The sequence below is a fragment of the Copadichromis virginalis genome, linkage group LG3, assembly GCF_057382275.1.
Source record: "Copadichromis virginalis isolate Kocher_CV1m ecotype Utaka linkage group LG3, C_Virginalis_male_GT1.1, whole genome shotgun sequence".
NCBI classification, from domain to species: Eukaryota; Metazoa; Chordata; class Actinopteri; order Cichliformes; family Cichlidae; genus Copadichromis; species Copadichromis virginalis.
Window position 1 is genome coordinate 13800828 of NC_140620.1, and position 55534 is coordinate 13856361.

The following is a 55534-nucleotide window of genomic DNA, read 5'->3' on the forward strand; positions in this document are numbered from 1 at the left end:
ACACATAAACTACTAACTGTTCAGACATTAGAAAGGAATTGTTCCTCTGAGTATTTTAAGCTCCCGTTGTGTTGCTTTTGTGTGCTGGGCCCTGTGCTTCGTACGTCGCTTACTACATCCAAGATCAAATGAAACATCCAAGACCAAATCATCGCGCTAACTCTGAGCTCGCTATTCCGGTTCCCCGAACACACCTGTTGTTGACGATTAGTATAGCTGGATGAAGTAATGTGAGATCACTGGGTGGCCCAACAGGGGCTACGCATCGATAGTAGAAACATTGATCGGCAACCCTTTGATTGGTCGGCGAAAATGTCGAAGGAGCGCGCTCGGTATTTTTCGGCAGCAGAGCAAGAACTCTTGAGTGAGGGATTTCAGGAGTTCCAGAGTGTAATTAAAACGCAAGGGAACACTGCAAAGGCTGCAAAAGCAAGGAGAGAGGGCTGGCAGAAAGTTGCTGACAAATCAAACTCGTAAGTAATTCAATAATAACAATAATAATGGAGTGGATTTATATAGCGCTTTTCAAGGCACCCAAAGCGCTTTACAATGCCACTATTCATTCACTCTCACATTCACACACTGGTGGAGGCAGCTACGGTTGTAGCCACAGCTGCCCTGGGGCAGACTGACAGAAGCCAGGCTGCCATATCGCGCCATCGGCCCCTCTGGCCAACACCAGTAGGCGGTAGGGTAGATTTATCATATCACACTATATTATCCAATATTATATTACATTATATTATAATATGTTATATTTTATCCCCTTTGTTGAGCTAGTTAATAGGTATGCCCTCGTTGTCATCTGTTGTGATTTTTATTTTGAAAGGATGCTTCCTGTTATGCTGCAGAGTGCACGCGAGAGTTCAATAATAAAAACTAAGTGTTGTTCCGGTGAAAAGCCGATGCCCCACGTGTGATTATTCCTCCGTCTAGACAATATAAGTATCTTCAATATTCATGCAGATTCCGCTGGAAGACCCGTCTCTGCTAACAGGTTATGGGCCCAGGAAAACATTGAAGCTACGCCAGGGGAAAGTTTACCACCAGAAAAGTCGCAAAGTACAGCGTGTTCGGTGAGGGCTAGCGTGCTAAGTTAGCACCATGAATAAGCGTGCTGGTGAACCCAGTGGCCGATGGGCAAGGTTGGTTTTTGACGGAGATGAGAAGAATTATGAACTGTGGGAGACAAAATTTTTGGGACATCTTAGATTACAAGGTCTAAAAGACACAATATTGAAAAGTGATGACGACGATGAGGACGACGAAGATAAGAATGCCCAGGCCTATGCAGAGTTAATACAGTTCCTGGATGATAAGAGTTTATCGCTCGTGATGAGAGAAGCTGCCGATGATGGACGCGAGGCACTGAAAATTTTAAGAGACTATTATGCAGGAAAAGGTAAACCAAGAATTATCAGCCTTTATACCGAACTGACTTCTCTGAAGAAAGCAAGCAGTGAGAGCGTCACGGAGTACATCATACGCGCAGAGACATTTATTACAGCCCTGAGAAATGCTGGAGAGACACTTAGTGATGGTCTGCTTGTAGCGATGGTGTTAAAAGGTTTACCAGAAACATTTAAACCTTTTTCCGTTCACATTACGCAAAGTGAATCAGAAATCAAGTTTGCGGAATTTAAAACGAAACTCCGCAGCTATGAGGACACTGAGAAAATGCGCTTAATGGAACAAGAGGATAACATCATGAAGGCGAGAGTGCAACCCAGCGTGAGACCCGCAGCAGCTGCTAATGACCACAGGAGAGACATGTCAGACATAGTCTGTTTTAAGTGTGGCCAACGGGGACACAAGGCCAGAGCATGCCGCTACAGACAGTGGTGCGGTCACTGTAGGAGCAACACCCATCGAGAGTCGACTTGCAGGAGATGACAACGGAATGATGAAGCACGCATAGCCTCGGAGGAGGGCAACAACGCAGAGAGCGACGACACCTATGTCTTCCGGATGAGCAATGACTACGCGGCACCTCAACAGCCACAAGACATCAGGACCAAAGGCCTAATGGTGGATACTGGCGCAACATCACACATCCTGAATGATAAAACAGCGTTCAAGAAATTTAATGACGACTTCCAGCCGGGAACGCACTGTGTGGAATTAGCTGATGGCACCAGGTGTAAAGGAGTGGCTGAAGGCAGAGGAGATGCAGAGGTGTGCTTGATTGACAGCAGAGGGAGACAGTGTAAAACAACACTGAAAGACGCCCTATGCATTCCCTCATTTCCACAGAATATCTTCTCTGTGAGAGTGGCCACCACGAACGGAGCCACTATCATCTTTAAGAAAGGAAGGAACGTCCTTCAACACAGAGACGGTACAAAGTTTCACATACATGAGCACAACAGACTTTATTACCTTGAGACTGTAAGTGAGTACGATGATAAGTGTAATAATTGTTTTGATGTGCAGACATGGCATGAAATTTTGGGACATTGCAATCATAGTGACATTCTGAAGCTACAAAATGTGGTTGAAGGTATGAAAATCAAAGGGAAAACTGACAAAGAACGTTTGAACTGTGAGGTGTGTATTCAGGGAAAATTTGTCCAGACTAGGAATCGAAACCCTGACAGGAGAGCTGAGAAACCTCTCGAGCTGGTACATACGGATCTAGCAGGGCCGATAGATCCAGAATCACGAGATGGACACAGATATGCATTATTGTTTACCGATGACTTTTCCGGTGCAGTATTTGTATATTTTCTCAAAAACAAAAGTGAAACAATGCAAGCAACTGAAATCTTTTTGGCCGATACAGCCCCACTCGGGAAGGTAAAGTGTATCAGGTCAGACAACGGCACAGAGTTCATGGCAAAGAGTTACCAGGTAGGGCTGGGTATCGTCACTGATTTCTAGAATCGATTCAATTCCGATTCACAAGGTCCCGAATCGATTCGATCCACGATTCGATTTAATTCGATTCGATTTAAATCTGGGAAATTTTGACAGTCAGAAATATTATAATTCAGATCAGTACATTTACATATTTTTGTATCAATAAAAAGGAAGCTGACACACGCAAGACTTTATCACAGGTGTGAGCATCACAGCAGATGCCTTTGTGTCAAAGTAGCTGAGGATAAAACACAGAAAAACATGAAGGTGATTTTCCTGGCCTGGGATTTTATAAAAATATTCTGCAGTACATCAAAAACAAAAGAAAACCATTAATCAACATATGAACATCACCTCTGAAGTTACAGCGGTTTTATTACAGACACAGCGTTTAGCATTTTGAATAATTTTAAAAAGTTTAAATTTGTTCAGTATTGAACAGCAGAAATGAGGTTTTCTTTTCGGAAGAATGTAAAAGGGAAAAAACAGCGGCCGACAGCGCTGTAAACAACAGTAGACTTGTGCGTAACAAGCAAGCGAATAATGAAGAAAGGGAAACTGTTCTTGAAGTACAGAGAGAGAGCTGTGCATCGCAGTGGAAGCAAAACAGTAAAAGAGTGAATTCATGACGATGTTTATGTGAAGCGTTTGGATCTTCTTTTGCTGCTGGTTCGGTCAATATTGTTTGGAGAGAGATCAAACTAACAGCTTTAGAATCAGCGCATAAAGGGCGTGAAAACAAAGCTTGGACCCGCCGACAGATCAGAGTCAGCGAGCTGTCGGCTTTCAGCCCCGACTGTGAGAAAAGCGACATCTAACTGATTCTGATCCGCGGGTCGCGCTGTGTGTTTAAGTCTTTGTGCAGAATCCGTGTTCCTGCTCTCATTTACTGTCTTAACTGTTTGGTGGTTCTTGAAATTTTGTGAGATTTCACCTGAGATTCTGGCATTTCGGGCAAAATAAATTTATATTAAAAAAATCTATTCAGGATTTTAATGAATCGATTTTACGTTATCCAAGCCAGAATCGATTTTAATCGATGAATCGATTATAAGAACCCACCCCTATTACCAGGTATTGTTAAACAAACATGGAATAAGACATGAAACTTCAGCCCCATATTCCCCTCACCAGAATGGTACAGCGGAACGTGGCTGGAGAACACTTTTTGATATGGGGAGGTGCATGCTTATTGAGAGTGCCATACCAAAGGAATTATGGACGTATGCAGTTCAAACAGCGGCTATCGTGAGAAACAGATGCTTTAACAACCGGACAGGGCAGACACCTTACTTTTTGCTGACTGGGCGGAAGCCCAATCTATCCAGAATGCGAAAGTTTGGGTGTGAGTGTTATGCTTACAAGCAAGACAAGGGTAAGCTGGATTCTAAGTGTACAAAAGGGATTTTTGTAGGCTACGACAAAAACAGTCCAGCATACAAGGTTTATTTCCCAGACAGCGCCAAAGTGCAAAAGTTTAGGCTGGTTAAGTTTGTAACCAAACACAATGAGGAAAAGCAAACACAAACTGATACGACATCTGAGGATGAAGACATACAGGTGAGGGAGAGACCAAACGTGAACAGGGAAAGCCCCAGTACCAGTTCACAGGAACCAGATACTGACAACCAACCAGAAGTGAACAGTCAGATGCCACTTAGTGATGAGACTGAAAACTCCAGAAGGTATCCTTCTAGAACAAGAAAGAAACCAGATTATCTAAATGAATATGAGTCAGGAGAAGACATTGATGATCAAGTGCTGACTAACATAGACTACTGTTACAGACTGATAAGTAACTCACCCGTGACATTCAGTGACGCTGCAAGGTCACCCAACTCTAGAGAGTGGAAAGCAGCCATGGATGAAGAAATGCAATCCTTAAAAGAGAACAACACCTTTACCCTAACAATCTTACCTGAGGGAAAGAAAGCAGTGGGGGGTAGATGGGTATATGTGAAGAAAAACAGTGGTGATGGATCAGAAAAATATAAAGCACGGTACGTAGCTAAAGGTTACACCCAGTGTTTTGGGATAGACTATGATGAAACTTTTTCTCCGACTGCTAACCTGACAAGCATAAGAGTATTGATGCAGTGTGCAATACAAGAAAACCTGATTTTGCATCAGATGGATGTAAAAACCGCATACTTGCATGCACCAATAGATTTTGAAGTGTATGTTGAGCAGCCAGAAGGCTATGAAGTAAAAGGAAAAACAGATGAGAAACTGGTCTACAAGCTGGAAAAGTCACTTTATGGGCTTAAACAGTCAAGCCGAAACTGGAACAGGACATTACATGACTATTTGATAGAGAACGGTTTCATGCAGAGTCCTGTAGATCATTGTGTTTACACAAGGAAAACAGGAAAAGAAAAAGTGATCATGATCATATGGGTTGATGATATTATTATTGCAGCCAGTGATGAAAGGGTTTTGAAAACTGTGAAGGAAATGCTAACTGCAAGATTCAAAATGAAAGATATGGGGAAACTCAAACATTTTCTTGGTATTGATTTTGAGCAAACCCAAGATTGTGTAAAAATGTTACAAGAGAGATATGTAGAAAACATACTGGAAAGATTTCAAATGCAAGACTGTAAACCAAGATCAACTCCTTGTGAACAAAGGTTGAACTACAATGATGATGCTGAGAAAATGAACAATGTCAGAATGTACAGAGAGGCAGTAGGTAGCCTTATTTACTTGACCTCTTGCACACGACCAGATTTGAGTTTTGTTGTAAGTAAGCTGTCACAGCACTTCAAAGAACCAGCTGTGGAACATTGGACTACTGTGAAACATGTTCTAAGGTACCTGAAACAATCAAAAGACAAGACATTGTGCTACAGGAAAAGTGACAAAGATTTGAGAGTACAAGGTCACAGTGACTCAGACTGGGCTGCAGATGTGACTGACAGGAGGAGTACTACAGGTTACTGCGTAAGCCTGAATGAAGGAGGTACTTTGGTGTCATGGCGAACAAAGAAGCAGCCAACTGTTGCCTTGTCAACTTGTGAAGCAGAGTACATAGCTTTGGCAGCAACAACACAAGAATTTTTGTACTTGACACAACTGTTGCAAAGCATGTATGAGCATCAAAAGAGACCGCCAAAGATTTGAGGACAATCAAAGGACTATTGCATTGGCAAAGAATCCTGTTAACAGACAGAGGTGTAAGCATATCGATATCAAATATCATTTTGTGAGATCAACAGTTAATGCTGGAAATTTGATATTGGAGTATTGTCCGACAGGTCTGATGGTGGCCGATGTTATGACAAAGCCAGCAACAAAGGGGAAGTTATTGAAGTTTGAGAAATATATGTTTGGAGTCTAAACAAATAGTAAAGAAAAACTGTTTCTTTTGGAATGCATGTAAAGCTGACAACGTGAGTGCAAGTGGGGGTGTTGAGCTAGTTAATAGGTATGCCCTCGTTGTCATCTGTTGTGATTTTTATTTTGAAAGGATGCTTCCTGTTATGCTGCAGAGTGCACGCGAGAGTTCAATAATAAAAACTAAGTGTTGTTCCGGTGAAAAGCCGATGCCCCACGTGTGATTATTCCTCCGTCTAGACAATATAAGTATCTTCAATATTCATGCAGATTCCGCTGGAAGACCCGTCTCTGCTAACACCCTTTCACATTAGAGCCACAACAGGACCCACTAGAACATGGGAACAAGTAAAAGTGAAATATAAGAATATTCTACAGAATGGTAATATTTATCACTTATATTGCTTGTCGTCTCTTGGAAAGAGACCCTGGAATAATCTGTTTGTTTATAACAGCAACCAAGAAAAGGGCAGAGCAAAAAAAAAGACAGGTGGTGGTCCTGCACCCCCTCGTCAACAAGTTGGTTAAGTAAATAATACCCTCACGGGAAAATCGATATCTCTCTATGAGCACACTGTCGCGCTGAGCTAAAGGATCCTGTCTATCCCGCAATATACGCTGAATTCTGAGGACTCTCCTTATCAATCTTGCACCTTCCGCAATGGGTGGCTCGCGTATACGGACAGGACATGGCTGCGACAGACTTCCCAAATCCACCTTCGCTTTTATAGCCGTGGTCTCTCATCTTGATTACACAAAGTAATTTACTATTACTACTCTGAAATATGAATTACATCTGTAATAATCACATACATGTAATAGAATGTTAATAGTACATTTCCCTTTTTTAGGAAATGACCTGTATGTATCTGTGTGAAATCAATAAAAGGATCAAGTGCTGCATTATCTTTAGTTACATTGATGTTATTTATTTATGGTGAAACAGTGGTGGAATATCGCTGTTGCTTTCGTATAAATGAAGCGGACATACCTGCGTGGCCGCGATCTAATCCTGTTTACATAAAGTAAACCTGCTCCCCAGCAGGTTTACGCTTACGGCTCTGTTGCTATGACAGCAAGTCCCGGATGGGCTTCGGGGAACCGAACAATCCAGGATCACGCAAAATCGTCAACAATCAAATCCAGCTAACCTACTTAGCGAGGTACGAAGAACAGGCCCCTGGTGTCACTGATGGCTGCTGCTGTGACAAAAAAGACACAAACAATTTGATTTAATCAGAAATCACTCTGGAAATGCTCAGAAAAAAGACAGTTCATGGTTTAAAGTAGATTTACTTTAATACTCCAACACTGTTATTAAGTTGTCCAGTCTGTGTATAACAGCACTGCCTGCATGAGGTCAAACTGGATCATTGAACATAATGTTTCTTGATGCATGCCACTAAAAGAACAGTGCGCTGGTTTCAGTTATTGTGCAAATGTAAAGTCCAGATGAACAGAATCTACTTTTTTGGTATTGCACATAACAATTTTCATCCAGAAGACTTCATTAGACCTTCACACATGTCTGACCCTGATTTATTCCAGATTTTAGAAACTTCAGAGCGTTTCCAAAGTCTGCTTCCTGTTTAATGATTATTATTATTGTTATCACTATCATTTATTTATTTTATTTTGATGTGTCATTAACTTTTAGTTGTTCAAAGTGTTTTTTCTTTGTCTCTGTTCTTTATGACGTTATCAGGGATGAAAAATGCTGTAGAAATGAATGAAAAGCCCAAACATGGACTCACCTCAGTACTAAAAACACTATGTACAGGAGTTTGTTTGGATTTTGCATAGATGAAAAAGATAAAAACTGCTGACCTGTTGAACTGGCGATCCAGCCTTTTGTCTGAGCTCGAGTCAGTCACACAAACAGACTGAACAGGGTGTGTTCTGTGCAGCACCTGCATGTAAAACAGAAGCAAAGCTGTTCCTGTGAAATGAAACTGAAAGCCTCTCTGAGCGTCTCCCTGTAGAAAATGGAGGCTGAGCTCAGTCAGAGCTCACAGACAGCCATGAATGAAGGTGTTCTCATGGTTCAGCTGTGTTCACAGTAACAGTCCACGAACCCTAAGATGATCACGCTCCACCTGTTAGCTGGTTAAAAATCATCAGAAAAAGGTGAAAGTTCCTCAGAGACTCTTCATAGGCCGCCTCCTCCATTAAGAGGTTGTCTTTCCTTTTCACGTAAATGGCTTGCTTGACTAGGGGACCTAAGGGTACATCTTTCGCCATCTTTAAACCAATCTCTAAAGTACCGTTCCTGTCCAAAGTCCTGGAGAAAATTGTTTTCCTTCAGCTCCAGGCTTTGCTGGACATTAAGGGGCATCTCAGAAACATTTCAGTCTGGTTTCAAAGCGCTGTATAGCACTGAAAATGTGCTTTCAAGTGGTCTCTTTTTAAAATCTTTCATTAACTGCTGACCCTGATATCTCATTTGAATGCTTTTAGATCTGAGTGCTGCATTTGATACAGTGGATCATGGGATTCTACTGTCAAGATTTGAGAGCAGTGAGGGTATTAAGGGAACCGCACTTGAATGGTTTAGATCTTATTTAACTGACAGAGGTTCTTCTGGTCGCTCTTCATTCACATCCATCCCCGTTACACGTGGGGTCCCTTAAGGATCTATCCTTGGCCTTGTACGTTTTTCCCTTGACATGCTGCCATCAGGCTCTATTTTCAGAAAATACAGAATCTCATTTCACCGTTATGATTCTCAAATCTACTTTCCTCTCAAAAAGAATTCTACAGGCTGTTTAAATGTTTTGCTAGACTGCCTCGATGACATTAAATCATGGTTGGCAGTGGTGGTCCTAGCCTGTTTGGCACCCTGGGCGAACACTCCCTCTGGTGTCCCCCCCCACACACACACACATAAATCATATTAAGGACTGTACATTAACATAAAACTGTTGTACACACACACACACACACACATGCATAGTATGCAAATGGCTACCAAACAGCCATCATAATTCGTCATACAATGAGAACAGGACAAATCAACAATTGACTAATTAATATTAAAATCTGTAACATAATGTATTGTTTGGAGTTTAGTCTGTTACTGTTGCTATTTTTACCATTTCTTCTTGGAGCAACTGTAACCCACATTATTTCCTTAGGGATTAATAAAGTATTCTGATTGTTTCAGGATGACCTGCCATTATCCAATGACAAATCTTCTTACCTGCATCTTTTGCTCGTTTCTCCTCCTCTTCTTTTCTCTTTTTTCTAAACTTAGCACCTGATGGCTTTGGACTTTTCTTGTCCATCTTACATTGGTGTCACGGTCCGCTGTGACGGACCGAGTGGAGAATGCGTGTAATGGACCCAGGTGCGTACACAAGTGAGCAGACGGGAGTGAGCTTTAACAGAATGCGAGCCTTTTATTGTGGCTGGTAACACAAGAGAAACAAACAAGAATAAGGGCAGCACAAAAGCAATAACTAAACAGAAACCTAAACTGGGAATGAACTAAGGTAAGGCTATGACTTAGAATACAACAGACCGGGCATGGAAACACGGAGGGTGGGAACACAGACGACGCGACACAGACTGTAAGAAACACAGAGACTAAATACACATGAGGGATGATCAGGGGAAGTGGCCACACATGGGATCACAGCTGACACACATGAACCTAACGACAGGACAGGAGGGTGCAACTGAATACACTGACAATGAATACAGACTTACAAAGTAAAACAGGAAACATGGAAATTAGACATAACAAGAACTAAACATAACCACGCAGACAGGACTCATGACCCAGGGAAACTTAGTACAGGGGAGATGACATAACTGACAGCATGAACTTGACAGTACAAGACACACAGACATAAACACACGAAGGGCAAGGGAGACTTAATGCAAGGGTAATAAATACAAATGGCTGGACTACCTTAGAGAACCTAAACAAACAATAAACATCAAAATAGGCTAAACATAACACACTGGGTCACACGACCCAGGACCATGACAATTGGTTTTAATTTTGCACTCCAGTATGAACACAAATCCCTCAACCCGAGGATCACCACAACATGATCTAATAGACCTACACCTTAGTTCAAAGATTTGCTTTGTCTAAGGTTTATTTCTGGGATTTCACACAACCCAGGATTCAAGTCATGAATAGATAATGGGCTTGGATTTACAACATTATAAATGAAATGTGCTCTATTTGGAAGCAGCTGCGCCCCTCCCCTTTCGACGGGTTGTGTGTGAGACTTTAAATCATCAAACTGTAAATTATAAATTTTAAATTGTTATTGATCCCTTTACCCCTGGTCCTAAAGTGTATATTTATTTCCTACTCTTCTTATATTTATTGTTTGGTTGTTTTGCACTGATGTAACTGGAGCCTCTTCGTCTCATCTCTCTGTACTGTGTATAGCAGAGATGACAATAAAGTTTACTTTGACTTGACTGCCACCATGTGGCGCAGGAATACTGTATATTAAACAAGTGTTTAAGGTGGAGTGATTATTTCCAGTTTTCTTGGTGATAGGCTCAGCTTAAACAGTTTTCTGAGTGAGGTGTGTCCTATGAGCTGTTTTATACTGTTTATACCTGTACTTTTATACTTGTAAGTTTGCATTATTTGTCATTTCGAACATATTGTTACAGATTTCTGTCCAGAAGTCAGAGATGGGGTACAGCCTTTCCCCCACTTTTCTATCTGTAGTTTTGTTATTATTATATTATTTAAATGAACTTATAAAGTTTAGAGGTTATTTTTCTGGCATGTGTGGTTTTCATTATTTCAGCTAATCTAGAGGAAGGCAGTGGACTGTTATTATGTTGATCTTTGATCTAATTATAGACTTTAATTATTGTTGCTGGAGGAACTGTTCTTCCCCAAACTCACACTGTCCTCCTGGACCACAGGACATAAATTCATTAGTCTAGAAAAGATGATCTTGATTCCTATCTGTTCCCACCAGTGGCAATTTTAGCCCATTTTTTGGGGGTGCTGAAGCACTCTGCTCTGGCTCTAGCGTCGTTGCTGCCAGAGCGATAGTGGCTGAGACGTGTGTGTGAGAGCCTGGCTTAAAACAGGACATGTTGGCTGCATTTAACCTTCAGTTACTCTTCATATAGTTAGGTAGGACTCAGACCATGTTTCTTTTTAGATGAAAAACATTACACCAGGTAACCTGCAGTGTTGGAAACGTGTTTTCCGACGATGTTTGCTACCCTACAATCCGTCCTGCTCTGTAGTAAATTCAGCGACATTTGGCCGTCTGGTTGCTCCCATTGAAATGTATACAGCCTATTTAAAATCTAAAACTTAAAATTGTCTGTAGCCTGCTGTTGTTACCACTGTCCTGTTTTTGTTTTGTCCTGTTTGAAATGTAATGAGAGAAGTTGGTTATTTTGTCATATGTGCATGTGCCAAGATTAAACCCAGGAACAATATTCAGGTAAAAGTGTAAGATCAAATGACCTGTCAATAAAGGATAATGTTGGATCGGTGTTTCAATATTTATAGCTTACATGTGGTTTGGTTATTTGCCTTTTGGTTGAAAGTACACTGAGAGAGGACTTTTTGTTAGTGATCTTAATAGCATTTGTTTTTTCATATTAATGTAATTTTTTCATCTAATTGAATCTATTTGTGTATGATTGTCAGTCCAAAGAGGGAGAGAGGAAAAGAACCTGAGGAGGAAGTACAAGGTCAGGAAGAACCAGATAAGAAAACAGACAGGTAATAGTGACAGGCACAACAGAAATCCACTCCACCTTGCCTGGATGGGCAGCTCTCTGGGTGCTCAGCGCCCCCAAAGCTCTGATCCTAGAATCGCCCCTGGTTCCCACTGAACCCACAGGCTTATTGTACATTTTGAATTCTGGGTTATGCAAAACTGGTCATCATCACCCTTTTCTTTACATGGTGATTTTTTTTTCTTTGCTTTCCACCACTGTCACACTGTCAGAGTTTTGCAATAGGAATGGTTTTATTTCCAAAGAAAAGAATGTCCACATTCTCACTGCTAACACAAATTCAAACACACCTGTTAAAATGAAGAAAAGGGATTGAAGCACAAATACAAACTGGAAGGTGGGACTAAGGTTTCAGCAGTTGTAATGAATAAGGTTTATTGACATTATTAACATATTAGGAGAAGATTTGATAAACTAAGAAAGAAAAATACCACTGTTGATCACAGTTGGATTTACTCTATTGTGTGTTTTGTCTGGGCTTTTTTTCGTGAATGAACTGAATGAATTATGGAGGTGAAGAGGAAGCTCTCTGTACAAAAAGAACAATGACAGTTTTTACAGGATGTTGTGTTTGTTCTAAACATTTCATTTTGCTGTTTCATTGTGAAATAATTTAACTTTCATAGCAGCAGTAAATAGACGTCATTCATGACACTGAGATCTGTGAGCTCAGCAGAGTGAACTCAGATTTTCAAATTAAAATATTCTTTTAAAAATGAGCAAAAAAAAACAAAACAGAGAGACTTGCTCTCAGTCCAGGATGTCCTTTATTGCGTCCATCCTTCTCTTGTCCTCCTGTCTGACCTGCAGGTGAGAAACAGGTGTGAGGTGTCAGCTGTCAGGTAGGTGATGATGAAGAACAGAACAGAATCCATTTGCTCTTCAAACTGCTGTCAGACATTATCTACTGCACTCTGATCACATCACTCAGACCAGCTGCTTTTACAAAGTCTCATTGATGGGTCTGTCTAGCAGACCAGACCAGATACAGAGTAGGTGTCCGCCACTCCCCTGCACCTGTGTCAGTTTCCCAGGTAAGGGGGGCTGGGGCCCAGTTGGTCCCTGCTTCAGTTTCTGGGGCCGGCTGGTCCCTGCACCCGTATCAGCTCCTCGGGTGTGGACAGCAGCTGTCCAGTCGCTGCCAAAATCTGCACCGACCCCCGAGGTGAGGTCCGCCAGGACAAAGCTAACCTCCGCACCTGTACCCACTCCTCGGGTGGGAGTGGACCAACTTCACAATCTCTTTTGCAGCCCATAGCTCAGCCATTAGCCCCGCTACCTGTAGCAGTTCAGCCTGCTGTGCAGTCGCCCTCAGTTCAGCCCATTTACAACATGATCCGAAGATCCGTTGTATATGAGCAGGAAAAGTTTAAAGTTATGGCTGAACTGTCCCAGGCATCTTCTGTTGCCCAACTACAAATGGGTGGACCTCCAGGTCAACGGAAAGCCACGTGACCGTGAGAGTTCCTTATATCACAGTGCAGTGGTAGATACAAAGCCCTGTACTGCCCTATATTGCACCTTAATTTGTTTTTATATAATTGCGTGGAATGAGTCTTGAGTTGAATTTTTTAATAGGCAAAAAATATTTAATATATTTAAATAAGTTAATAAGTAAATGTTAAAAATTTTCTTTTTTTCTTTTTTCGCTGATCCGAAAATTGATCCGATCCGTGACTTAAAACCGTGATCCGATCCGAACCGTGAGATGTTTGATCCGTTGCACCACTACACACAAGTGTAATGTTTTTGACTCATCTAGCTGATTTTTGTCCACATTCAATCATGCCTCACCTCACAAAGGCCTATTCTGTGTTTTTGAGTTAATACACAAGTTCCTTAAGATTTAACTCGATATCACTGCAAAGTGTGTAATAGACAGTCCACCAGCATTCAGAAGTTGCAGGAAGCTGCAGTGACAGTAGAGAGATTTTCCTGTGTCCTGGGCCCCTTGGCTCATGCTGGACTGCCAGTTGCCTCTGTTTCTCTGGCACCCCTGCTCTTTTGCTGGGGTAGTTCCATCCATTGAATGTGTTTTGTTACAGATGTAGAACTTGGAGACCCAGCATCTCTGTTGGCTTCATCCCCTCTTTTTATGCTTTCTTTTTGTCTCACTTCTTTTTTAAATTTTCCTCCTGATTTTTGCAGGCCTGGTATTCATCCACATAGATGATAATATGATGAGTAATAAAATAAACTAAATAAAACAAAAAGAGACTGCTCTTCTGGGAAACAAAATGTGTCAGCAGAATTCACACCATCTTCTTTCTGCCAGTTCTTTTACTTCCTCTAAAAGAACAAAACCTGTTTTGCCATTTCATTTCCTCTATGATTGTTTGTGTTTAAAAAAAATTGAGGGTGAGATACAAGATACTGGCCATTTCCCAAAAAACTTACTTGTGTGTACTTGCATCACCGTGGACTTGGATTACGTCATCAGTCTCAAACCAAAAACTGTTCCAATTCAAAGTATGCATCAAGCCAAGTATTCTCAAAATTCCCAGATGTTTTCTTGATCATTCATTCATTCTTTCAAGCATGCATCAAATGATCCTCAGCACTGTGTTATTGCCCTTCCATATGGGCTCAAATTGTGGTCATGGATATTTTGTACTTGTAATCAGTTTTGTGCCTGTAAATCAGGATTTATATGCGTAAAAAGAATTTGTGTGTGGACTTAGCCAAAAAATACGTGTGAAACTCTGCACTCAAGCTTCAAGTTACAAGTACGAACTTTGACCCTATTTTTCTTCCTTTCATCTGATTGGCCAATCTCATGTCAATCACAAATTTAACTATCCAATCAGAGAACAGATGGGTTTGGCTATTGGAGGGGTGCTTTATGGAGCTTCAGGCCACGGGCAGCGTGGACAACTGAAGAACAAAGTAATGTAGGATTGTCAAATTCATCCCACAGGTGCAGCTACTAAAAAGATTTTTAATCTTGGTGACCTTGACCTCTCAAGGTGAAAATGATCTAAGATTTTCAAAATTGTGCCACAGGTGTATCTGGTGTATCTGGTGACTGGGGGAAACCACTGGCAGCCCCCAGTGTGTATGTTTTTTTTTTATTCTAAAATGAATAGACATAACTGAAAATGATTAGACTATTTAGCTATGACATCCTATTTTATCTACATGCTGACATGCCACACTTTCACTTTTTAATGGACACATTTAATAAATATTGGGGCCACCTTATTTATTAGACAATATACTGTATGGCCTGGAAGAGTTTATAAAAAAATATTCATGAAATGCTTGGATCCAGCTAACGTCCTGGTTTTGGATCATAGTTTAGCACAGTTCAGATGCTAGTATGTCAACGGTTATTGCTTTTGACAAAATTAGCATAATAACCAAAAACCAGACTAAATCGACAAGCTTGTTTTGCGTCAGTCATTACTTTGTAAAAATGCTGCTTTATTCAGCGTCCTTTCTAAACCATGGCAAAATGTAGTTATCTACTAATAAATGGGTTTTACGTCACCTTAACCAAGGGAGAAAGAGATACAGAGACATGTCTATATGGGTTAGAGAAGATGTTATGTTTAGGTGTTTTACTTTTTTTTCCTTCTACATGCATTACGACCATGTGTTGAGGTCATAGTTGAACACCTCTTCATTCTCTGACAGTATTCTGCTTCTTTGCAATGACCAGTGTTCTGTTGAATTTAATTTTGGGAATGTGCATTTTCCAGGCCACAGGTGAAGGAGTTATCCAACAATCTATTGAGGAAACAACCATGGGAATCTACATCATAAAGTCAAGAGATGCCAGTGACAGCCCTGAGGACATCGGGATAGTCCTTGAAGGCCAGAGAGTCTTGCAGGATTTAGATAACTGTGCCCTAGCAGCTGCTATGCTATTTGGATTAATGCACACTTTGAACCTGGCCTACCCATCAGAACTGAAGTATACCTTCGAGATATTACAGAAAGTGGTTATGGAGCTCGAAGGGAACAGCCTTTCAAAGAAGGTTCTCAAGAACAGACTGTACGAGTGAGCAGTTATGACATGGAAACAATATGTCTGCCTCTCTGAATATGTTGCATTGTTTCTATTACAGTATATAGTGAAACTGATTTTTCTCACAATTTTATAGGTTTTTACTGGTAGGAGCAACTTTCACTTTTAACTTTGGGGCCATCATTACTATAGCATTTAATGTTCATTTTAAAGCTTTGGCTCTTTTGAGGAATAGTTTGTACTGTAGTGTTTTTTTCTTGTATTTGTTTGTTTGTTTTTCTCGTCACATTGAGGCTGAGTGTGCCACACTTTCTGCTTCTGCACAAACATTTTCAATCAAGGTGTATTGCCACTGACATTGCATGTAATTGCCAACTCAGTCCCATTCAATTGTAAAATGGTCGTTGCATCATTGCCGTCACAAAAGTCATTTTGAAGCTGGTAACTGCTCTCAGGTCAAAAGGCTGAAGTAATTGAAGCAGCTGTTTAGAAGGCAGACAGTTTTTAAGTTCATTGGACATGGTTACAGTAATTTTGGTTACGTTGTGATGTCCAGCCACTGTTTTGTTTGTTAGTATAAGTTATTGTGATGTTTTAGTTATAGCAGCAAGTCAAAACTAATCACATGTTAGGGCTCTTGGTTTTGTGCTTGTGGGTGAAAATGTTATTTTCAAGCTTTTCTTCGTCACATTTTAATATTTGCATTCCTGTTGCCATAGTGCCTGAAGGCTCTAACAATTTAAAAAGAAAAGATTTTACCGGAGGAATTCTCACCTTTTACCTTTGGGCCAGTATTCGTAGAACATTCAGTGTTAACCTGTTCATAGGCCCTAGAATGTTGAATTCAGGATCCAGCAGATGTTTGTGAGGTACATTTTGGAAGAGCTGGATAAACATCGTCTAACTTTTCTTTGCTCTCCAGTATTATTGCAGGAAAATGCAGGTTTTATTAAAACTGTGACAATTTAACACTCAATCCCAAAAACAGACTTGACATGTTTCCATGAAGACTGCTTCATAAATCAACAGCTCTGAAAATCCATTAAAAACAGTAATATAGAACATGATCGCTCTCACTCTGTGTCTCTAAAAAACCCAGCAAACTGGTGATCACTTCAACAAAATGGGCATAGTTTATGGCTTTATCAGCTGCAACACCATGTGGCACCTGGATCCCCACCCTGCTGGCCCTATAGGTGTCTGACCTCCAAGCCTTGTTGCATATGTCCCTCTGAGGTCCTTGTGCAGTAGCAGTAGCTGTACTAGTAGAACAAGAAGTAGTAGCAGTAAGAGTATTAGTATTGTGCAACAACCAGGCTTCAAGAGCAGTCACTCTTCTGGCTTACAAATGGTGAAAACATGTCATGTGCACATGCCACACTCTTAACTGTAAATCAGAAATTTTGAGAGGCGAATTGGAAAAGCAGTTTTAAATTCTGGTTTGGCATAGCCACAGACTTTAGTAATCCCACACTGGGGAAATTCACATGTTACAGCAGCACAAGGGTCAGCAAGAAAAAGTGAAACAGAGATATATTAGAAAAATACACAAATAACTAAGTAGTGGAAAAATTTAAAACAAGGAAAAACCTACGCAAGAGTAATTACTACTGATCTGCAAACTGCTAACTGGTTGTTAGAGACAGCAAATACACTCAGAGAATATCAGCATGTCAGTATAAAGCTGACTGTAGTTCCTGGTCAGGCTGGCTGCACTTCAGTTAACTTCAGTTTTTTTTCTAATTTAAAATTTCAATCAGGATTAAGTTTCAAGTTTTATTGTCATGTACAGATAAAAAGCGTAGTCACATTTACCCATTATGAAATTCTTTGGCTCGTGCTCCTAATAAATGTGTTTATTTATTAGATCTACTGATACAGCCAAAACATATAGTCACGTCTGATGAGGCAGACGGCATGGCGTGAGGAGATTCTGGACCCAAATGCAGGCACAGCAGCAAGGGCAGATGAATAACAAATGGGAAGCCTTTATTTTGAAGGCTTAACAAAACATAAATAGAAGGCAAGGAACAGGAAGGAACTAACAAAACATAGACTGGGAAAGCTAAACTAAAGAACATGAGGAATATGTAAAACAAATTCAAATTGAAATTCAGATTTTATTTGTCACATACACAGTCATACACAGTACGATATGCAGTGAAATGCTTACACGACTGCTCGTGACCTAAAGAAAAAAAAGGCTATGAATAAGATAGGAAATAAATATGAAAATTTAAAAGGGTCAAGATAAAAAATATGAATTAAAGTTGAAAATAAAATAACTGTACAACAAAATACACAATATAGAAATATATAAGAATGTATGAAGAAATATAAATATATATGTACAATAACAGCAGCTGTACAGTATTAAGTGGAAATGAAGAAATATAATGTCCAGTGTTGTGGGGTCATTACACACAGGCTAGAAGTGCAAGTCACTCTTTACTGACACATTGTAAATACGTTTAATGCTGGATGGTTGAAGTTTTTGTACAATGGTTTAGCCACAAGCATAATTTCCACTTCTGGATAAAGATCACTCGATCTTCATGCTTCTTAACAAATTAAGAGTGTAATGTCTTTATTAAGTTGTTATTTGTTAATGCATACATAATAATGTGCTCAGTGACATAAAGGTCCCCTTTCCAGAGTTTGTGTGCTGCGTAGTTTTTTTTCTTTGTTTTAGTTGTTTTGTTTTTCCATCTTCTATTCACAACCCAGTGTTTAAAATGTTTAAAAGGTTAAATAATATGCTTATTTAATAATGTTCTACAAAGAGGTCAATGTGTTTGGGATCTTATTAGATCTCTCAGAAAAGCTGTCAGAGCAAAACTTTTTTTCTTTCATAATAACAGCTTAATGTTAAACCGCTGAGTCCATCTAAAACATGTTTGTGCATCAGGACCAACCTGATACATAGAGTTCTGCTGGAGGATGTTGCTTAGTGGCAAAACATTGGTCTGATTGAGCTTTTTGGTTGTTCAGAACTCACTCAGCCTTTGGAGTTAGTTTTTAGGACATCCTGATAATAATGAACTACGTTAGTCCAGCCTAGAAGCAATAATAATATTACTTTAAGATAATAATAACAATAATATTTCAGGTGAATACCTCATGAAGTTCCTCAACAGAGTGCCAAGAGTGTGCAAAGCAGTAATCAAAGCAAAGGTTGACTATTTTAAAAAATATAACATAAACATAACCAAACATATTTATTTATAGTTATTTCATTCTTTTTTCTTTACTACAAAATTACACATGTGTTCATTTAGAGTTTTGGTGCCTTCAGTGACAATCTACAAAATAAAGAAGAACCATAAAATGAAAAGCTGTGTCCAAACTGTGTGTATTATGTAGAAACGTCTCCACTAGTTTCACATAAGCATGATCTCACAAAATAATTTTTAATCCAGCAGACCTGACGTTATTTTGTCCCTCCAAAGCGTAAAACACAACAAAATCATCCTGATTCCTCACAGGATTGTGGCATAATATTACACAGAATCTGACACCTCAGCTCTATAGAAGATGGATGGACTAAGCAAATTTAGTCCATCCATCTTCCTCTGCTTATCCAGGGACTGTCACTAACCAAATTTTTAAGCAGGAGAAAAAATACTTGTAAGGACATGAAAAGCTTTATTGACAAAAACAAGAAACGCTGCCCCTGTAATCTTTTATTTACAATATTGTATTTGGTTAAAATGTTCTGATGGTTCAAATATTTTCTTTTCTTTAGTTGTTGCAAAATAATGTGTGTGCCAGTCTCCAATGAGACATTTACAAGTGTGTAACAATATACTGTGTCCATATATTTGCAGGTAAAGAGATAAAAACAGTAAATAGTTTGACCTTGGTCTAAAGATAAGTCCACACGGTTGCAGGGAATGTGTGAAAGTTGGCTGTTAATTCCCATTATGTGTGGTTACTGTATATTACTGGTAGTGATGTAGATTAGCCATGATGCTACAGATTAGCAGCTGGAGCTAATTTGCCCGTTCGTGTGGAAACCTCGTGGCGCTGTGGTGGATCTCCACCTGTACTGGGCTGTAATCACAGTGGATTCAGACCTGGGAATCACATCTTCTGTTTATGTTTATTTCATCTATGCTACTGTAAGAAGTATCGGTGTTTCGAGTTTGAAACAAGCCAGGCCACTCACCATAATGCAGTGTGCCTAAGAAACTGTGTACAAGTGTATAAAAATGTTTTTATATATTGCAGAAGATACAGTAAAGGCAGACTCACAAAGCTGCCTAATTCTTTTTAATCAAAGTGTGTAACATATGACATTTTAAAGAATTCTTCATGTGGACATTATCCATGTTTTATTTGTGTAACACAAAGTCACTCATAATGTGACCTCTGTGTTAAATGTAGCAGTGTAGTTTTCATCTCAGAAATCTCCACAATTAAAGAAGAATAACAGCCGTGTTGCATTATTCTTTTAATCCTGATCTTGCTGAGCGACTGTGTTAAAACTTCTTTAAAGAACTGAATTGTTGTCTTATTAATTGCGTTCATTTGATATTTCTGCTTCATTAAAATTTCTCTCTTGGCAGAGGTGGAAACGTCTTTTTTCCCTCTCTCTCTATGTTTCCCTGCTTGGCTTGTACTGTACGTATAATTATGTACACATGTTGTGCAACTGGAACCAGATGATGTTTGAAGATTTGTAATTATCTCGCTGATATTTTGCAGAATTGAATGATTGTACAACATATATCTTTAGATTCTTAAAAGAACAAGACTTGGGTGCACAGGTATACATTTATTTGAGATTTTCTCTAATCCACAAGGCACAAAAATTCTTCAGGCTTAAATATCTACATAGACTCACTTAAATCTTTTAAGAAGTGGTGCTAAAGCTTCTACAGAGCCAAGATCAGCTAAAACAGTTGTGTGTCAGTACAGGTTAATCTGATGTGTCACCAAGACTGAAGCTGCCACATTCAAATGAACATTGACTCTACATCTACATCATCAGTGTGCGTGTCATTCATAGAAGCTGCTGGGAGAGTTCAAGTAACATAATAATGAGTATACACACTTTGTACGTCAAAATGTTTTAGAAATGTTAAAGAAAACAGTATAAATGTATAAAGGACTTAAAGAAATTAAAGGAGCAAATTTTAAAATATTTGAGGAAGGATAAAAAGTAAAGACTGTTATTCATGAAACTCTATTTTCATCCAACTCTTGGTAAATAAGTGGTTTAAAGAAAAGTGGACTGTGATCGTTTTCCCGTCAGCTAAGAGAAAAAGACCAAAGAGATCAGCGGGGCCACAAAAAGCAGGAGGTGGGCTGTTGTACTGCTGGCTCTGTTGCAGAGGTCACCCTGGCAGCAGCTGATTTCTCCTCCAATGTCTGCTGAGAGCTGTTCAGTTTGTGAATGTGAACAAATCGTCTTGGAGGCACAGCCCTTTACTTTAGTAGTTGTCACTCCTGCTTTCACTGAGAAAACAAAAATTATTCAACTACAAGTTTGAAAAAAGAATCACTGAATGTTCCTCTAAGCAGAAAAGAAGAAACATGCATAAACGTAATGCTGTAGGCCCATTACCTGCTGCTGAGATGCAGTAGTCCTCATTTCCATTGCAGCTGAGAGTTTTGGTGCAGTCCTTTTCATCACACTGGAAGCACTTTTTCCCATTTGGAGAGGAGATGCTCCAATCTATGAAGCACAAAAATATATGTCATATTTCTTTCATTGATTATTCCATCAAGTGCCAAAAAACTTCAGATACGCAAATACTGGATTCTTTCTCATCAAGTGAACTTGGTGAGTGAAAAAATAAATTGTCTTAAACCTCATTTTGTAACTTTTTTCACATAATTAATAAAATCTAGTTATTTATCACAACAGGGAATACTATTCCACAATACCAAGAAACATGGTATGAATTACCAGGGACATCTTGAGAGTTGCAAAGATCAGAGGTGCAACACATGGTGTTAATTACAGCTTGGGAAAATCCGAGATTGAGTGAGCCATTGAAGCACTGATCAGGTGTAAAACAGGTTCTCAACACACGTTTAGTTTCCAAACCACCTGAAACCAAAGAGGAAACACTGTCAGCTCAGTAAGGTCAAAAAAGAATAGAAGAAGAACTATCAAATAAAATCTTACCCATTTCTGCCTTGGTGGCAGAGCCCCTGGTGTCGATGAGGTCCGCCCCGAGTTCCTGAAGGCTCTGGACGTTGTAGGGCTGTCTTGGTTGACACGTCTCTGCAATGTTGCGTGGAGATCAGGGGCAGTACCTGTGGACTGGCAGACCGGGGTGGTGGTCCCCATCTTCAAGAAGGGGGACCGGAGGGTGTGTTCCAACTACAGGGGGATCACACTCCTCAGCCTCCCCGGGAAAGTCTATGCCAGGGTGCTGGAGAGGAGGGTTCGTCCGCTAGTCGAACCTCGGATACAGGAGGAACAATGCGGTTTTCGTCCTGGTCGCGGAACACTGGACCAGCTCTTTGTCCTCTCGAGGATACTTGAGGGTGCATGGGAGTTTGCCCAACCAGTCTACATGTGTTTTGTGGACCTGGAGAAGGCATTCGACCGTGTCCCTCGGGGCGTCCTGTGGGAGGTGTTGCGCGAGTATGGGGTGTCTGGCCCATTGCTACGGGCCATTCAATCCCTATACAACCGTTGCAAGAGCTTGGTTCGCATTGCCGGCAATAAGTCGGACTCGTTCCCGGTGGGTGATGGGCTCCGCCAGGGCTGCCCTTTGTCTCCGGTTCTGTTCATAATTTTTATGGACAGGATTTCTAGGCGCAGCCAAGTGGCGGAGGGCTTTCGCTTTGGTGGCCTCAGAATCTCATCTCTGATTTTTGCGGATGATGTGGTTCTGTTGGCTTCATCGGGTGAGGGCCTCCAGCTCGCACTGGAGCGGTTCGCAGCCGAGTGTAACGCAGCGGGAATGAGGATCAGCACCTCCAAATCTGAGGCCATGGTTCTCAGCCGGAAAAGGGTGGAGTGCCCACTCCGGGTCGGGGATGAGTTCCTGCCCCAAGTGGAGGAGTTCAAGTATCTCGGGGTCTTGTTCGCGAGTGATGGGAGAAGGGAGCTGGAGATCGACAGACGGATTGGGGCTGCGGCTGCAGTAATGCGGACGCTGCACCGGTCAGTCGTGGTGAAGAGGGAGCTGAGTGTAAAAGCGAAGCTCTCAATTTACCGGTCGATCTACGTCCCTACCCTCACCTATGGCCACGAGCTGTGGGTAGTGACCGAAAGAACGAGATCGCGGATACAAGCGGCGGAAATGAGCTTCCTCCGAAGGGTGGCTGGCCTCTCCCTTAGAGATAGGGTGAGAAGTTCGGCCATCCGGGAGGGGCTTAGAGTAGAGCAGCTGCTGCTCCACATCGAAAGGAGCCAGCTGAGGTGGTTCGGGCATCTGGCAAGGATGCCCCCTGGGCGCCTCCTGGGCGAGGTGTTCCAGGCATGTCCCACCGGGAGGAGGCCCCGGGGCAGACCCAGGACATGCTGGAGAGATTATATCTCTCGGCTGGCCTGGGAACGCCTTGGTATTCCCCCGGACAAGCTGGAGGAGGTGGCTGGGGAGAGGGAGGTCTGGACCTCTTTGCTTAGGCTGCTACCCCCGCGACCCGACCTCGGATAAGCGGATGAAGATGGATGGATGGATGGATTTTTGAATTCATTCTGGCTGAACCACAGCGAGTATGGGACGAAGGACAATCTCTTGTCCCAATGCAGACTCCAGATGTTCCAGGTATGCAATCATAGCATTTCAATGTGCAGGCTGATAAACCACAAAATATTTTTAAAAAGAGAGTTAAATCATGTTTTCTTGCATTAACTGTGTGGATAAATTATGAAACACTGACTAAAATAGATTCAAACAAAGAACAAAAAAAATCCTTTACAGGAAGTAGACACATTGCTGGGTTGTACATGTTGTAAAAGCAATTTAAAAAAGTTTCATTGAATATTAGAGTACACACTTCCTTTAAAAGAACAGATAACTGAACAAAAACTTGCCTTTGGGGAGCAGCACGATCCCAAGGACCAGCACAAGGATCTGCATCGTGAGATGATCAGACAGAAGTGAATTTTAGTTTAGTTTCTGTTCAGGTTATAAGTAATTCTTATTGGAGGGAGTGGTCTCCTCACTCTGACCACTCCTTAACTCTTCCTTTGACAGTGAAGGAGCCTGACTATCACAAATGTTTATTTGCACAGCAAATATTAGCCTTTCTTCAATTTGTAAATTAACAATCATACTGGCAAACACGTTATTTGAAAAGATCTTTGAACTTTTAGATGCTTCTGAGATCCTATGAAAGCTCGTAAATAATCAGTTCAAAGAAAAGGCTAGTCCAACATTAACACCTTGAATAATTTGAAAATGATTTGGTTCAATCGGTGACTAGCTTTGGGAAAAGCCACTAATGAAATGTAATCAGTTAAAATCCAGACAAATACAAAACTCTTGTGGAAAAATACTGTACAAATATTACTAGTTTACTAGTGGACTAGTTGCATCAAAGGTCGCACTTCCTGCTGTCGCTGCTGTATTGTCAGGGGTTGACATTTGTTCTATCACAAATAAGAGAAATAAGACACTGCAGACCAACTCAGAGAGTTTTTAAACGTGCGCACGGGTGGGTGCCTCTGAGAAGACACACACACCGATTGCAGGCTTGCTTGCTTTATTTATAGGGCAAAGCAGGTTACATAGTACTTCCTCTTCTGCGAGAAGTCGGGGAGAGTTTAGGCATTAGCTCAGCTTATCTGACCTTACACACACTGGAGTAAAGAATACAGAAGTATATCATGCTTTATCTGACATCACAGACACTGAAGTAAAGAATGCATCATGTTCTCTTTAACAATAGGCTCGGTTATGTGAAAATATATGAACACTTGAATATAAGGCACACTTGATTATATTGTATTTCATAAAAATCCTCTTACATGTATAAAAGTAAATGGGAGGAGAGAGACCCCTTCCTCTACACTGAAAAATCTGCACTTGTTCCACAGCGTTACGACCGGGCTCAAAAGCCACAAAATAAACATGGAAACTAACACTGGAATTTGACAGGGAAGAGGGTGCAACACACGGGGATTAGCAATGGTTTATGTGGGAAGTCAGTGTTTAAAGACGTTCATGATGTCTTTGTAAGCAAACCTATTTAAAAGGTAAACATGAGACGCTGAAAGAACGTCTTTCTACATTCATGTTGGTGGTCCTGTTTTTTTTAATTCATGGATTTTTAATGGTAGCAAATGAATAAAATGGCCTAATCAGTTATTCTAAATGTGAATAGAAGTTTATAATGTTTACCAGTTTTTCTCAGTGAGAATAGTGTGTGACAGCTGACAGCGGCATGGTCAGTATTCGGCTGGAGCTTTGAAACCATGGTGGAGGATGCAGGGTTTCCTCTATAGCCGGGGAGCAGAGAGAACAGTGGGTATGCTCCTGACCCAACATGCAAAAATAATTGCATGTTATTATTATTATGTTATACTTATTATTATTGCAAAAAACACGTGTTATAGAATAAGAAAAGGTGTGGCCTGCACCTCAGACGTGCTGCTTTGTTTACAGCGGTGGTCTTCAAACTTTTCACAATAAGTACCACCTTATAAAATATATGGCTCTTAAAGTACCACCTTATGACCGACATTATAGTAGTATTTAACACCATATACAGTTTACATGAGAAATTTTATTTCTTATACTAATTATATTTTATTTAACTGTCATAAACAGGATGTGACAAGTGATAATAATAACAACTGTACTGCATTAAAACATTCACAGCAGGTTGGAAATCCAGTCATTAAGTCATGAACCCTCCGTCCAGGTCCAAACTACTCCGTGTTTATTAAGGCTGTTGTGTTTTTAACATGTTTAAATTCTTTGTATCTCTTTGCTCTTTTTAATCTGAACAGGCCCCTAAAACGAGGCAGTGATCACTGTCAGACTCTCTTGGTCTTTGTTTCCATCGTTCGTTTTAAAGCTCAGTTTTTAAAACCTTGTAATGTAACTACAGCCAACACATACAGCAGTAAATTAAAGACTAGACTCGTCGTATTGTGGCTGGATTATCTCAGTTGTTCTCGTGACTGAAGTTTGGTCCATTTACAGCACCTGCCGTGTGATTGCATTTGTCCCTGACCATCGGGAACCCTCATGTTAACTTGCAAAGGAAGATGTTTGGAGGGGGTGAGTGCAGGTCTGTGTCAGTGTACATGCCTATGTTTGTGTGTGTGTGTGTGTGTGTGTGTGTGTGTGTGTGTGTGTGTGTTGTGTGCAGTGTTGGGACTAATGCGTTACAGTAACTACGTTATTATTGTGGTAACGAGCACGGTAACTAGTTATTATACCAAAATCAGGAACGCGTTAATCATTACTGGGATTTAGATAGGCTCGTTATTCGTTCGTACTTTTCTAAGTAGCTGACAGCTGGTAACTGTGCAGGGGCGGGTCTAGCAAAGTGTTGCCAGGGGGCCAGGTAGGGCATTAACAGGGAAAGGGGGGCACAAAGAAATACTTTTCTTTCTTATTCTCATTTAAAATATCTAGCATTAAAAAAAATAATTATCTGAATCTTACAACAAACGATTGATAGATTGATACATATATACCATCAGAACAGTGTACATCACTGTCACAACAGCGTTTGTTTTCATTCAAAGGCTTTATGATTTTTCCTATAATGGTGGTTTGGTCTCTAGTCTAAATGCCCGGGCTGATTTTTTTTTGTCCCAGTCCAGCTCTGTATGCAGCTGATCTGCAGTCTGGTGTTACCTACATCTTCCTATTCAGAAGCAGAATTTCCGAGTTCTGAGTACAATCAAAGCACCACGACTGCAGTTTTTGTGTTGGTTGTAAAAAGCAGGCTAGAATCATGGCGGCGGTCAACAACGGTCCAGGCGTGGGATTTCTCTCGTGGAAATGTGCACATTATTTTTTCCTTTCTATTGGTAGGTGGCACAGTGCACTTGTGGCAAGTAAGCAAGTTAGAAGACTGGCAGTCTGGCTGGTATTCAGTTACGGAAGCAACACATTAACAAGAGAATTCTGAGTAAAACCAAAGTTACATTCCCTAGTAACTAGTTACTTTGAAAGTAATGAGTAACTTGAAGTAACTGAGTTACTTTTGATAGAAGTAACTAGTAATGTAACTAAGTTACTAATTTAAAGTAACTTACCAAACACTGGTTGTGTGTGTTCTGTGCACAATCACGAGAAAGTGTCCCTTCACCCAGTTAAGCAAAAGTCAACAATCTTTGATCAACGCGGCCTTGAATGAGGGGAAAGAGAGTCACAACAAACAGTCTTATTATCTAAAGCACGTGATAGCAGAGCTGTACTCAATCACAGCATTGTATATTATTTAATCGAAAAGGTTAAAAACCCACATATATTTGCATATATTATAGAGGCCAACAATAGTACTGAACGATGACCGTAGAAAACATGGACGACCTAACAGATGTAGCAGCTGCAGTCACGGAGAAACTTTATCTCTAAAATGGCCACAACAGTTCCTATTTTCATGGGAACTGCTCCACCTACATCACTGAACTGCTCCACCCTGTTCGACTTCTGTACTCTTCACTCTGTGACCTTCTTTAAACAGCTTGGTTCATGTGTTGCCTTCATCAACACTGTGTTTGTATGTCTGTAAATAAGAGTTTTGGTTGTTGTTGTTTATTTAAATGAAAGAAACAATGATAATGAGTGAATTCCTTCTGTGAATGAATGAAACATGAGCAGTATGTAAGTTTTAATAAAGATTTGCATGTAAATGCTCTTTACTCTGAGGATCCTCAGCGTCACTGTGACACGTGCCTTTATGTGCACATCTTTACTTTTAATAAGATGTTTCAACATGCAGACGTTAATCTAACACAGTAACAGCTGCCTTTGTTTCAGATCCAGCTCATTCCAGTTCACTGACAGAGACAAAGTTTTGGTGCTGCGATAACGACTCTGAGCCGATGAAGCTCTGATAACTCTGATAACATCTCCCTCCCAGTAATAAACTCCCAGCAGCAACTGCCACAGGCAAATGGGCATGAGGCAGGGTAGTTTCACTTCCTGTGTGGTGGATCATAAATTTGATTAGTTTTGAAGTTGTACATCTCTGTTCCTTACATTTCATGTCATGCCCTTATTAATGTTTTTATTGGTTGCTTTGACTGTTTTCGAATAGAATATGCAGTGGGAATATAGAGGGAGATAAGTAGTTTTGCCTGGGTTGATTGTGCGTCGATCCATTGTTAATGCCTCAGGGCTCCAGTAGGTGGGTTCGCGCGCTTCCTCCTTCACTCAATACAGACGAGTGAGAGTGAGAGCTGCGTGTCTGTGCCGTTCTTTCACCTCTCCTCACTATTTCCCCTGTTTAAGGTAACTGTCATGCACAAATCTGTATAAATGTGTGTTACTGTTGATTATTACATTGTTATCATTGTTCATTGTAGCGGAAGATGTGAATTGCGGACTATTTTGCTGAGAAGTTCCAGTTAATCTCTGTTGCTGCGTATGCTAGTTTTTGCTATTGCTCCGCCATATTGTGTGAAGATTTTTCTGTTACTATCTGTATAAGTTAACTACTGAAAGACATGCAGTACTTAAAGTATTATTTCATTGCTGTGGAAAGTTAGTGACTGTGTCAGCTAACATGTGCAAGTTAAAAAGATGTTTTTGTCTAATGCTACAGTTCATGTTATCTAAAGTATTCTCATCAGCTAATGCAGCAAACAATAGTGACTTAGTTTGGATACAGTTGTCCTGAGACTGAGTGCATCCATAAGAATATTGTTTTGGTTGTATTGCTTCTGAAACTCAATACAGACGAGTGAGAGTGAGAGCTGCGTGTCTGTGCCGCTCTTTCACCTCTCCTCACTATTTCCCCTGTTTAAGGGCACAACACCTGCAGTTACAGTAAAACAGTCTTTGTAATTCACATCTGTGTGACTCGTTTAAGTTTTTTGTCCTGACAGTGAAACTCTTACAGATACAGATGTGACGAGGCTGCTGCACATGTTAGTAAATCTGTCTCTAAATCTGCTTTATAATTTCAGCCTTTGTTGTGAACACGTATTTTTCAAACAGCAGGGTCAGACACACTGTGGAAAAGTAAGATGCACGTTTTGTAGTCCATCTTCTGGTAATTGTAGTTTTAACCCTGTGGACATCCAGCATCACGTTGTTAATGAAAGAGTGTGTAAGGTCATTCTCAGCACATGGCTCTGTTATTTCCTAACTCCTTATCAGTTCTCCTAGTGACCTTTCCTTGACCTCAGTGGAGTTTTCACTGAGGTCAAGCTTGAGCATGAAGGTGTGTGAAAATTTCAAAAAATTGTCGAAATTTCCTTCACCTCATTGGTGTTTTAGGACTTTCAGACTGTTTATTAAAAAAGGTTGATGGTTTGCTGTTCAAACTGATTTCCTGTTCCTTGTATATTTGTCACACTTACATGTTTCAGATCAGGAAGATGTAGCTTTGGATTTGTTCCCTTAATAACAAACGCCTCCATTTACAATCTTTATTTTGTATTTTCCTTGTTTAATATTTTAATGTGTTTGATCTGAAACATTTAAGTGTGACAAACATACAAAAACCGGGAAACCAGGAAGGAAACAAACACAGTTTCACTCTGTCTGTGTTTGTTTCCAACGTATGTTATGGTAAATGGCCTGTATTTATATAGCGCTTTTCTAGTCCCTAAGGACCCCAAAGCGCTTTACATATCCAGTCATCCACCCATTCACACACACATTCACACACTGGTGATGGCAGCTACATCGTAGCCACAGCCACCCTGGGGCGCACTGACAGAGGCGAGGCTGCCGGACACTGGCGCCACCGGGCCCTCTGACCACCACCAGTAGGCAACGGGTGAAGTGTCTTGCCCAAGGACACAACGACCAAGACTGCTTGAGCCGGCAACCTTCTGATTACAAGGCGAACTCCCAACTCTTGAGCCACGATCGCCCAGATGTTCTTATGTGTTGTTTGTTTGAAACTTGTGATCAGTATTTTAAAGTTTTTAAACTGAACTCAAACACAAACTACAAACTGGTCAGACATTGAAATGAATTGTTCCTCTGAGTATCTGAACCTGCTGTTGTGTTGCTTTTGTGTGCTGCTGTCACTGATGGCTGCTGCTGTGACAACAGACACACAAACAGTTTGATGTCATCAGAAATCCCTCTGCATACACTGAGAGAAAAGCTGCTTTACTTTCACACTCCAACACTGTTGTCATGTCCTGCAGTCTGAGTGTAAAACAACACTGCCCCCGTGAGGTCAAACTGGAGCATTGCACATGATAATTCGCATCCAGCAAACGTCTTGGACCTTCACACACATCTGACCCTGATTTAGTGGAGACTTTAGAAATTTCAGTGTTTCTAAAGTCTATTTCCTTTCTTATGATAATTTTAATTACTATTATTTGTTTTTGTTATTTTATGTGTCATAATCTTTTATTTTGTAGTTGTTTCAAAATGTTTTATTCTTTGTATCTGTACTTTATGAACTAATGAGGGATCAAAAATGCTGTAAAAATGAATTTTTTGTATGCTTGCTCTGCATATACTGCAGAAGCTGGGTCTTCCTTCTGAAAGGCACAAGTTGTTCATCCACTGTAACACAATCACTGAGAATCACTGACAATCACCCTCGACTCCCGTGACGTGTCCTCTTCTCTGCTCCTGTGCCTTCACACACCCCGTGTGTCCTGCAGTCCTGTGTTCCGCTGTCCTCCTGAGGAAAAACAACAGACACAGCCGTCATGGCACCAACTCCAGGAGGTATACACTGAACAGCACTTTAAACACTGACATGGAGTCTAACTCAACGATCCTGCGCCGGAGGAAGCTCCATCACTCTGTGGAGACGAGCCTGATCAGACTCTGTGAACACTGAGTTTTCAAGCTTTTCTAATCCTGTGTGTGTAGCAGGAAAATACAGTCAGAGTTCAAAGGCCAAACATTCAAAACCAGCAGCTACACTTTTTAAACAAAACTCAGTCGAGGAAATAACTGATCACTGATGTGAAGTCAGGGAGTACCGAGGTAAACTTTTCTTATCTTTGAGAGCTATTAAAACAACTACCAATGACATTAAATCGTTCTGCTGAGTGACAAAAATACCAGTAGTTAATACATTAGATGGTTACCTAGGCAACTAGGAATCTGTCAGCTACAAATTGATGCATGAACGATGGGATCAGTTTATACTTGCATGTAATTTTACTGAAACAGCTGATTGAGGATTAGTGTTGTTGAAGTTTTTTGGTCCAAAGCTCAAACTCACATAATGAGGTCAAATTTGATCTTATAAACAAAAACACTGATCCCAGTAACAGTGTTCATGGATACTGAGGGTAAGCAAACCATACAGCTGACAAAGATAAAGAGAAAACTGAAATCAGATTTTGATAAATGAAACATTCAGGTGTGAAAATAATATAAATATGTAATCTGAGCTCAAAATGATGTAACTACAGTCAGTGGAAACAAAACCATCAAAGTAAAAAATGTCCAAGTGTTGCCTTCATTTGTTTAAAGACATAAAAGTTATTTTTGCTGACTGCAGTTGCAGAGAGCTGTCTCTGACTGCAGTTTCAGGTTTAGTTGAGCCAGCTAACTGTCACGGCTGGGGCGGCAGTCGTGTGGAGGGTGAGAAAGGAGGATCCAATAGCAGACAATGGCGGAGGTGCAAGTGGGTTTTATTTACAGTGCACAAAACCAAGGTGTGGGCAGAACCGAACATAAACCTAAACTGGGAAAACTAATGCAAAAATGGAGGACATGAAGCGAGGAGCAGAGAGACACGAAGAAACATGGAACAGTGCAGACTACACGGGAGGTTCACAGAGAAATACAGACAACGCCACGAAAAGCACAGGCAGACACCAACTATAAATACACACACCAGGTAATCAGGAAATGGCACACAGGAGGGGACACAGCTGGAACTAATGGGCATAACGAGACAGGGGAGAGGTAAAACTGAACACACTGACATGAGACATGAACTTTCAGAATAAAACAGGAAACAGACACAGAACCAGACAGGACACACTACTAAATCTCCATTTGCACTATTTGCCTATTTGCACTACTCTGCCTGGTTTACACTCAATGTCACTTACCCATTATATTGTATATTGTATAGTTTTCTTGTTATATGTAAAATTGTATTTATTTAAATTTTTACTTTTTAATTATTTTACTTGCATTTTTAATCACTTTTATATTTAAATATATTTAAATGTTCATTTGCTATTTATCTAGGGATTGAGAGTAACGCAATTTCTATTCTCTGTATGTCCTGTACATGTGGCAGAATCGACAATAAAGTTGACTTTGACTTTGACTTTGAACTTGACAGGCAGACTCATGAGCAGACACAATAACACCATGGACAGACAGAGGGAACACAGAGAAGTGGGAGCAGGCAGGCAGAGAACAGAAACCTAACAAATGGCAAAATCACAACAGAATACACACTCGGAATGAACAAAAGCATAAGGAAACAAAACACTGAGTCCTCAGACTCAGGACTAGGGATGGGTATCGTTTAGGTTTTATCCGATACCGGTGCCAAATCGGTACTTTTGAAACGGTGCCGGTGTTTAAATGGTGCTCGAACCGGTGCTTAAAGAATGGAGAAGACAAAATTGGTCCAAAAACCTCTCATGTTCAGCTGGTTTTATGTAAAAAGATAACAATGTTAGCCTTTTCTGCAGCTATGGGGCATATATGGTATCACTCTTGGCTGGAAGCAGTGCTTAAACAATGGAAAAAAAACACAAACTTTGTCCAAAAACCTCTCATGTTTAACTGTTTTCCACTTTTTCTTTGGGCATTTTAGCCTTTTTGGCCAGGGTGAAGGGAGTATCTGCCATCAAACAAGAAGACAGCCGCATGTAGCTATGATGATGTTTGCTAGTTCACCTTACATGCATTAATGTAATAACGTGGTTAGCCTACTCAACGTAAATTACACATGAACAACATTAAGCTACTCACGCAGAGAAGAACGGCTGCTGCTGCCGTCATCATCCTCATCATTTCTGCTACACTGGCAGGGCTAGGGGCCAGGACTCTCCTCTTCGTGTTTTTGGGGGATGTTGCTCCGGGTCCGATAACAGGCACCACTCCCGCAGTAGATGTGCTCGGTGTGAGGTCTCGCAGCAAGCTATCATACGGCGCATTTCTGGGCTTTAAAAAAAAAACACTATGCGTTCGCCTTGGGCATTTTTAATCTGTAGCTCTGCTCTAAAAGAACGTACGTACCTGACCCCGCCTACTATCCTCGGAAACGTAAAATGATTGGCTAGAAGTGTATCACAGCTCAGGAAAAAAACAGCACCGAAATAAAGCACCGAAATGTGCGCTGCTTTTCGGTCTGGTTACTACCTTCTATGTCAGAACTGGTGCCATCATGGCACCGGACACCGGTACCCATCCCTACTCAGGACCATGACACTAACACAAAGAAAGTCTGACTGTGTTGAACTTGATTTGTAGTCACAGCCCTCTGGATGTTCCAGTGAACTACAGAGCTGAAATGTAAAGACTTGTTTTAAAGATGAAGCTCGTCCACTGAGATGAGCTGTCAGCAAAAACAGAAGCAGCCATTAAAGATAGAAACTGCTGTCTGTGCTCAGTTCATCTGTTTCTGCAGGATTTTGAACACTGACAACACCCAGAACTCTGAACAGCAGCAGCAGACTCAATGCCGGAAAAACCTCTGAGACATTTTAAACCTGCTGCAGTTCAATAGGAGGCTGGTTTGTTTCCTCACTCTGCTTTTGTCTACATTTGTAGATCAAAAAAACAACAACAGCAACAACAACAAGCACAGCAGGAGCTGACAGACCAACTTTCAGTCCAACAGATCCATCTTCCTCCTCTTTGTCTTCCTTTCCTCCATCTTTGTTGTCTTCATCCTCTGTGTGTCCTCTGTTACGGATTCAAATATTGGGGATGGATACAAGAGGAAAAACCACAATAACAACACTGGTCCGGCCGGGTTGAGTCAAACGATGATTTTAATGATCACACGCGTGGGAGATGGACACCGTATGCAGACAGCCTCAGATCTCAAAATGGTGGAGCATTGATCAAACTCTTATAGCCTCTGGTGCCTCCACCTAATCATAAAAAGCCTAAACATTCACATTCTTTCTCTCACACGGCGCCTAAGCTACGACCTTGGCTCCCTGTTTATCTGCTCCTGCTGAGATGGGGCAGAAAACTCCAGCATGTTCTGTTCTCTTCTAATCAGACAAATAAGGCAATGACTTTCTGCAAACAGTATTTCTTATAACTCAGCAGTATATTGCATCATAAAACAATATCATTCATTCACAATAAATCAGCAGGCTAATGTAATGCAAATCAGTTTAACAAATGCAACAGTTATCAGCTTCTTCTAATTCAGGAGAATAATGCAAACTAAAACTACATAATAATTCACAGTCTTTAATTAGGGGTCTAACATGGCATAAAATAATATTATAATCCCACACCTCCTGTCTGACCTGCAGGTGAGAAACAGGTGTGAGGTGTCAGCTGTCAGGTAGGTGATGAGTGAAGAACAGAACAGAATCCATTTCCTCTTCAAACTTCTGTCAGACATTATCTACTGCACTCTGATCACATCACTCAGACCAGCTGCTTTCTACAAAGTCTCATCAGCAACATCTTTAGAAACAAACATCAACAACCAGGAAGCAGCTTCACCTCTGATCACACACACACTCAACTCTACTCACTCACCTGGAGGATCAACATGAAGGTTGGTGGTGTTGATGACCTTCAAATACTTTGTTCCTATCAGGACGACACCACACCTGTAGGTTCCAGCATCATTAATCGTCACATCCTTCAGAATCAAAGACACGTCTCCATCCTTCATCTGTCTGTCCTGCAGATCCACCCGGTTCATAAAAGATGGATGCTGGTTTTCTAAAAGAAAGTGACCATCCCGGTACAAAAGCACACATAGACAACCGTAGCTTGCCTCCACCAGTGTGTGAATGCGAGAGTGAATGAATAGTGGTATTGTAAAGCGCTTTGGGCGCCTTGAAAAACGCTATATAAATCCAATCCATTATTATTATTATTATTATTATTATTATTATTATTATTATTATTATTATTATTATTATTATTATTATTAATAGACGTAGGCTGCCGGGGATTCCCATGATGCATTGAGTTTTTCCTTTCCAGTCACCTTTCTCACTCACTATGTGTTAACAGACCTCTCTGCATTGAATCATATCTGTTATTAATCTCTGTCTCTCTTCCACAGCATGTCTTTATCCTGTCTTCCTTCTCTCACCCCAACCGGTCGCAGCAGATGGCCGCCCCTCCCTGAGCCTGGTTCTGCCGGAGGTTTCTTCCTGTTAAAAGGGAGTTTTTCATTCCCACTGTCGCCAAAGTGCTTGCTCATAGGGGGTCATATGATTGTTGGGTTTTTCTCTGTAGGCTATCTATTACTGAACGATATACTGTACAATGTAAACCACCTTGAGGCGACTTGTTGTGATTTGGCGCTATGTAAACAAAATTGAAATGAAATGAATTGAGGGAGCAGGAACACAAGGAGGAACAGGAGGTTGCTCAGAAAAGAGTCATGATGTGGTTTCTTTCTTTCTTTCTTTGTGGTTTCTTTCGCATAGCTTAGCATGATGGCTGTAATCAGGGTGAGCAGCTAGCTTGTCTCTGTTCACAGTCAAAGAGAAAGAGCAGCTGCATTATGATGGTTGTTTGTCCATAACTGACGTCTTCAGTTCTCACTGCTGAGACCATCCACCTCAAATTCTTAAGAGAAGACTTTTTCCTCCTCATATCTCTTAGTGTCTTAATTTAACAGTCTAAATCCAAAACTATTCTAGAAATGATTTCTAACAGTTGAACAGTTTCTGAAAGTTATAATAATGTAAAGAAAAGAAAGCAACCAAACTCCTGGGAAATCAGCAGATGAGCGATTACAGATATTCCTTGTTGTACTTTAGACTAAATAAAAATAGCTTAAGTTTGCTGCTTTAGGTCATGAGTGGAAGGGAGTGCAGTCCTATACCAGTCCTGTGCCTGGTATATTCAATTAGGAAAAAAAGATCAGACCCAAACATGTTTCATCGCATGCATTTTCCACATTTTCCATTTTCCACATATTTCTACTAATATTGTAGTTTGATTCCAAAAATCAAAGAAAAGGCTGTAAAAGTTTTTTTTTTTAACTGTTCACATTAATATATATTTTCTAAAATGCATTCATATACATTTTCATATGAAGGATATATTTGTGGGTCACATTTGGAGGACCCTTTGTTTCCTTGCGATGATAAAATTGGTCTCCAAATAAAATGCTTTTCAGTTTAATTAATATTGGGCCAAATGACAACAACATATTGTCTCAAAGCACTTTCTTATTGTAAGGTAAATACTCTACAATAACAAAAAGAAAACAAAGAAAACTCATCAATCATATGACTCCCTATGACCCTGTGGGGACTTTGGAGACAGTTGGGATGGAGAAACTCCATTTCAACAGGAAGAAAACTCCAACAGAACATGCTCAGGATGACTGAATAGAGAGAGGACAGTATTAGCTGGTACTCTCTCACACATGAGCACCTCCAGAGACCTAATCCAGGGCAGGTATGGAGTTATTGGAGAGACAAAGTGGCTGATGTAATCTGCAAAAGCCAGATCTGTTGCATTGGAGAGACCCTGGAGGGAGTCCTTATGGCGATGCTGAAGAGAGGGAGGCTTCACTGAAATCCCTTCCTGCTGTTACGGGGCGATTGTGGCTCAAGAGTTGGCAGTTCATCTTGTAATCGAAAGGTTGCCGGTACGAGCCTCTGACGGTCTTGGTCATTGTGTCCTTGGGCAAGACACTTCACCTGTTGCCTACTGGTGGTGGTCAGAGGGCCCGGTGGCGCCAGTGTCCAGCAGCCTCGTCTCTGTCAGTGCGCCCCAGGGCGGCTGTCGCTACAATGTAGCTTGCCATCACCAGTGTGTGAATGTGTGGATGACTGAATGTAGTGTAAAGTGCTTTGGGGTCCTTAGGGACTAAGTAATGCGCTATAGAAATACAGGCCATTTAAGGAGAAACAATCTGCGACTTCTGATGCATGTGAGACTAAACAGTCTGCTGAAAAAGATGTAACAGCATTGAAATTTCCTGCTCTCACTGCTGCGGTAAGAAAGCTTCTGTAAAAGGAAGAAACATCTGGCTGAAACAGGAAAAAACACCATTAAAATCCCCTTCTGCTAGGGCAACACCCAAGTAAAAAAAACACAATATGTGGGGCCCATCTGGCTTCCCTAAGAAGCCTAAGAAATAACAGTTTCAGAAGTGTGGTCATTATAAAAGTGTTTGTGGATATGAGAGCTTATCTACAGATTAAAAGGCTGGGCGTGATGAATAAGATCGAATGTGCCTGTGAGCCTGTGGATGTTATTATATCTACTCCTCACCCCAGGGCACTCTATGTGGGCCACATTATTGATGTCCAACCATGACCCAACTTTTACTTCACATGACGTTCAGCATTTGGATGGGGTAATTTATTGGACGCCATGTTGATGTCTATGACAGGTGCTGGAAATTTACATGATTAATAAATGTCATAGCGTGTATCCACCAAGAAACGTCCCTCCGGGACAATCTCCTGATAAAAGGGTGTCAACTGCATTGAGGGACCGGTTGATCGAATCCATATCTGACTTGGGTTGTTTCCAGTGGGAAGATTACTTTTAAAATGTATTCCACTACAGATTACATGCCCCAAGATAAGTTACTCAATGAGAGTAACATATTCTGAATACTTTTGATTACTTAATATATTGTTATGGTTTTTACAACTACACGAATGTACTATTGCTGTGTGATTTACTATTTTACTATTACTGAAGGTTACTCCCCATACCAATGCCAACTACATCTTTACATTTTGATATAAAATGAGTAACAGTAGGGTGGGCATTATGTAAGGCTGCACTTTTTCTAGTGACCTCATATAGAAAACTATTTCTGCATCAATAATGTGTTTTCTTCTTGTCTGTTAATAATCACAAGGAACTGCACATGCTTATTTGCAGCTAGCAGGTTGTTAATGCTATCCATCAAGTCTAAAATAAAAAGCATGTTAATACGTGGAGATCCTGAAGGCTGCTTCAAAAATGATCAGATTATATTTTAAATATTTGTTCAATTCTCTTCCAAACCCTAGCCTTCTGTTGTAAGTTTTGAGAGTCGACTAAAATAAAAATTAAACTGTTCTAACATCTCACCTGTTTGGTTTTATTACAATTGGTTTTCATGTAGTGAACTTAACTTACTTAACTTAACTGTATAAGGCTGATTAGACATTATAAAACAGATGATATGTAAAATCTAATTTTGCCAAAGTGCTTAAGATACCTTTTTTAAATTATTTTTTTTTCTTAAAGAAATCATACATCATGTGCAATTTTATATGTCATGTGTAATTACCATTGTAAATATTCTAAAAAGCTTGGACAAAAAAGCATCGGGACTTCTTTAAGTTACTTGAAGACGCTTCACCTCTCGCCCGAGAAGCTTCTTCAGTTCTTGGATCAAATGGTGGAGAGTCCCAGGTTTAAGCCATGTGGGAGTGTCCCCCAAAAAGGGACAGTGGACCCCTTAATAATCTTTAAACCATCTGTCTTCTCTGTCCTTCTATCTCCATCCATGTCCACTGTGAACAACCATCTTTGAACAGAGCTGGTGGTTTACGACACCAACTGTCTGCCATCTATAATCCCGTTCTGAGATCCCTTCCCAAATAAATGTAAATAAATGCAAATAAATGCAAATAAATGTAAATGAGACGTTGAGTCTCAATGGGAATACAGTTGTTCTTCGCTATAATGCAGTTCCCCTTTCGCTGCCTCGCTGTTTGGCTGATTTTTTTTTTTTTTTTTTGTGTGTGTGTGTGCAACTTTTTTTTTTACAGCACATTGTGTTCTGCATCCTGATTGGCTGTAGAGCATTGTCAATCAATCAAAAACCGTGTCTTCTGTTCAGTACAGAATGCTTTCAGCTTGTCAAATTTACATAAATCTTCGATCGCTAGCAGTGTGACTCTGAAGTTCTGTACTGTATGTTTGTAAGTTTTCTCCCCAACAAAAACAATGTCTCCTGATTACGGTAGCTTTAATGTTCTGACAATCCATCAAGTGTAGGGATGGGTATTGATATTTCAATACCCATCCCTAATCAAGTGTTGCGACTTCATAGCTTAATAAAGTCGTACTAAAACTTCTGACAGATTTTTGAGTGCTGTTTACTATATAAAATCAGTTTGAGGTCAGTAAGCACAACCAGAATTCATACCTTTAATTTGAGAAAAAATAAAAGGATTTTAAGTGCGTCTTATAGTCCAAAAACCATGTTACATGACTATAGGGCACCATTAATAGTAATTATTATTACTATTCAATTATAATAATTAATAATAAGAATTTGTTAGTTCGATCTTTATTATTTATAGGAAAACATTTATATTTTTATTTCTCTAACTAATATTTGGACTTGAAAACAGGGTTTGTTATTAATAATGGATTGCATTTATATAGTGCTTTTTGAGACCCTCAAAGCACTTTACAATTCCACTATTCATTCACACACTGGTGGAGGCAGCTACAGTTGTAGCCACAGCTTCCCTGGGGCAGACTGACAGAAGCGAGGCTGCCATATCGCGCCATCGGCCCCTGTGGCCATCACCAGTAGGCAACGGGTGAAGTGTTTTGGATAAGGACACAACGACCGAGACTGTCCGAGCCGGGGCTCAAACCAGCAACCTTCCGATTACAAGACGAAGGGCCAACTCTTGAGCCACAATCGCTCCTAAAATTATATTTGGCTTCATTCTATAATACTGGACTTATTTTTCTACAAAGGTTTGAACTTTGGGAGTGTTTAAACAAGAGAGAAAAGTGTGAAAAGGTTAATGCCTGTCTGAGAAAAGTGTATAAAGTGTGTAGTGATGGGTTTCACAGCCTTAAATCATCTATAATAATTGTAAAAAATAAAGCGGACTTTGCGGGGTTTTTTTGGAATGTAACTTCCGCGATAAACAAACAACAAACAACACTTTACCAGTATGGATAAAGGTTAAATTAAAAAGTACTTTTTGTGCTATTTTACCTTGAAGAGTATTTAACCTTTGGAATAATCTCTTCCAGACATATGTTCATAAGATTTCTTTTTTTTAAAGAAATAATTGTCTGAATCTTACATACAGATATAACAGAATAGCTTTAGTGTTTTGAGTATGAGTACTTGAGTATGAACATATACAAAATGCAGCAAGATATTTGTAAAAGAAAAACCCAAAACAGTTTTATTGATTATAAAATGAGTTATATCGGATTCATATCAGCATTGGCAGATATCCAAAGTTTTGATATCAGTATCTGACATTAAAAAGTGGTGTTGTGCCATCTCTAAAACATAATATATGAGAGAAAGCATGTCACCGAATCTGGCAGACTGTGTGGAGTTTCATGAATGAACCCAAAGCAGAAGCTTGGAAATCAAAGCTTAATGTAATAAGTAATGTAGTAAGAGTGAGCCATTTATTTAGGCTGAAAGGGATACAAAGAAAAGGCCTGAGGAAACTAAGGCAAAACTGACTGGGAAAACTAAACTAACAGTAAACATATGTATACCTGAACATGATGCACGAAGAAGAGAAACATGAAAAACTGAGCAGACGTCCTGACAATGAAAAGATTAATACAGAAGAGAGTAATTAGGAAGAGTGAAAACATCTGGGAAAACAGCTTTGATGAACAGACATAAAGACCCAGAGAAAGAAACACTAAACACAGTACTCGACACTGTCAAAGTAGAAGAGGAAACAACTTGTCACAGAAGCTGGGAGGGAGGAATGCTCAGGGAAACTAGATGTACACAACAGGAGGAGACATAAATAGAAGAAACTTGGTTAAGGGAAAAACCACAACTAACCCAAATAATAGAAAACTAAAACATTCCAACACAAAGAAATCAGAAAAACACCATGAACTCAAAATGCTGGATCAAATGACAAAGAACTACGAAATAGCAGGCCTCTCATTATCAGACACTCAGTCTCTGCATGCTGCATTTGCTTTTACTTTTTATTGAGATTAAACAGATAACAGTCCAGACGGAAATCTAATTAGTCCACTCTTCATTTCCCAACATCTGTTCTCTAAATCTCACACGAGCATTGTTAAACAGAGAGCCAAACAGAGAGCCCCACTTGAAAACTGGTCCCAGAGTCTTTGACACAGGGTTTTCATTTTTTTGGTCTTTTTTTCTCTAGTTTTGTACTTTCAATCACCCTTTGAATATGGCTTTATATTTTGTTTTGATTTTCTATTTTCTGTTATTTCTTAACATTTTTGTGTCTTTCTCTCCACCGAAGGACCTCGGCTGGTCCCTCAACACCAGCTCCCTGCACAAGAAAGCCCAACAGCGTCTCTTCTTTCTGAGAAGACTGAGAAAGGCCCGGCTTCCACCACCGATCCTGACCACCTTCTATAGAGGAACTATCGAGAGCATCCTGAGCGGCTGCATCACTGTCTGGTTTGGGAACTGTGCCATATCGGACCGCAAGACCTTACAGCGGATAGTGGGAACAGCAGAGAAGATCATCGGGGTCTCTCTCCCCTCTATTGAGGACATCTACACCACACGCTGCATTCGCAAAGCCACCAGCATTGTGACACCCCTCTCACACACTCTTCACACTCCTGCCATCTGGAAAAAGGTACCGAAGCATTTGGGCACACACATCCAGACTGTGCAACAGCTTTTTTCCACAAGCCATCCGTCTCCTCAGCAAAAAGGGACTGACTGATAAACACACACACACACACACACACACACACACACACACACACACACACACACACACACATTATCACTCAGCTTAACTCAACTACCTCAAAACATTGAGACTGGACTGACTAATCAACACAAGCGCAAACACACTGACCTACATCACCAAACTATCGTACACACCAACCTGTAAATGCTCTTTGCACAATATTATTACTGGACTTTTTGCACTAAGTTCTGCACTTCCTAATTTTTGCTGCTACACTAAGGAATGTTTACTGTTCCTCCACTACCTCAACTCATCATCACAAAACCTTATTATTATGTTACGTTGTGTTTTTCTATCATTCTGTCACTTTGCTGCTCTTGTTTGCACATTTGCACGTGCACTTTGTTGTCTCCTATCTGATAACAAAAAAAAAAGTCTTCCTTAGATAGTTAGATAGTTTTTTTGTTAATTTATGTTGTAATTTATGTCAGTCTGTCAGTCTGTCTTATCTCTGCAAACTAGCTAACTAAGCCTCTTAGTTAGCTAGTTTAGTGTTATCTGTTAATTTATGTTGTAAATGTATGTTACATGTAGCACCTTGGTTCCTGGAGGAACGTTGTTTCGCCTCACTGTGTACTGTTTAACTGTATATGGTTGAAGTGACAATAAAGCCAACTTGACTTGACTTGACTTGACACTTTATTTTCTTTATTTTCTTATTCCTTATGCAAGTTCCTTTCATTGTTCCTTTAGCTCTTTGCTCTGTGCTCCTGTTTCAATGTTATTTAAGTTTATTCTGTTTTTGTTTGTTCATGACTTAATTTTAGTTTTAAAATGGGATTTATTGTCTTATTATTTCTTCAAATCTAACTTTTTCCTTATTCCTTATTTACAGCCTGTAAGATTTTCTGTTATCTTTAAATAAAAAATACTGCTGGTGACCATTACTACCCATCTGCCTCCTGGTAGACAATCTTAGGTGACATTCTTCTCGAGTCATAATGATCAGTTTTTTAGAAAATGTGACCTCTGACCTTGATCTTGAATCTCGGCCATGATGTATGGCCTCACATCTGTCCATGCTGCTGGATATCTTGACATCTGTCTAGATTCTGTTCATCAATAAATCATATTTATTCTTTCTAATGACCTCTCCTTGTTTAAATGTATTTAAATTCAAATCGATTCGATCCACTATTTGATTCAATTTGAATCGGGGAAATTTTGCCTCAGACAGTCAGAAACAGAGGCGGAGCCAGACATTTGAAACACCCAGGGCTTAGCCCTAAAGGGTAGTATGCATGTGGGACTTTCTTTTGGGGGGGGGGTTAGAAATGACTGAAAGATTATTAGGCTCTGTTTTGAGTTTTGTTCAAAAAAGAATGACTTCATATAGGGAAAAATATATATCACATATGCAGGACAACTTATACTAGTTTTTTAATTAATTCAATTCAATTCAATTTTATTTATATAGCGCCAAATCACAATAAAAGTCGCCTCAAGGCGCTTCATAGATACAGAGAAAAACCCAACAATGATATATGACCCGCTATGAGCAAGCACTTTGGCAACAGTGGGAAGGAAAAACTCCCTTTTAACAGGAAGAAACCTCCGGCAGAACCAGGCTCAGGGAGGGGCGGCCATCTGCTGCGACCGGTTGGGGAGAGAAGGAAGACAGGATAAAGACATGCTGTGGAAGAGAGACAGAGGTTAATAACAGATATGATTCAATGCAGAGAGGTCTATTAATACATAGTGAGTGAGAAAGGTGACTGGAAAGGAAAAACTCAATGCATCATGGGAATCCCCCGGCAGCCTATGTCTATTGCAGCATAACTAAGGGAGGATTCAGGGTCACCTGGTCCTGTCACAGTTCTGGGTCCTTTGGACCCAGTATTTTGAGTTTATGTTTTGGTTTAATTTTACATCATGGATTGTTTTCTTGTTCTCTTGTGGTTGTGATGATTATTATTAGAGTTTCATGTTTCTGTTATCCATGTTTTAGAAATTGTGGTTTCATGTATAGTTTAGTTTCATGTGTCGTGTTCTGTTAGTATACAGTCGTCTCTGTCAGTGTGTCTCTTGTCCTGTCACCGTATCCCCTAGTTTAGTCCACGTCTGTTAAGTTTCCTGTTTTACTTTGAAAGTCTGTGTACTATGTTAATGTGTTGAGTTTTGCCTCGTCATGTCTGATGAGTCCCAGCTTTGCTCTCCTCCTGTTTCACATTCCCTAATCACCTCAGTATGTACTTAATCCTTGTGTTTTTCCCTGCCAGTTGTTGCGTCGTACCCTCAGATTATGCCTGTGTGTTCTTGGTCTCAGTGTGCCGTCCTCACTTCATGTTTGTTTTCCTGCCAGCAATAAAGCTGAGGTTTTTGAGTCACATTCCGTTTTCTGAGTCCTGCATTTGTATCCTCATCTCTGCCTGCCCGCACACAGAGCCCTGACAGAACGACGCGACCAGTATGGATCCAGCGGACTCCCTTTTCACCTCTGAGGGAGAGAATCTCGCGCACCTATGGGATTACTGTTTGAGGATAATCCACGCTGCGAGCCCCTACACGAGGCATATGGAGGTAGTGTTTTTTTGATAATTTTTTGTCATCTACTGCCTCCACCGTCAGTTTTCTGAACATAAACGGACTTAAGCAAATGATAACATCTCTAAGAGTGAGGCTAGCCTTTGAACTGTTTGGCATGGGTGGCCCAGGGAAAGAGGATTCAGCTGTCCTCCTGTAGGCCCTCGCCACTTGGTACTCTCAGCGACAGCAGCATTTTTTGCCACGGTTTATCACCAAATCGTTTGATCCGTCCCTGAGGAAGAAATGCAACCCTCGCCATCATCATCCAACCACACTTCCATTCTCACCTGTAGTACGGACTGGTGCAGTTTTCATTTCCACACCTTCAGCTCAGTTTTCTGATCAGCTACCACCTTTAGCTCAGTTTTCTGATCAGCTACCACCTTTAGCTCAGTTTTCCGATCAGCAGCCACCTTCAGCTCAGTTTTCTGATCATCAGTCCCCTTCAGCTCAGTTTTCCGATCGGCAGCCACCTTCAGCTCAGTTTTCCGATCGGCAGCCACCTTCAGCTCAGTTTTCCGATCGGCAGCCACCTTCAGCTCAGTTTTCCGATCGGCAGCCACCTTCAGCTCAGTTTTCCGATCGGCAGCCACCTTCAGCTCAGTTTTCCGATCGGCAGCCACCTTCAGCTCAGTTTTCCGATCGGCAGCCACCTTCAGCTCAGTTTTCCGATCGGCAGCCACCTTCAGCTCAGTTTTCCGATCGGCAGCCACCTTCAGCTCAGTTTTCTGTGTCACCTGGTCAGCAGCCGTCTGTAGCACAGTTTCTAGTATCACCTGGTCAGCAGCCGTCTGTAGCACAGTTACCAGTATCACCTGGTCAGCAGCCGTCTGTAGCACAGTTACCAACTCCACCACCACCACTATCACCTCAAGTTCAGTTATCCATGGCTCAGTCGCTACCTCAATCAGACCTTTTGCATTGCAGACTTTGTTATGGTCCATGGCCCAGTCAGTAGCGCAGCTGGTGCAGGAATCGTTAGCTTTGTGTTCTGCTAAATCAGCCTCTCATCTCCACCCTCAGTCAGGGGTCCCTGTTGCCTCTGGCCCTGCCTCTGCTCCAGCTGGGGGGCCCGAGGAGCACGTCCAGCCTCAAGTTCTGTCAGCTGGGGGTTCGGGTGAACCCAGCCAGCCTCACGTTTCGTCTGCTGGGGGTTCGGGAGAACCCAGCCTGTGTCCTGCCTCATCAGCTGGAGGGCCCGAGTCGCCCGTCCGGCCTCATGCCACGTCTGCTGGAGGGCCCGAGGAGCCCACCCAGCACCACGCCTCGTTAGCTGAGGGTCCTGGAGGACCCAGCCAGCACATCCTCACATCTGCTGACAGTCTGGGGAAGTCTGTTCAGCCGTCGCCTGCTGACTCATCCCCCGCGACTTCTACATCACCGCCTGCAGCATTCACATCACCGCCTGCAGCATTCACATCACCGCCTGCAGCATTCACATCACCGCCTGCAGCATTCACATCACCGCCTGCAGCATTCACATCACCGCCTGCAGCATTCACATCACCGCCTGCAGCATTCACATCACCGCCTGCAGCATTCACATCACCGCCTGCAGCATTCACATCACCGCCTGCAGCATTCACATCACCGCCTGCAGCATTCACATCACCGCCTGCAGCATTCACATCACCGCCAGGTTCCGCAGCCGTCCCGGCGCCGTCAGGTTCCGCAGCCGTCCCGGCCTCCGCGCCTTCGTCGTCGTCATCTGGCCCGGCCTCGTCTGGTCCTGTGGTTGCCACGCTGCCGTCAGAGCCAGCTCGACCCGTTCCGCCTCGCCTCTGCCGGCCGTTTTCCGGGCCTTTAAGGTGGCATCATGGCCTTCGGGGACGGCCTCCGGACCTGCTCAGTGGCCGCCACTGCCTTCCAAGTGGTCGGCCTCCAGAACTGTTTGCCCTCCATTGCCGTGTGCACGGTCTGCCTCCAGCACTGTTTGCCTGCCGTTGCCGTGTGCACGGTCGGTCTCCAGGACTGTTTGCCCGTCGCCGCCGTTGCCTAATCACCTCAGTATGTACTTAAGCCTTGTGTTTTTCCCTGCCAGTTGTCGTGTCGTATCCTCAGATTATGCCTGTGTGTTCTTGGTCTCAGTGTTCCGTCCTCACTTCATGTTTGTTTTCCTGCCAGCAATAAAGCTGAGGTTTTTGAGTTACATTCCGTTTTCCGAGTCCTGCATTTGTATCCTCATCTCTGCCTGCCTGCACAAAGAACCCTGACAGGTCCAGCCCTAACTATATGCTTTCATCTTTCAACAAAGTGGCCACGCATGCACATACAACAGTGAGATCACATGGCAAGAAAGAAAAGAAACATACACACAAAATTATTCTTGAAAAAAAAGAAAAAAAACAGTTGGGTTTTTTTTTTTTTTTTTTTGTTTTGTTTTTTTTTGTTATTGTTAAACGCTGTCAGACTTTATCTGACACAATATAAAGAAGCAAATCACCTAAATCACAAAGAGGAAATTTAGTCAGTTACTCTCCTGTACTCTGATTACAGTCATGTATGTTTTCTCTGTGTGTGTTTGTGCTGCTTCTTTGTCCAAACAAACTCACTGGTTCTACATAAAGAACAAAGATTTGCTCTCCATGGCTGCAACACAACTTAAAGACTTTTTTTTTTTTTTTTCCCCCCCCCCATATTGATACAATAAAGTTACCATTAACTCAACTCACTGAGACACACTGGCAAATCAATCAATATATCAAAGGTGGACAAAGTTCTGCAGAACAGCTGCACAGGAGCTCATGACCTTTGACTTTATTCATTAAGATCAAGTTTATCTCAATTCTCAGACAGAGTGGAGGGTTGTCTCTACATTTCCCTGTTTCCTTTAAATGTGACGTCAAAGTGAAACAAGAGTCAGTTGTTGAGCTGTCTGGCACAGAGGTCAGTTCACCAACAGATCTTCTTACACTTCTTACAAAAAGCAGTAGGTTCCTTTTGACCTACAGAGAAAGCAGATGGATTACACCAATCTCACACTTTTTATCTTCATATGGATGTTTGTTCATCCTGATTATCAGAAGAGTGTTTGAGGATTTAACACATCTCTTAAGAACAACAGTAAGTGTTTGCTGTCTTTTTCTAAAATCATCTTCAGTCAAACTTTTTAGGTAAAAATTTCGGTTGTCATGGTTACAGTTCAGTTAACTTCCACCCACAAAAATGTTTGAGCAGAAAAACTGTTTCAAAAACGATTGAGACAAAATTTAAAATGTTATTCAATTTCTACTGGATGTTAACCCTGTAAACCTTGAAACATGAAATTTCTAGAAAATTCACATTTTATTAGTCCAACATATCAAACGTCGAACCAACACGACTTCTTCTTCTTCTGTATCAGGTGTTGAATCTGAGATTGAAGAGTTGAGTTTGAACACGCAGCTGAACAACAGGTGACGTGGAACAATATTCCACGTCACCTGTAGGTCGTGGCTTAACGAGTCGGACATTTTGAGATCGAGCAAATCGTTGAAGAACAAATTTTGATCTTTATTTAAACCTTAAATGTAATCTGATGTGTTCAGGTTTAAACTCAGGTTCAGTTATTGAGTGAAAACACCAACAGACTCAGACATTTAGAACAAACTAAGAGTCAGATCAGCAGAAACAGAGAACACGGACATGTCTGCTGTAACTGCGTCACTCTGCTCCACGCTGATGTTTGTCCTGTTCGTCTCTGCAGGTGAGATTTAACTCTGAGATAAAACAGGAAGTTTTGGCTGCACAGTAAAAATATTTCCCTGAGACTTATTTTCATATTATTTCAGTTTTTCTGTTTGTGACGATGAAACAAGAATCAAACTGCCGTCAGAAACAAAACGTTCTTGTGCTTCAAAGACTGAAACACAAACTGTTCATACATGACGACACATGAGAGGTTCTGATTTTGTTCTGTGGAGATCGTTCAACAGCTGAACACTAAAACTTTTCTACTTCGCCTCGTTTGTTGTGACGCACTTATTTCTGCGCATCCTCAGTCCAACCTACCAAACGTCACTCTAATGTCCTCACGAGACACGGAAGAGTTTGAACCGCAGCTTTAGCTTTATTTAAACCTTAAATGTAATCTGATGTAGTCAGGTTTAAACTCAAGTTCAGTTATTGAGTGAAAACACCAACAGACTCAGACATTTAGAACAAACTAAGAGTCAGATGAGCAGAAACAGAGAACACGGACATGTCTGCTGTAACTGCGTCGCTCTGCTCCACGCTGATGTTTGTCCTGTTCGTCTCTGCAGGTGAGATTTAACTGATAGAAACTAAACTGAGTTTATTTCTGAGATAAAGAGTCTCAGTCTGGTTTACATGCTGATTAGATTTTTACTAAGAAGTAGTTTGTTACTCATTCAGTGTTGCGATCGACACAAAGCTGGGTGGAGTCTGTGTGTTGGTGCAGTTTGCAGCACAGACACAAAGAAGTGTAATGTGTGTGTCAGTGTGATGTGTTGTAGTGTCAGGAGTCAGGATGCAGCTACAAAGCTTCTTGTTCAGTGTATACAAACAGCTGTAGCTCCATAAAGGCAGCATGCAGAGACTCACAGTGTCTTATAATGAGAGGCTGCTTTCTCTCACACATTATGTTCACTTATTATCAGCACATGTTGTTGTTTGTGGAACAGAGTTATTGTAGTTTTTTCTCATTAGTTTGAGTTTTTATTCCATTTGGACTTTTTGTGTTTAGTTCAGTTTAGTTTCCAGATGATTTTCTTCTTTTTCAGGTTTGATTATTTATTGCTTGAAGAGTTTTAATAGTTTTATTCTTTTTTCATTCTTACTGTTTGGAGGTTTGTGTCAGAGGCCAGATTCAGGAGCATCAGTACAGCTGTTACAATAAAAAGCAGTGACTCAGTCTGACAGACATCCAGAGTCTCAATGAACTCGTCCATCAACAACATTTTATCAAACTAACAGATTCTAAAACCAAAGATTTGTTTTTCAGATGATGTTTTTCATCCGTCTCAGTCTTTGCTCATGAACTTTGTCTCCAAACGTCTCAGCCTGAGCTTCCCTCTGATGAACTCGTTCATAATCTCGTCCATTCTGCTCTCAATGAAAATCTGAACATGTTCAGCTCGGCCTCCTGTCTTTGTGTCAGAGTCTCCAAAGCAAACATGACAGCAGCTCACTGCCATCTTCAAACCTTCCCTTTCACTCTTGCTGCTGTCCTTCTGTCACAAATCAGCCCTGATGAAGATGCTCGGGATCAGGTGAGGAGGAGGAGAAGACTCGCTGTGGTGACGCCTGAAGGGACACAAGAAGAAACACAATCAAAGATCATCATCTAATAACAGAAGACAATCTTTTATTGTGTGTTTCTGATTGGCTGCTGTAGAAGTGAACACTTTGACCTTTAACCTCTCTGCTCTGTGTTGTTTCCTCTTTCAGACCAGAAAACCATCACAGCTGAGTCTGGACAGGACGTCACTCTGACATGTCGAGCTGCAAACAACAACATCATTATTTTAGAGTGGAGCAGAGCTGACCTGGGAGATGAATATGTGCTTGTTTACCGGGACGGTCACTTTGTTCCAGATGAGCAGCATCCATCTTTTAAGAACCGTGTGGATCTGAGGGACAGACAGATGAAGGATGGAGACGTGTCTTTGATTCTGAACAATGTGACGATTAATGATGCTGGAGCATACGAGTGTCGTGTTGTCCAGCGAGTGAGAGGACCTATGACTCTAATCAACAGCACCAACCTGACAGTTGTTGATCCTCCAGGTGAGTGAGTAGAGTTGAGTGTGTGTGTGATCAGAGGTGAAGCTGCTTCCTGGTTGTTGATGTTTGTTTCTAAAGATGTTGTTGATGAGACTTTGTAGAAAGCAGCTGGTCTGAGTGATGTGATCAGAGTGCAGTAGATAATGTCTGACAGCAGTTTGAAGAGCAAATGGATTCTGTTCTGTTCTTCACTCATCACCTACCTGACACCTCACACCTGTTTCTCACCTGCAGGTCACACAGGAGAATCTGTTGGACTGATTGTTGGTCTGTCAGTTCCTGCTCTACTTCTTCTTCTTGTTGCTGCTGTTGGTTTCCTGATCTACAGAAGCTGTAAACCGAATCCTGCTGATCCACATGTAGCAGAGCATCTTCAGCCTGAATGTGAGTCAGATGAAGAAACACAAAGAAAGATAAATAAATGATGGTGAACATCCAGCAGACGCTGTAGAAAGCTGGATGTTCAGAGTCTGATGTTATTTCTCTGATGATCATCATGTTCAGACTCAGACCAACAGTGTGTGTCTGTGCTGTCTGTCAGTGACTCTGAACTACAGTTTATTCATCTTCAGGCTGTTCATGAGATTTACTGACACAAAGTCAAACTGTGTTACAAACATACATGAATTTCTGAGCTCTGATCTCAGAGCCAGTGAGTGTTTTTGTGTTGGAGCTTCAGGTTCACCTGATTGTAAGAACTTGTTCTGTGAGAGATGAACAACACAGACCTGAGATCAGCTGCTACACACACTGAATGAAGTGACAACACAAACGCTGTGTGATGATCTGAGTGCAGATGAAGGTCTGTGGATTATAGACGATCAATAATCTGCCTGCTTGTGTTCAGGATCATCGATCAGTTACAAATGAACGAGCTTTGACTCAGTTTGGATGCAGAAATGTTGTCCAAGTCAAACTGAGCTCTTTCATGTTTCTATGAACTTTGTGTGTGTTGAATGCAGCAGACTGGAAGAAAAACAAAGTGTGTATAACAAACCTCTCTTTAACTGACTTTCATCATCTTTTCATTAAATACAGCTGATGGTGTTTTACAGCTCACAGTGTTATGATTGTTATCAAACTGCAGATTTATGGAGCTGCACACTCAGAGATTTCTGTCTGATCCTGATACTCTGAAACTTTTTATTGAACTTTTGTTAAAGAACAAACATAAATAATGTTCAGCTCCATATTTACATGTGTTCAGCATACGTTACCATGGTGATTTAACCAGGTTGGTGAGAGAGACGACTCTGACTGTTTGCCTGACACAGCCCACTAACACATTACTCTGGCTTGTAGTTTCTGACTGTTACGGATTCAAATATTGGGGATGGAGACAAGAGGAAAAACCGCAATAACAACACTGGTCCGGTCGGGTTGAGTCAAACGATGATTTTAATGATCACACGCGTGGGAGATGGACACCGTACGCAGACAGCATCAGATCTCAAAATGGTGGAGCATTGATCAAACTCTTATAGCCTCTGGTGCCTCCACCTTATCATAAAAGCCTAAACATTCACATGCTTTCTCTCACACGGCGCCTAAGCTACGACCTTGGCTCCCCGTTTATCTGCTCCTGCTGAGATGGGGCAGAAAACTCCAGTATATTCTGTTCTTTTCTAATCAGACAAATAAGGCGATGACTTTCTGCGAACAGTATTTCTTATAACTCAGCAGTATAATGCATCATAAAACAATATCATTCATTCACAATAAATCAGCAGGCTAATGTAATGCAAATCAGTTTAACAAATGCAACAGTTATCACCTTCTAATTCAGGAGAATAATGCAAACTAAAACTACATAATAATTCACAACCTTTAATTAGGGGTCTAACATGGCATAAAATAATATTATAATCCCACACGACACTCTGCATGTTTAGCATGAGGCTAAAATTCCCCCTCAGTGGGTCACTGGTGACCTGCTGGATGTTCAGAGGTTCATTAAATCCAACATGACTAAAAACTCAAATGTCAAAGAAAATAAACAAAATATTTAAAGTCAATCATTCTGATCATAATTGTACTTTGACCTTTAACCTCTCTGCTCTGTGTTGTTTCCTCTTTCAGACCAGAAAACCATCACAGCTGAGTCTGGACAGAACGTCACTCTGACATGTCGAGCTCCAAACAACAAGATCATAGTTGTAAAGTGGAGCAGAGCTGATCTGGGAGAAGAATATGTGCTTTTGTACCGTGACGGTCACTTTGATCCAGATGACCAGCATCCATCTTTTAAGAACCGGGTGGATCTGCAGGACAGACAGATGTGAAGGATGGAGACGCGTCTTTGATTCTGAAGGATGTGACGATTAATGATACTGGAACATATGAGTGTCATGTTATGTGTGGTGTCTTCATGGCAGAAACACACTCGTGGAAGATCATCAAAATCAGTCTGAGTGTTGTTGATCCTCCAGGTGAGTGAGTAGAGCTGAGTGTGTGTGTGATCAGAGGTGAAGCTGCTTCCTGGTTGTTGATGTTTGTTTGTTGTATGGATGAGCTGTTGATGTTTGTTTGTTGTATGGATGAGCTGGTGGATGTCAGAGGTAGACAGATGTTTCTCCAGCTGTTGTCTTTGTGGCTGGTAGTCTAGAGTTGTAGAGCAGCATTGTTTGGTTAGAGCAGAAACAAAGACATTTATGAATCAGTCTCTTCTTCTCTTGCTCTCTAACTCGTCTGTAAACATGTGTGGGGAAACTCAATGTTAAAGCCTACAGCTGGAGGGGGAGGGGAGGGGTGAAGCTGGTGGTTGTGAGTCTGTGAAAGTGAATCCTGCCGGTGCCATAGCTGCTGAAAATGTACTTAGTGCAGACACAAAACGTCCATCAGCTTCAAAGTGTGTCAGAAAAATGTCCACATGGTGACTGATGGATGAGAGAGGTCCCATTGTTGTTGTTGTGCACAAATCATTGAACAACACAAACACTTAGAGCTGCTTTCAGTGCTGCCTGTTTTGTTACTGCACACATTTCTGATGGTCCTACAGTCCAACGTAGCAAACGTCTCCCTGAAGCCTCTTCTTAGAGACCAAAGGTTGGATCAGAGCGAGCAGCTGAAAGGACACATCTATGAATGCAGTCAGAGACTTTCTCACAACCTCACACTTCATCTGGTCACATTTACACTCAAATTTTGACTCAAGTTCTCTGCTATTATAAAAACAATAAAACCTAAGTTTCAGTTTTCAGTTTTATTTGTCATATGCAAGTTAGCACATTGCAATGAAATGTGTTTAAAGTGTAGGATCAGCACTAATAGTATCACAGATGTCTGCTGTAACTGTGTCAGTCTGCTTGACAGGTGAAAGTTATAAACCAAATTGTGTTTATATCAGAGATCAAACTGGTTTACATGTTAATAAAATTTCTGTAATATGAATTCATTTTGTCTGTGTGTGTGAAGTTTCTGACACTTTGCATGTTTAGCATGAGGCTAAAATTCCCCCTCAGTGGGTCACTGGTGACCTGCTGGATGTTTCCTGTTGTTTCCTCTTTCAGATCAGAAAACCATTGTCACAGCTCTGGACAGGACGTCACTCATGTCGAGCTCTGAGGAGTGAGTCAGAGAAAATGAACCAACAGCCTCATCAATCTGAGTGTTGATGAGGCTAAATTAAACTCAGACATTTTTCTCAGTCTGATCAGACCATCTGATCCAGACACTCCGACGCTATAGACTCTACAGAATTCTGACAGTTTGTCACGGTTCTGGGTCCGTTGGACCCAGTATTTTGAGTTTATTATGTTTTGGTTTAGTGTTGCATCATGGATTGTTTTCTTGTTCTCTTGTTGTGGTTGTGATGATTATTATTAGAGTTTCATGTTTGTGTTATCCATGTTTTAGGAATTGTGGTTTCATGTATAGTTCAGTTCCATGTGTCATTTTCTGTCTCTCTGTGTTGAGTCCGTGTCTCTGAGTTGTAAATCATGTTTCCTGTTTTATTGTGAAAGTCTTTGTCTTATGTTAGTGTGTGAAGCTTTGTTCCCCCTGTCTCGTTAGCCCTGATCTCTCCCAGCTGTGTCTCCCTCCTGTTGCCCATTCCCTCATTACTACCCTGTGTATATAAGCCCTGTGTTTTCCCGTGCTCGGTGTCGTGTTGTACCATCAGATTATGCCTGTGTGTTTCTGGTCTCTGTAGTCAGTGTTCACTTCATGTTTTGTTTTCCTACCAGCTATAAAGCTGAGGTTTTTGAGTTTCAAGTTAGTGTCTGAGTCCTGCGTTTGGATCCTCCTCTCCGCCTGCCCACACACAGAGCCCTGACACTAGTGATGGCTAAATGAAGCTTTCTGAAGCTTGTATTGAAAAACGGTTCATTACTCGAAGCTTTTCAACACAGTCCTCTCTGGTGACATCTGGTGGTCAAAAATATGAAGAGCAGCTTGAATCCACAAAATAAAACCAACTGCTTCATTAAGATAAGGAATAAAACACATTTTCTTAACCACCAAAAAATACACGTTCAAAGCAACACAACGGAGGCCCAATATCAGACAGAATTCCACTCAGTAGAGTGAGCAGTCATAATGAAGCGGTTGGTTTTATTTTGTGGATTCAAGCTGCACTTCATATTTTTGACCACCAGATGTCACCAGAGAGGACTGTGTTGAAAAGCTTCGAGTAATGAACCGTTTTTCAATACAAGCTTCAGTGCTTCAGAAAGCTTCATTTGGCCATCACTAGTATTCAGGTGTGTTGCAACAGGAACACATGGAAAAGCTGCAGGACACCGACCTTGAGGACTGGAGTTTGAGACCCCTGTTCTAGAGACTGTTGCAGTCATGTGTATAAGCCTGGACTGGTTTCAGCTGTTATATTTTAATGACATGGCTTTTTTACTGTAAATAAATCACATGTTCTTAACTGCTGACCCGAGTTCTTACACCTCTTGGCTACCATCCCTTTTTAGCTGCTCTTCACCTGATGGAAAAGGACTCTTCAAATTTTCAAGCCGATATGATAACCTTATTAAGCCCGTGATGTGGAGGTTCAGCTTTTCAGATCGATTTAAGATCAAATCACTCAAAAAGATCCTCTGGAAAAGAAAATGATTCTTGGGACAGAGTTTAATACACAGAATCACATGAACAGCAAAATCTTACATTTTACAGCAAAATAATAGCAGAAAAGCGAAACGAGCCCCGGGGTGAAGAGCCTTTAAGCACAAACAGCTCAGACACGCAAAATGACAGACAGGGGAAAAAAAGCAGCAGCATCCCAGGACATCTCGACCCTCCTCTTTATATAGTGTAAGTGACCCCTCATCGTGCTGTTGGGTATTTTCCATTCCTTGGTTTTCCCCTAATCTGCATTAAAAAAAATTTTTGTTTTTTTTTTGCCTGTCCCGTTTGGCTCTTTTGCCATCAGAATTATTGTCTAAAGGCAAAGAAAGATGCCCAACGGATTTACTTTACCAAATTGACCATCCCAGCCTTGCCATAATGGTCTATTT

General features: G+C 41.0%; 2 protein-coding genes across 3 annotated transcripts; one reads left to right on the top strand and one right to left on the bottom strand.

Moving 5' to 3' along the window:
• Nucleotides 1–20666: 20666 nt before the first annotated feature.
• On the bottom strand, nt 20667–22044 carry LOC146712930 (urokinase plasminogen activator surface receptor-like). Its single transcript, XM_085437150.1, has 4 exons — nt 22041–22044; nt 21819–21962; nt 21474–21584; nt 20667–21364 (listed from the first exon to the last, which is right to left on the bottom strand). Exons 1-4 carry the CDS (start codon nt 22042–22044, stop codon nt 21162–21164), a joined length of 462 nt encoding a protein of 153 aa, XP_085293276.1. The 3' UTR covers nt 20667–21161.
• Nucleotides 22045–47227: 25183 nt separating this feature from the next.
• LOC146712931 (coxsackievirus and adenovirus receptor-like) lies at nt 47228–50750 on the top strand. 2 transcript variants are annotated; one of them, XM_085445580.1, is made up of 3 exons: nt 48319–48589; nt 49737–50075; nt 50307–50750. In XM_085445580.1, the coding sequence occupies exons 1-3, from the start codon at nt 48529–48531 to the stop codon at nt 50495–50497; spliced, it is 591 nt and encodes a 196-aa protein (XP_085301706.1). In that variant the 5' UTR covers nt 48319–48528; the 3' UTR covers nt 50498–50750. The 2 variants fall into 2 exon arrangements, 1 of the variants encoding a protein (XP_085301706.1); XR_014917412.1 differs by lacking the exons at nt 48319–48589; nt 50307–50750 and adding an exon at nt 47228–47411 and having other exon boundaries at nt 49737–49801.
• Nucleotides 50751–55534: the final 4784 nt, after the last annotated feature.

Coding starts and splice junctions, on each gene's coding strand:
- LOC146712931 (XM_085445580.1), top strand. CDS start 48,529: ATGTCTGCTGTAACTGCGTCGCTCTGCTCCACGCTGATGTTTGTCCTG. Junction 48,590..49,736: donor TGTCCTGTTCGTCTCTGCAG/GTGAGATTTAAC, acceptor TTCCTCTTTCAG/ACCAGAAAACCATCACAGCT. Junction 50,076..50,306: donor GACAGTTGTTGATCCTCCAG/GTGAGTGAGTAG, acceptor TCTCACCTGCAG/GTCACACAGGAGAATCTGTT.
- LOC146712930 (XM_085437150.1), bottom strand. Junction 21,585..21,818: donor CAACTCTCAAGATGTCCCTG/GTAATTCATACC, acceptor TGTGCTTCATAG/ATTGGAGCATCTCCTCTCCA. Junction 21,365..21,473: donor CTACTGCATCTCAGCAGCAG/GTAATGGGCCTA, acceptor TTGTTTTCTCAG/TGAAAGCAGGAGTGACAACT.